Raw genomic sequence first — 71,768 nt, forward strand, 5'->3', positions numbered from 1 at the left:
GCGCCAACCACTCAGTTTGCAATGGCTCTGAACCTGGGTCTTGTATGACTGGCTCCCAACGTAATACAACACCAGGCCCCGAAATCAATGGCTTAATGAGGCTCAGCACTAACCTTGAAAACCTCTTGCATGAACCATACAACGGCTTTAGTGATGCTGAGATTGAAGTAGAGGGAGTGCCCATCGGGGTTCACAGGTGTATATTGGCAGCAAGAAGCTCTGTCTTCAGAGAGGTGTTTTCTAGAGAGAAGAAGCATGAAGGAAAACCCAAGTACTCCATTGAGGAATTGGTGCCATCTGGTAAAGTTGGGTATGAAGCTTTCAGGATTGTTTTGAACTATTTGTACACAGGGAGATTGAAGTCTGCTCCTCCCGAGGTTTCTACCTGTGTTGAAAAAGTTTGTGCCCATGATGACTGCCGCCCTGCTGTTGATTTTGCAGTTGAGGTGGTTCGGGCATCAGCTGTTTTTCAGATTCAAGAGCTCGGCTCAGTCTGGCAGGTTAGTTTTTCTTTCCTTTTTTCATAAATGACAGTGTCATGAAGTGAGAGGGAGAAAATACAAATTGCAGTAACCCCAACTTTTCAGTTTGCAGTGGATTGGCCCCTTTTGTTTCTTCTAACAGTGAAAACAGTGCTCACATTCACGATGTACTATCATCTTAAGTATTTGCTTCTATCGTAACATAAACGATATCAGACTGTTGCCCTTGCTTTTATTGCTTTTGTATTGCTCTATTGCCATTTGGTTTGGATCTTTTTTTGTTTCATGGAACTTGGGTCATTAGATATAACCATAACTTGTAAGAGATTTTTTGTGATGGAGCATGGCCTTCTCTTCCTGGAATCTAGCTAGTGTTATAATGCATATCATCTTTGAGTTGGAGGCCGTTGTTTGACTAAGGTAAAGGGATTATGTCTGATTTATTGGAAGGAAAAAGTTTGTATAAGGTTGCGACCTTAGAATGTAGAATTAAAGATGCACCTCAAACATCAATCGGAAAAGGTTGTTTTAATGATGGAAAACCCTCTAATTGATCATCTCGACATCGAATTGTATGAATATGAAAAAATAAATAAAATTTAAGTCCTAGAAATAGTGCATCTTGCAACACATTATCTAGACCGTCCATTTTCAAGATATTCATATGTTTATAGATCTACTTGATTTTAACCATTTTTGGAGTTTAAAATTTTATAATTAGATATGAGAATAGATTTTGAGATAATCCTAAGAATTTTTTACATCAAAATTACATGTCTTGATAAAATTTGGAGGTGCGCCGTAATTGGATTGTTTAAGGTTGCAACCTTATAGAAACCACACCCTTATTGGAAATAGGCTCAATTGCTTGAGTAATTCATATTGGGTACATAAGTGAAGGTTATAACATGCAAAAGGGAATTGGATTTAAAATTTTATGTTGCACTCATTTGAGACTTCTTACTGATGATTCGACTCAGTGTATTGTGTCACCAATCCTTCTATGTGCAACTGATGTTTTTGGAAGCTGGAATTAATAAAAAATGGGTGCAGTTTGCATAGAGCCGAAGCTCTAAACAATCAAAGTAAAGCGCACCTTCAAATAGTATCAAGAAATGTGGTTTCAATACTGGAAATCTTTGTGATAGCCTCAAAATATATATTCATCTTTAATTATAAAATTTAAAGCTTTAAAAATAGTGTCGATCGAGCAGATCTATCAAAAATTGAAAATCTTGAAAAATTGACAGTCCCAAAATTTGTTACAAGATGCACTATTTCCAAAACTTGAAATCCATTTTTTTTCTCATGTCCATTCATCTTGATCTCGAGATGATCAATTTAAGGATATTTGGGCATCAAAACAACCTCTTCTAGTGAAATTTTTTAGGTGGGCTCTAATTTGATTGTTTAGAGCCTTGGCTCTATATAAATTTTTTCCATAAAAAATTGGTTCCTTGATTGCTAATTATTGTTTTCAAATATTGAATTTCCCTAACATGATAGGATAAATGTACAAACAAAGGAGCGTAAATAAAAGATTGCACATACGTGGTGTCACCTATGGGAAGAATGTAGGGACACCTATACTGCCCAAGATCCATGTTGTTAGTTGGGATAGAATGAGCAAATTTGTTTTATTCTTGTCACTTCGATTGGAGATTAACTAACAAACTTCCAGAATCTATCTTATAATGAACCTCAAGAAACAGTTGATGGGGCTAATATGCATGACAGGAGTAGCTTGATGATATAATATCCAGCTGTCTTATGACTACTTCAAGGTGGTTGAAAGAGCAATATGGGGTTAATATGCATGCTAACAATTTCTTGATGGAAGAATACCAGGAGAAATGTTGAACCAACCAAAATTTTGGGGCCCCTGATGGGTGCTAGATATCCTGGTCTTTTCTCTCTCTGCCAACTCATTCTTAACTCCTGAACCTTGGTTTTCTTTCATGGCCTTCTTTTCAGCTGAATTTCTATATGTTGAAAATTCCAGTTCTACATTACTCGGTCACAGCCCCTTTGGAGCTGTTCTTCCCACAGCGAACAACCAGTTTTATGCATCTTTAGTTCCAGAGTGTGGGTTCCTGAAAGGAAATTGATATCCTATGGTCCATGAATCTCACATGGTTTAATGAAAATATATCATTATGTAAGAGATCATTTACTGGAAAGACCCACATTGAACAGGGAATGAATTCAAAATAAATCATGCTCTAATTAATAAATGGCCATAATATCTTTGAAACATTTTTTTGTTTGCCTTGAATTTGAAATTCACTTGTGACAATTCAGAAATTGGGCTATTAGTTATCGAAACTAATATCAGGGAAGTTTCCTCTTACTGGTGTATCAATAGTGGGATCGGATATAAGACAAACTTGGGCCATTTTGAGATCTCATATTGGGTCATTTAGGAAGTGTAGGTGAAGTTTTGTAATTATTCATTTAATGCTCAAAGAACCTGTGTATTCAAATGCCCATTGCACATTATAAAATGACAACTAGCTCTTCTGGACTATACCTTTCATCTTGGATGAAGAACATACCCTGGTGCCTATGATTTTGATCCAAAGATTTTTGATGGAAGTGCAATGGGTCTCTGGCAAATTTCATATTTCAAGGATGTCTTTATTAGGCTGCTCGTAGAGGATAATTTCCATTATTCTGATTCTTTTCTAACAGCTATCTTATGTTTGGTTTTGATTTCTTTGTTTTGTTAAGATTTTGACTACCTGAATAATATCGTGGCAAGAAGTTTCTCATAAGTGCAGTGGAACGGGGAAAAGTGGTTCATTAGTCCCACTTACAACCTTTTATCAGTGCACAACTAATAATAGGAAAAAGTTTATATAAGGTGCCAACCTTGTACTGTAGAAAGAAGTGCACCTAAAAAGTCAACTAAAGAAGGTTGTTCTGATGTTGGAAAACCCTTTAATTGATCATCTCGACTTTGCGATTCATCGATATAAAAAAAAGTGATTTCAACTTCTAGACAATTCATATTCTAACACATTATCTTGACTGTTCATTTTCAAGATTTTCAAGTGATTACACGTCTGCTTGATTGTCACTGTTTTTAGAGCTTTAAATTTTATAGTTAGCAGTGGGAATATATTTTCACATGCCATCGCAAGGCTTTTGGTCACTGAAACTACATCTTTTGGCATAGTTTTGTGATGTACCTTACTTCAATAGTATACACCTTACACAGGCCTCATCCATAATAATAACAATAGTAATGGCAGTAATAGAAATAGTAATAGTAGTAGTAGTAGTAGTAGTTTCTCTTCTTGCTTCTGATCAACTCCTTGTTGCCTCCATGCAGCGTAGGGTAGTAGTAGGAGTATATATAATACCCAAATATCCTGTCAACGTTTGTCTTCTTGCTTTTGATCAACTCCTTGTTACCGCCATGCAGCGTAGGCTTCTCTCTTATGTGGAAAAGGCCCAAGTTGAGGATGTCATACCCATCCTCCTCGTTGCCTCATCTTGCCATCTCTCCCCTCTGGACACCCATTGCATACAACGAATGGCACGCTCTGATCTTGATGACATCTCTCTGGAAAAGTCATTTTCTCGAGAAATAGTTGAAGAGATTCTCTCTCTTCGCCTCAAAAGCCGAATAGATGATGAGCCTCTCTCTCCTAAAAAAGACCCACTCCAACTTAAGAACTTCAAAAGGATTCATAAGGCCTTAGACTCTGACGATCTTGAGCTAGTGAAGATGTTATTGATGGAGGGGAATACAACCCTAGATGATGCTGAAGCCCTTCACTATGCAGCAGCCTATTGTGACTCAAAGGTGGTGGCTGAGCTCCTCGAGCTTGGGGGTGCTGATGTAAATAAGAGAAACTCGAGGGGCTATACGGTTTTACATGTGGCGGCCATGAGGCAGGAGCCGGCGGTGCTTGTGGCCTTGTTATCCAAGGAGGCGAGGGCTTGTGAGTTGACAAGTGATGGGAGGAGTGGGGCTCGCATTTGTCGGAGGCTTACAACGCCTAAGGACTATAATACGCACACTGAGCAAGGGCAGGAGTCGAGGAAGGAGAAGATGTGTATAGATATACTGGAGCGTGAGGAGAGGAGGAACCCCCTTGTTGAGAATGTCTCAGCCTCTGCGATGGTCTCGCCTGAGGAGCTGCACATGAAGCTTCTCTACCTTGAGAACAGAGGTAATAATCTTTCTGATATAACTATGGCAATGGTGTTGGTTTTCTCTTCATTATATTCCTTTATGGAAATAGATTTTGGAAAAACCATAGTCCATGGGGTACATAATGATGGGTAGTAATGGAGACTGGAGATAGATAGTGGGACCCCCCTCGAAGGCCATGGCCTCAATGGCGTTCCCTACTCTCTCCATCACTGTCCAGCATTCCTACAAGCATGACTCCAGTGGTTGTGGCGTTCCATTCAATGGATTGCAATATGCTTATGGTTTTATATTATTCTGTTGTGCTTTTGACAAAATAAATTTGCTTGTTATGATTTGGCTCAACACTGACCTGAATCCTAGTGTGTAATAGCACTTCTAAATTAGTGTAACATGGCGTTGAAAGCTCAGTCGATCATGGTGGCAAGACCACCCTCTTGTTCTTACAATGTGGATATTCCTTTTCTATGAAGTTTTGTTTTTTTTGAAATTGTTAACTGTTCCTTTTCTTTGAAAGGTTATGCTAGGGTACTCATACATGTGAGTATTCCCTTAATGTATTCGACTTTTTTGGACACTCGTATACCTTAGATAAAAAGTTATTACAAAGCAACGGTATTTTAGTGTCCAAAAATGTTTTGAGTACATTAAGTACTCATAGTATGAGTACCCTAACATAATCCTTCTTTGAAAGGCTGTTGACAGTGCCACATTGTCATCTTCATTTGATTATTCTGATTGGAAATCACTGTAGATGGGTTTAGCCTTGTAATTTATAATTGTGCTTATTTTTATGTAATGAACTACTACACATTGCAGTGGCCTTTGCTAGAGTGTTATTCCCTACTGAGGCGAAGCTGGCAATGGATAATGCACAGGCAGGAGCAACAACGGAATTTGCTGGCCACTCTCCTTCAACCAGTTCCCGTGGAACATTGGGGCCGGTTGATCTCAATGAGACTCCAACCTCAGTGATCAAGAAGATGTATTCTAGGATGGCTGCCCTTCAGAGAACAGGTGAGCTTATGTTTGATTTCGCCATTATTCTAATTGCAAAAGCATCCCTTACAAGAAGTCACTTTGCATTCCTGATTAGTTATTCCTAGCTATTATACTTTACACATGCTGCTGAGAAAGAAATTGGTCACTTTGATCACCTACATGTGCAAGCTTACTGCACTTTATTTCTGAAATTCGAGTCTATTTTAGCCAATTTTGCGGGCATGGGGTATTGGATTATCACCTCGGAAAACTTGGATAGTTTGGGAAGATCAAGGATTTCTTAGTCTTTCCGTGAAATTGTGAGCCATATGGATCTTTTCTAAGACTACTGAAGTTGATGTGCATGTGTATCACTAAAGCTGTTGCTTTGCACTGGATTTAGAAGTTGGTGAGAAATTAGTCACTTTTGTAGTTCTATAAGCCGTACTCTTTTTTTCAGAGAAGATGATAGGCTTTTTCCCTTTTTTCTCTTTTGGGTAGTGGTAAGGGAATACTTGACCTTATGCCTAGGTCTTACTGCACAATGGCCAAATGCTCATGGTTCTTGGACCCATTTGTTCGTTGGGTCTTCTGGTATAATCAGAATGGTGTATTTTTCTTCTGAAACCAGCTAGAGCCTGCAAGTGTATGCTTTGGTAGGTCTCAATCCTCTATAGCATAAAACCTTTTCTAGTTGAATAAACAGTGATTAAAGATCGTTTTCGACTTGGAAATCTCACCAAGTCAATGCGACTTGGCTGGTTGCCGATTTTAAAACTGAAAAGCTTGGAATTAACACACCCCCCCCCCCCCCCTTCCCCCCCTTTGTGTGTGTGTGTGGCTTTTAGTGAAGTGGTAAGACATGTAGTGTGACTTAACTGAAAAGCTTGAAATTACTCCCCCCCCCCCCCCCAACTTTTTTGTGTGTATGTGTGGCATTTAGTGAAGTGGTAGACATGTAGTGTGCCTTAGTGGCTAATCTAGGTTAGAATCCATTATATTGAATATTTTTCTTCAAATTTTGCAAAATTGGAAAAACTTGCCTGAGTTGTCGGGCTACCGGTCCCATTGCCACCCTAAATATCTACTTAAAATTAAATTTAGATGGAAGCTCTTTTGGTAACCCAGGTGAATTGGGTATTAGAGATGTTGTGAAAGATTGGAATGAGGCAGTTCTATTTGGTTATGCAGGTCCGATTGGTTTGGCAACAACTAACTTTACTGAATTCACGACTCCACTTCATGATCTAAAGCTTTTTAGAATAAAAAGTTTTGGGACTATCTGTATTGTGGAGGGGGACTTATCAAATGTAATTAAATGGTGTAAGATAGAGCAATGTGTCCCTTAGGAGCTAGTGCTATGGATATGGTTGATAGTAGGACTATATCTTTTCACCATGCTTATAAGGAGGCTAGTTCTGTTCAAGTAGGTGTGTGGACTTCATTTTAGTAGTGACCAGTCTGCCATGTTTTTTGAGTTTTTGAACAATAACCATGTTTGTTAAACATAGAGCCAGTGGTTTAGTGTGCACTAAGATTCTCACCATTTGGGGGGTAATAGGCGTGCCAATAAGACAATAAAAAAGAAAGGCATAGTTTCAAAAAAAATAAGGGATATGTGAAAACGAAAAATTACCTGGACCACTTGCACTGTTCAGCAGGTGACCCATGAACTTGGATTCCCAGAAGAGTGAACTGGGCTGATCATTTTAAACTAAGTGATTGTTCTACTCTGCTACGGCTGGTGGTACAAGTGAGGATATTTTTAGCAAATTGGGTGAGTTCAAATAACTGATTGGACAGAAAATTACTACAAACTGCGTGTGAAGCTTAAAAGTCAGTGCAGTTGCAGTTGCACAATTTATGCTTTGTTTTTTTTGGTGGGTGGGGAAATGTTCCTATAGGACAATTTCTGACCGATGTTGACATAGGAAAAGTCCCACAACCATTGGATCCCCATCTCACCTAGAGCTATGGAGATATGGTTAGGTGCTTGTTCAAGTGTACTTACCTAAGTACCATCACGCATCAAAGTTGGATATTGATCCATGTTTTGAGTCTACCCTTGTTCTGTTGTTGCTATATTATTCTGGTATTCTTGACACTGTTGATTTTATTTAAACAATGTCATTAAACTCAAAAAAGGGGGAAAAATGAGGTGAAGGTTCCTAATTTTTAGCACTGTGAGTTGTGTTTGCAGTGGATATGGGTAGGCGATATTTCCCGCATTGTTCAGAGGTGTTAGACAAGCTCATGGAGGATGACATGTCTGACCTCCTCTTTCTTGAGAATGGCACCCTAGAGGAGCAACGCGTAAAACGTCAGCGCTTCAATGAGGTCAAGGATGATGTACAAAAGGCCTTCACCAAGGACCAGGTCTTAGCAAAGTCCGGCACCTCCTCCTCTTCCTCTACGTCTTCTCTCAAGGACAGGCTTAGACATAGGCCAGGTGTTAAGAAGTAGGGGAATTCTGGTCTTTTTACCCTAGCATGGACCTGAGAGAGGGGATTTTGTCATTACATACCCGGTTTGAGGGCCTTATAGTAATTAGCCACCATGTATAATTAACCAGACATCCTCTCTCATGGGAAATGGGGCAATTTTGGCCATAAAATGGCCAAAAATATCAGGGCTGGTGGCGGTTTGGGCAATCAAGATTTAATATTCTACCACATCAGATGGTCTGGAGATATTATCTAATTTGACGAAATCGGATCTGTACTTGTAAAAATAAGAACCCTTTCTCTTTTGTTCTTTTCTCAGAATTATGTATGCCGAGGAATGATAAGTGTGACTTTGGAAGAGTATAAGCTCAGCGAGTCATGTAGTGGCATGATGTCATAAATATTAATCTTGTAGTTTATGTAAATGAAATAAATATGGGAATTGCTGTGTTCTGATTTTGCTTTGGTTGGTCTTTGGGAAATGGACACCAGATGAGTTCTCATTTTCAAGATTAAGTAGTTCATTGTAGTTGTTAGAGATATGAGGTAAGACTCAGGATTTTGCATTTTTTTATTTACATAACATCAAATAGAAGGTCCAAAAATATATTGCATGCGCACTAACATTGTTTGATTTGTGTATGGGACCATGGAAAAAAAAAAAAAAAAAAATCATTATCAAAACTTCGAAGACTTCAGTAGCCAATCCTCTGATGCTTCTTTCCCATGAATTATCACTTAAAAACCACCCAAAAACTACAGAAGAAGAAAGAACTAGCAAAGAAAAAGGTAAATAACCATGGAAAGAAGAAAACCGTTTCTATTTCTACAGTAGAAAGAGAGAACTAAAGCAAAAGAAATTCTATTGCTTTGGTGGGATGGCATCACAGAAGGTCTTGAGCCACTTGGCTTTACGAAGATCGTAGCCGACCACAGAGAACATTTCGGGATAGCATTTGGGCCTGAGAGCCTCGAAGGCGTTGCAGAAATGCTGTGATGGCATTTTAGACCTTTTGAAGAAGGCACGCACCTCGTGGTAGAGGCCGTCAAGTGACCCCCAGCATGTCACCACATCGTCCGGTGACAGAGGCGGCATAGGCTCACAGGCAAGGGAATAGGCGGGTGCCCAACCCACCAAGGCTGAGGCTACTAGGAGCCAGGAGAGCACCACCAACCTCATTGCCAAGGTCATAGAGAGAGAGAGAGAGTCTTCAGAGAGAAGGGCAAGTTGGGGTCTTTGATCTTGGAAACAGGCGGAGGGTTAGATATAAAGCTGGCATTCAAGGTCAAGGCATTTTCAGGTAAGAACCTTGAACATCATAAATATACTGTCATTTACTTGCAGGAAATAACGGTTTTTATTTGTAGGGTCTTCGTAACGGCAAGCCTACAGAGCTTCGGTTTTGGGCTACTTTTCAAGTTTTTTATGCTGGTGTTAGGCCCAATGTAGGTTATGTCCCCTACAATCTTCGGAAAATATCACTAAGAAAGCCTAAAATTCCTTTTTGGGCTCCACTGCCTACAAAATCAAATTCGGCATTGGGATCCTGCAATTTTTTTAGGTAGTTGAGTGGAGTCAAACTTGAGATTAGGGGTGAGAATTTACCCGATTTGGATTTGAAACTCGAATTTCTGACTTATGGATCTATGATTTGGATATTGGATCCAAATAGTAATTTGGATCCGAGTACAGTAGATCCAATCTCGATTTGACCCAATTATTAAAATATTATATATATTATATAGAATTTTTTGTTATATATTATTTTATAGATATAAAATAATATATAAATCTATAAACTAATATATAAAATAAATTTTTTGGAGCCGGTAGGATCTAGATCTAAATCTCATGTATATTTTTCGAATTCAAATTCGGATCCCATATCTACTTTTAAGATCCGAATCCGGATCCTAATGGATTTGGATCCGATCCAACCATTCTCAGCCCTACTTGAAACGGTAGTTTTGCTTAAGGTCGACTGTTAACCAATAAAGCCCAAGCCCGATTGGGATACTATTCCATGACAGCATTTTGGCTTTCCTATATTTCACTAGCAGCACCCCAGATTTAGATTTTTATTTTTATATTTATATTTATTTATATTTTATTTTTTTAAACGGTTAACATTGATTTTCATTAGATAGTGGAGTAAGGCTCCTAAGATACATATTACAATACAAATACAAAAAAAGAAAAGGGAGGAGCACTCCCTAGATCCAATAAGGACCTATCCTAATACCTGAAACACAACAATCTCAACCTCGTCAATCCTATACCAAAAACTATCCATCAAATCCACTCAAAACAACTCACAAGAGCTTGAACTTCTCAGAACATCACTTCCTTGCTCAAGCTTCCCAACAAGTAGTACAAGAGAGCACATCCCCTTCAATGTTCTCCTCATAGTCAGGGTTGGGGCAGCCAACAACCCACACCAGTCTAACAGCACCCAAAAGATTATCGATATATGCTTGCTGGTGTAGCTGTGGGTGTCACGGCAGCAACCGCGACCCAACAAAAGGGCAAAAGAGGCCAAGACAGAAAGGAGCAGGAAAGGGGGTCAAATAAGAAAAAGCTAGAGGAAGGGCGAGAGAGGAAAACGGAGGGAGTAGAAGAAGGTGAGGAAAATCAAAGCTCTCCCCAAAAAACTGTACTTGGCCACAAAACTAGAAAGTTGGAGCCTCAAAGGGAAACCCCAACCTCCGCGACGGGGTTCCTAGTGAACGAGCCCATCTTAGGTGTTAACCTAAAGTGGCCTCACACATGATCTTCCAGTCTCCTGAGAAACAAAAGGGTCACCCCATCTTAGACGTTAACCTCTTACTGGGGGGATATAAGATGAAAACAAGAGAGAGGGGTAAAGAGGACAGCATAGGCTAGGGCAGCCAGCAGGCCTATTGGCTGGGTGTGGTTATGGGCTGGGCTAGAGCAGCTCAAGGAATTGTTCGGGCCTAGGATGGGCCTGTATTTGGCTATAGAAATGAGGGTCAGGCCCAGCCTATTGGCAGCCCAATCCCTTGCTGTTCAACTAGTGAAAGATGATTGGGGTGTATCACCCTATGTTCATAAGTGATGATTACGAAAGAAGTGATGATTATGAATGGGAATCACTCACCCTAACCGTCCTTTTTTACATCGGATGGCTAGGAGGTGCGCGTGACTGTAGCAAACAAGAGTGTTGTCTTTGTGTGTGTCTATAACATGTAAAATTGCCAAGCATCAAACACATGACAATGAAATATATTAAGGTACAGTAGCTCTTTTAACCCTATTGTTGTCACATGTTCAACGAAACAATCAAATATTTTTAGTAGAAACTTTTATGTGGCAGCACCTACAGATAAATTATGAGTCTCGGTTCTTTCAGCCATCCGATCTAAATGGTTGACTATGATCGTTCATGTTACTATCCCGAACAAGTGGGGGAATCTCATCTATCTACCAACCAAACAAGATCGAAACGCTTTGAAGACTGTTGATCTCAATTGTAGGCTTGGAAATTTAGGATTGATCAATGGTAGTGGAGAAAACTACTATTATAGTGAGCAATTAATCTGGCCATCAAGTGCAGGTTTGATTGGACTAAAAAAATTGCAAAAGATTAATGTTTGGACCGAGTTTATTGGGCCAATTTTAGTAGCCTAGGCACTATTTAGGGCATGGCCATGACCTTTGGGCCAAATTTAGTAGCCTAGGCACTATTTAGGGTTGGACCTTTTTCTTAATTCATAAAAGAACCAAAAAAAAGAAAAAGAAAAAAAAGCCAGGCCGGATCATGAACCTAGGTTCAATCTTGGCCTGGACACAAGGCCTAGATTTTGGGTCCGAGCTTGCTGTAGGGCCAACTTTAGTCGCCTGGTGCTGAGCTATATAGGGTCATGCCACCCCTACTATTTAAACCAGTGTTTCAAAATCGGCGGTCCGATTTAGAAACGCCCAAGTCAAACTGTTACTAAGAAATAGCCGATCTGATTTTATGCACAACTTAGAACTCGGCCAAATGGACCTAAACATTGCGTTAAAGAAGTTTTTTTCTATAAAACCATTATTTTAGAATGGTTTAAGGTTCCTAAACATTTATTAGACATTTTAAACTTTATATATTGTTTACAATTTTTTTGTCCTTTTTTTTCTTAAGTTGGCAGAATTGGAGTCACCGACTGTTTGACTCTGAACCAGTAGGTGATTGGATGGATCCTCCTGTCTGAATTTTAAAGCTCTAATATAGACATGCTTAACTTTCGTACTTTTCTTCATTTCAGTTACAATTTAGGTTTTCCCTCTCAATTTTTCTCAAAATAATTATTAGAAACTTATGTGCATATATATCCCAAGAACTAAGGGTGGAGAAAGATTTCCTTCATGTTATTATTATTATTATTTTTCTTTGGGATTGTATATTATGATACCATTTACCTTTTTTACAAGGAGGAAACAATCAAATTGGTTGGGGTGTGTCAGGAAGTTCAAGATTTTTTTTTTTTTTAACTTTGAATCTAATCAATGACATGCTCACAACCACCCGATTTGAAATCTAAAGGACACGAATTTTTAAATTTCAAAATAAAACAAGATTTATCCATAATTTTTGAAAACTAAAAATGAAAATGTATGCAAAGAGAACATATACTTCATATTTTACAATTTAAGTTCTACTTTTTAAGAGTCTAAAGTGTATTTTAGTTTTATCACTTTTTCTATAGATTGAATTAAGCTCAAATTTACTATGTTCATACTTTTCATCATCAAATAGTTATAAAAAATATTTAAAAATAATAAAGAACCTAATACCCCAATAATATTCAGGGGTATGTTGGTAAATATATAATTTAAATTATTTTTTGTATATTTTATCGGTGTCTGGTGGTAAAAAGTATCAACATACCAAATTTAAGCTAAATGTGAAGTAAAAAAAAAAAGTTAAAAGTCAAAATACACTATAAACTTCCAAAAGTGGGACTCAAATGCATGAAATATAAGAATATTTTGAATTTCCAAAAATAAAATAGGTCTTCTGTGTAAATTTATCTTAATTGTTTAATTATAGCTCACAATATAGCAAAAAAGCAAACTATAAATAGGAAAGCCCGGTAATGTTCGATGTTCAATGTGGACAATTTTACTTGTGTTGTGCTTTTTCATGATATTTTCCTTTGCTTTTGCTCTATGTGGATATTCTTTTCATCCTTTAGCTGTGTGGGGATGATATTTTTCCTTTGATTTTGCTCTATGTGGATATTTTCTCCATCATTTAGCTCTGTGTGGATGGCTTATGAATCATGATTTATGTAACACATTTGGTACAAGGTGGTCACAATTACTTATAACTATTTGATTTGAAATCTGATAGTGTTTGTATGTCAAAATTCAAAAAAAATTCTTTTGACTTTGAGTTTGGTCAATGAAATAAGTAAAACCACTTAATTTACATCCAATGGTCAAGATTAATTGTGACCACCTTATACCAAAAAAAATAGCCTCATTAAATACATTCCTTATAAATCTCCTCAAATTTTCCTTTTCCTTTGAAAGTTACTTTTCATAACGTCTCAACTTCACTGTTTTCAAGTTGCAGCCATTTTTGTTTTGTTCTCATATTTTCGAGTAGCATCCGCGACAACAAAATGGAAGTTTCCAAACACATGGGTTGTCAAAAGATCTCTAAAATACAAGTTAGGCCTACCATTTTTCAATAATTAATCGATCTAGAGAATAAAAATAGTGCCTATATTCCATGTCAGATACCAATTCAAAGAGGAAAAGAAAAGAAATGTTCATTTTATCGTCACACTCCGTAAATAAGGGTGGCAATGGGCCTTGTTGGGTCTGGACCCAGACCCCAAAACAATGATATGGGACCTGGATCCAAAAATATAGTGTGGGACCCTGATCCGACCAAAAAATTAAAATATTTGAGACCCAAAAAATATATTTAACTATATTTCAATAGATTCCATATATGGGACCCGAAAAGTATTATCAAACCCATACCCGATTGGACTTGGAACCGGACTTGAATAGTGTTCAGAACCAAGATTTAGACCCAAACCCGACCTCCTGAGTCCAATTTTTGGATCCATTCCTGGACCCGGATTGGGTCTACCCCTTGGATCTCGGGTCGGGTCCAGGTCCATTGTCACCCCTAATAATAAAAAAGAGAGAAAGAAAAGAAAAGAGATGCCGAACTCAACTCCATTCGGACTTCATAAAGGTTATCATTTTTGTTGTTGATAACTTTTTGCACAAGCTTCTCAACAACCTAAGGGCCGTTCGGATAGGAGGAAATCATGAATATTTGATAGATATTTGAAATAAAAAAAAATCTTTGAATTTTCAATATCAAGGATTCTTGTCATGGATTCCCCTAAAGGTTCTTTCTCGGGTCCATATGACATGAATTCTACAGTCATGAACAATGTGGCCACAATGTTATCAATATCTAATGAATGGGTTGGTCGGTAGTGGAAGGACTGGATCATATTAAACGTGCCATCAATCACTGTACTTCACTGTCCTTCTACGACCATCCAGCCCATTTGATTTGACCGTGATAATCTACAGTCATGTTGTTGTTATAGCCGAATTGATCATACTTTTTTTTTTCTTTTTTAAGGGAGTTACCTGCCGATTTGCGTACAAAAGAGGTACAAAAAATCTAAATGGGAAGATAGGCGAAGAGGGTGAGTACTGTGCTTACCCTCTGCTCACTCTCTCTAAATTCTCTCAAGGCCTTCTGAACTATGGTGTAATATCTGATAAGGAAAGTATACTATGTTCCACAAGATCGTACAAATTTACAATTACTAAGTGTTGCCATCATCAAGTATAGTATGGGCCATGGCAGAGAGAATGGAACTCAATAGAACATGATAGGACCCATGGCTCCCACTCTTCATCTCCATCCATCTAATGGTTGGACGGTGATCGTCACTCATGACTATAAATTTTATGTGGTCATATGGATCAAAGTTGCTTCCCCGTTTGAGGGTCCTTGGCAAAAGCCCTAAAAAATCTTCAATCTCTAGCTATCAACCCAACCTGACTTCAAGAGCTCTATACTTGCCCAATAGGATGGCCAAAGGTAAATCCGGAAACATTGCCATTTGGGGATCCGAATAACCAAATTACATTGAATTTCGAAGGAAATGGAGATAAACCTCCCAATTGTGAATCCATTTCTGACAAGGGTATAGAGCATTCAAAAGTGGGGCAAAATGCCTCTTTGAGTTTTAACTACTATTAGGAATCAGGCTTGGGCTCTGGTTCGCAGGACATTGCCACATCTAAAGTTCGAATCCTACCACTCGATTGCTAAGGAATAAATAAAAAATAAAAAAAAAAGATAATAGAGAACAAAAATGAGTCACCTCTTAATATGGAGTTTGTAGTCAAGGCTAAAAATTTACGCAGTTTGGATATGAAACCTGAATTTGAAAACTTATCAGCATTAGGTATGAATCCAAGATTGGATCCGACTGGTCAGATCCAAATCCAAATAGTAATTTGGATCGAATCTAGGCGTAGGTGGATCCGTCCCAGTTATTAAAATAATATATATTATTTTATTTATATACATATATGTCATATAGTATTTTTTTGTTGTATATTATTTTCTATTATTTATAGATATAAAATAACATTTTTTTGGATTCGATCAAATTCGGGTCTAGATCCAAATTTGAATCCCATATATACTTTTTAGATCTGAATATGCATCCCAATGGATCTGGACCTCCGACCCTTTCTCATCCCTATTTGTAATAGGAATATATTGTGACCCTCTAGTACAATAGGATTGTCAATGTTTTAGTACAAAATGGTCATGTCTAGAGCGGCCATAATGTAAAATATAGGTGCGTATAATTCTCCTGGTACAAATTTAAAGAAAATATTTTATAATTTTCTTTCAAAAAAAGGTATACCACAATCATTTGATTTCTCATCTGACAGCTAAGATGTTTGTGACCTCCACACATAAAATATAATGGTCTTGTTGTAAACAATCCTCTTTTTTTTTATTAGCGAAAGATAAAACTTGAGCAATATCTTTCAACATCTACCTTCTCTGAGTAAGTGTAATTTATAAAATAGCAAGAAGGGTAGTGCTGTGGGAATTGTGAAAAGAGAGGAATAGATGAATTTTCAATGAGATTTGTCTACCGTTTGAGAGAGTGCTATCCAAGAGTAAAGTACCAATCTCGTGTTGGGTTTTATTTACTAAAGACGAATGGGGGATTTCGCAGCCTGATGTTTTGTTAAATTTGCGTAATCTTTTTCAGATGGGTACCTTTAAGGTTAGACTAAGAAGCTTATGGGTTGCACCGTCCTTAGGAGGTTTCAAGCTGAATTTTGATGGAAGTTCCCTTGGAACCCGGGGGTTGCAGGCACAGGAGGGGTGTTGTGTAATGCATTTAGTGAGGTGATTTTTACCTTTGCAGGGCTGGCTGGTATAGCCACTACAAATCATGGAGAGCTTCTTGCTGCTCTTGAAGGTTTGAAGATCTTTACTGCTATAAACATTGGCAATTCATGTGTAATTCAGGGTGACTCTATGAATATTATTCAATGGAGCAATAGGGAGCATCGGGTTCCATGGGTATTAAGGTCGTGTTGGCTTCAAATCATGGATTTAGTAGGACCATTATCTATCGCCTTTCTTCATGTTTATAGGGAAGCTAACTCTTTGGCAGATTATTTTCCTAAAGGATGTGCATCTCTATCTTCTCTTTTTGTCTCTTCTGATGTAATCTCCATTTCAAAAAGTTCATTAGTTTTGTCAAAAAAATATCTTTCGAAATTTTATTGTCTTCTATTTTAAATTTATCAAAAGAATCGAAAACCATTTCTCGAAAGAAAGCAAAAAAGGGAAAGGTTTTTAAACTTCCCCTACTGCATAGAAGATATATACTATCCCCCATCCAGCCGTTCAATTCAGATTTGGTGAGTCATTGACCGTTTGATCTATATCCGACGCCTCAAAGTATTTTATTGTTAGTTTATGCTAAGAATTATATGAATATGAAATTTGGCATGTGCCATCATTTCAATAGGGCGCACCTAAAAAAAATAGGTACCCAATATTTCCTATAACATACAGTGACTAAAATACCCCTAAAAATATCATGGGTGTTTTAGTTATTTTATTTTATTTGGAATATGTTTTTTATATATATTTTGCAAGTGAGTTTAAGAGAGGAGTGGACACCCAGAATTTGGTGTCAAAATAGTTCTTCGAAAAAAATGAAAAATAAAACAATATAGAGATGTGACATTGTGATTGGGGCCAATCTCAGCCGTCCATTCAGAATCATTGTTCGTAAAACCACCCCATTTAACCGCTAACCGCCGGTTAGATAGGAACTGGCCAATGGCTGGTTCCGGTTTTAGGTGATTAGGGTGATCAACCAACATTTAAAAAAATTAATTTCAAAAAAATGTATATAAATGCTCAAAAATGAGGAATTTGATTTGTAATGTATTTTTAGATATTCTTTACATTATGGTAAAGACTAAAAATTTTATATTTTTTTAGAAAATTTTTAAAATATCAATTGGAAAATATAAAATGGGTTAAAATCCATTTTATTTCATTAATTTTCAACTTAATTTGAATGTGTTTTAGTTTAATCATTCTTTATAATCTTTTCATATTTTAGTAGTTTTTTTTTTTTTCCAACACTTTTTTGACCGCTTGGGACTTGCCCGGTTAGAGCAGTTGAATCGGCCTGGTTTACCTGTTAGGTCGATTAAACCGCTTCCAAGCCCATGTCCGATTAACCGTTCCGGTTTGATTTTGCGAACACTGTTAAGAACCGATGGTAGTTGGACAATGGAAAGTATATACGTTTTATGCAATAGGGAAATCATAGAAAAGCTTGCTCAATAAAAAATAATACAAGGCTTCACTTCTCAATCTCGCATTTTGCATAGTGAAACCTATTGGCTATATCGCAAATGGCAATAAAAATTATCACACACTTCTTCTGATGATCTGAAAATTTTGGTAATAACATCTAATTTTTTTTGATAATGACATCTACATTAGAAAAAGTTTATATAAATAGTGCATCTTGCAACACTAGACCATCCATTTTCAAGATTTTTATATGTTTATGCATCTATTTGATTTTAACCATTTTTGGAGTTTAAACTTTTATTATTAGATATGAAAATAGATTTTTAGATAACTTAAGAATTTTTTTACATCAAAATTACTTGTTATGATAAAATTTAGAGGTCCACTTTAATTGGATTGTTTAAGGTTGCGACCTTATAGAAACCACACCCATATTTATTTTGATATAGTTTCAGCCCTATCAAAAAAAAATTCCATATAAAATGTTGCATTGTCCTCACATTGCTTGGTTGGCTTGGGGGCACATTTGTAGCATAGGTCCAACCCAAATCTCTATAAATCAACCCATACCAATTTTTATTTTATTTTATTTATTTATTTATTTTTTCACTCTTTTTAAGGATCGTTTTAAAACATAATTTGTCCATAAGGTATCCACATAATGATTTACTCTTAACCCAAAAAGGATATGTAGGGTTTCCGTGTTTTGGATTTGTCAACCTGGCCAATTAGAACGTGCACACTACGTTGAAAAAAGAAAAAAGAAAAAAAAGGAAATTACAACATGCACATTTATATCTCAATATTCAACAGCCTCTTTGAGGTTTATTAACTGAAAATGAACTGTGCCTATTACTTTTCTATTTGAGGGTTAAATAATAATCATATCATTCTAAGCTTGAAATCATACTGGGATAAACCACAAAGAAAAATGGGTAATTTGGATTTGATTTTTTTTTTGTTTTTTAAAGTTTTTTTTATGGAGAAGGTTTCTATGCTTCCCCTACATCATAAAAGATATATACTTCTCCCTTCATCAAGCCATCCAATTTAGATCAAGTGAGCTATTAACTATTTAATCTAGATCCAATGCCTCAAAGCATTTTATTTTTAAGTGTTTTATACTAACTATATGAATATAAAATTTGGTACATACCATCACCTCAATAGGTCGCGTCTACATAAAATATTAAAATATTTTTTGATAAAATATAATAACCATAATACCCCTGAAACTTTCATAGGCATTTTACTCATTTTATTTATTGGGAATATGTTTTTTATCCTTTTTACCGCTGCGAGTTCAGGAGAGTATTGGACACCCAAATTTTGCTATAAAAACATTTTGTAAAAAAAAAATTAAAAATAAACTTGGATAGAGGATAACATTATAATTGGATTCATCTAAGCCATCCATTTAAAATGTACAATTGGATAAAGGGAAGTATTGAAATTTTACGGTGTAGAAGAAGCTTAGAAAGCTTGCATCTCTTTTATATATAGATTTATGAAAAGATTGGTTAGGCAAGTTAAAAGGCACTCTTGCTGTGGGGGTGGAAAGAGAGAGATAGAGACCGTGTGGGGAATTGAGAGAGAGATTAAATGATCATTTTTGCCAAAAGTTATTCGACTTGGGTCGACAAGGGTTGTGATCATATATAAAGAATTGGTCGGAGCACCCCATACCTAGTTACCATATCAAGGTTTTCAATCATCTTGACACCACACACCGACGCTATAAAAAATGTTGACCCCCTAATCTATATGAAAAAATAGATGCGGCCTGTCTTCGCCCATGGAATTACAAACACCTCCCAAAAAGAAAAAAAAAAAAAAAAAAAAAAAAAAAAAAAAAAAAAAAAAAAAAAGAAAAAAAAAAAAAAGAAAAGAAAGAGAGGGAGGTCTCCTAAAACATAAAGAACCTCCTTTAATTAAGAGAGAGAAAGGGGAGTATCCTCAAGAGCTTGCTTTATTTAGGACGGCACATTGGTCAATATTTCAAGAGAATAACAAATAAATATACCGAGAGGACCTAATAATTGGGGGCCAGAGAGGCACCAAGGACAGTATAAGAAATAAATAGCACTTATACTATGCTCCCTCGAGAGGGAGCATAATTTACTTCTATTCTCTCAGTATAAGACTTGTTGGGAAAATTTTTTTCAATATGAAATTTTAATAACTACATACCTAGATAATTATTTAAAAAAAACAAATTTGAAAATTAAGTTTTCTAGATCTTAAATCTCACCATCTAAAAATTGGATGACCTTTATTCAATCTCAAGATATTATGTTCTCAAGTAGTGGGTACCATTAGTAAAAAGTTCTATTGAAGTTAATCTATGTATTGAAATGGTTATGTAAAATTTAAAGTCCTAACAAGGTAGAATGTATTTTCAAATTTCAAATTTCTTTTTTGAATAATCACGGTGATTGTGAAGTGGTTACCAAAATTTCAGAGCATAAAAATCCTCCCAAGTAAGGCTTACCAACGAGGAAATATAAATAAATCCCGAGGAAATAGAAATAAACTATGCTCTCGCGGGAGCTCACTGTATTGATCAAAACTCGTGATGCACGCACCCGCACACTTCCTTCCTTTTCCAAGGAAATTCCAAACCTCTCTCCATCTCCGTAACCCCCACACAAAAGCGAACACCTCCTTTGTCTCCGCACAAAAACACCCACCTCTCTTCCCCTCTCTCTTGCCCCACTCAAGATCATCCTGAGGTGACAATGGACCCGGACCCGACCTGGACTTGGATCTGGATCTGGACTTGTTGGATATATTTGACATGTGGTTCAGGTATGGGCCTATTTATAGGTCAAGTTCAGGTCTAAATTCTAGATCAAAATACTATTTGGATCTAAGTTTAATTAGAATTTAACTCATGCTCTGGAAATAAAATACTTCAAGCTTTGTTCGTTTGGATGTATTAAGGATAATATAATATAAGAATTCGTAGTCTTTTTTAACTATTAAACCACAAATCCTATAATATGAGTATATGATGGTTAAAAAAGAAAAAAAAAAAAAAAAAACCATAATGAGGGTGATAATGGACCCGAGCAAACCTTGGATCCGAGGGAATAGACTAAGGACCCATGGGTACGGATAACGAGTATGATTCCAACTAAAAAAAAATAACTAGTATGATTCCAACTAAAAAAAAAAAAAACTCATAGGAAAGATGACAATGAATCCGATGACGACCAAAGGGATAGACCCAGGACTCGATGGATATGGACATGAGTCCACTTTTGGGTCTAAGTCCAACACCCGAAACCCAAATACTATTTGGGACTCGATCCGGATCCAGCCAACCGTTTGCCGCCCCTAAATGCATCCATCTCTCTCTCGAACCCCCACACGAAAACGCGCATCTCTCTATAGTGTAGACCCCACACAAGAGCACCCATCTCTCTCTTGCCTGGAATGTGGATGAAATCAGCTTCGATCGATTTGGCCGGAACATGTTCTTATCTCTCTGTCTATATGTCTATCTGTAACAACCCATCAATCTGCGGTTTTATTTCTCTGCCAATTCATCAACCGAACCCACCATGCAACTCTTTATTGACTTGAGCCCTGCGTTTTCTGAACCTCTCTCCACATCTCCTTTCCCCTAAATCTCCTCCCTTCAATCTACGCCTGAATCTCCTCTCTTCAAGCTACGCCTTTGATCCCTTCCCCGGAATCTCCTCTCTTCAACTTACGCCTTTGATTTGTGATCTGTAAAGGAATAATGGCGGAAGGGAACAATGGCTGATGCCAATTCATCTTGCTTTCTCTCTCTAAGTTCTTCCTGCCATTAATATATGTTGGGTTTTCTCTCTCTTCAATCCTGATACTTGGGTTTGTTATTTGAGGCGAGTCCTGATACTTCATACTATTGGGTTTCTTATTTGGGGCGAAATTATAGTCCCGTCTGATTTCCTGGAGCTTCTGGACCAGAGTAATATGCTTTCGAATGTGAGTTTCCTGTCTTATTTTGTTTCAGGGTGATCGATGGTTAAAAGATTTATCTCTATTATCAACCATTTTTATGGGTTAAAAGTTTAATTTTTTTATCTCTGTTATCAACTTTTCTACGTAATATCTCTCTCTAGGGGGTGGGTTGACTAGTGTTTGTCTCTGGTAATATTTGCATTGTGAGATGATGGTTTGTTATTATCCTTATTTTCTGGAATGGGGATTGTTGCTTGCTATATGGATTTAATTGGGAGATATATCTTCAGAATAGTGGCCTGGTTGAATTGGGGCATGATGATTTGTTTCTGCAATCTGGGCACTTGTGAGCATAATTTGATGGGCCTTCTTTTTTCTTCTCCTTTATTTCAGTTATTGGTCTTTTTAGTTGGCTTATGAATCAATTTATTAAAACATGGTGCTATCAACACCTGGTAATTTTGATGATTTCTTTGATGTTTTCTTGATTTTGTTCCCAATATTGAATGCATATCACCTTGGAGTACCCCATACCGGGAGCTGGGTTGGCTCAATTGAAATAGAATATCGCTTTGAAGCATCAATTTTGAATTATTTCTTGTCGTGTTTGATTTTCTTTTATTCTCATGCAAAGAAATGAGGTTATTTTGGTTTTATTATCGTATGTTTTTTTGTTCATAGTTTAGCTTTTTTAAGACCTTGCAAGTGTCTGTCGCATTTGGAGCTAAGCAATGGATGAGACAATTTCCCATTTTGAGTTATGTAAGATTCTTCAAGAAGAGAGTTGATTTCGTTAATCTAGTGCTGAGTTTAATAGCATGTCTCACAAAATTCACGAGTTTTGTCCCTTGCCACTGATTATGTATATTTCTCCATATGTGTAGTTATCCATCAGATGGGTTGTTCTGATATGTAGTTTACAAACTCGTTGGCAAAGTTTGTCTAACAAGAGGGTCTTATAAGTATAATTTGAAGCATGTAAAAGAAATTCCAAGGGAGGGAATTGAATTTTTTTTTTTTCACCGGTGTGTGGGGAGGGTGGTACAGCCTGAGATTTTGATTGGATATCTGGAGGCCAAGAGGCTTTAAAGTTTAGTTTTTGGATGTACCAAACTTAGGTTAATATCTTGAGGTGATATTTATGGATGGTACGTAGCGGAGGAGGTTTAGGGGTGGATCGGTGCCCTAACTCTAGAAGAAACTGGAAGACAAAGAGGACTGATGAATGAGATATTTTGTTATGGTGCTTGGCATGGAAATATTGAGTGAGACCCCAAGTCCTCTTGTTTGATTGCTTGGTCCCCATTGACAGGATTCTGACAAGAGACACTATTCAGAGAAGAGGATGGTAGGGTCCAAATATTTGTTCCTGCCGTTTGGGAGGTGGAGGAGACTCTGGAGTCTGGAATGCCTGCTATGAACTGTCCCATTGCAAAACCGGATTTGGCATTCTTCCTTGCTGTATTTGAGCTTTCCTTTGATATTGCTTGTATTGATGAATCATCTCACAGGCCATTAGTCCTACGCAAAGATGTTTGAGGTGGCTTATTTTGGAAGATGCCCTCTGGCTGTATTTGGGGTTTTCTAGAAGGAAAGAAATGACAAAATGTTGAAGGTCCCATTTATGAACTACTTAGTCTCAATGATTATATTAGCAAATCCATGCTCATTTTCCCATCAAAAGTTCTGGGATTTCCTGATGTAAGACTTGGGTTTTGGTACATGTATCTTTCGGGCTAAGCCACTGGAGGCCTTCTATTACTCAATTTGGATGATGTTCACAAGAAGAACCCATTGTAATCTGGCATAATGGTGTTACTCAGGGAGGGCCATGATAAGAACTGAGGTTGAAATGAGAGCTCTTTTGATTGGTCTTCCATTTTCCTTTAACTTTTTCTCAGGCCTGTTGACATTGGAATTGGACTATCTTAAGTTCTTTACATGATTAGATGTGCCTGCACGGGAAATTGCCTTCGACAAGTAGCTAATAAAAAAACTGCAGGCTTACTTGACCAAGGTTAGCTTATGTTTTGCCGGACCCCTCTGGACTTTTACTCTTGACGGACCTTTCTCCTATTCCTTTTTTGTACATCTTTGGAACGGGCAATGTTATAAGCCCCTCTCCTTTTTTGTATAGGCGTACTTGACCAAGGTGAGCTTAGTTTTTGCTGAGAGGCCCAGTATGTGGGCTTGCTCTCTGGACCCTTGTACCTTTCTTCTTTTTCAATACAACAGTTAACAACATCCAAAAAAAAAGAAGAAAATAGGCGAGGGGCAACTATTTGTTGTACCCGTTCTTCCAGAGAAGCTAATTGGAAGGTTGATTCCCTCACTTGTAAGGGAGCACAAGGGCACTCTCTCTTGGTTGTGGTGCCCTTTGTCACTCCCTTATCCTTATTTTCTTATCTACTTTGTTTTTCTTTACTTGTTTATGTTACTGCAGCAACTTGATTACCTTCCTACCTGTCATGTTCTATAAAAGAAAGAAATGGAAAAAGAAACATGCATGCTCGGACTAGAATGATGCATTGAAGATACATTCTTTGTGGGTATGGAGGTATTGCATTTGTCATTATTTAGGACATGTAGTGAATGCTGATACTTTAGGACTTTAGTTACCATTACACTTCTAATGAAAGTGTTTCCTTTTCAAAGCATAAGAAACATGCGGTAAGTTAAAAAAATACAAAGCTAGGATTGTATTCTCAAATTGTAGCTGCAGCTGGCAACATCCTAGATAGCTGACAAGTACATATTCAAAATAGCGTACCTGTGAATACCAGGTAAAGGCACACATTACTGGCCCACCTTATGAATTGATCTTTGACCAACAACTGCCCTGCGAACAACCTTGGAAATCTCTGAGACCAGAATGGAGATGATTGCCTTCTTATCTTTCCTGTTGACTTGTGCCTCCAATCCTGTTGGGTTACCCATAGAACTAATGTCAAAATTTTTCATAAGCCCTCTCTCAAGGTAGGCTTCTCTACCTCTCATTTCTCTTGATATTCATCTCTCCATTTTGCACCTTGTCACAATCCTCATGAAACTGTCAGCTGTATCCCTTCGAATACCTTTATTACTGTCGGTTACAATTATTTATTTTTTCGTTGGCTTCTCTCTCCCCCTTTTGACAAACATTAAAAATTCTCTTCTCACACCTTTCACCCCAATAAATATTAATGAATGATCAGCTGATATAAATGCACTCTGCATCTGTTATAAAATGCCCTAACTTCTCATGAACAAACCAAATTGCAACAGCCTAAGATTTATAAAAGTATAATCATTTTATGTACTGTTTATTGATACATTTGAGATATCTATGTAACAAGAGCTGTGTGAATGCTTCATGAATATTCTGGAATTTAGATGGTCAGCTGAGAATATTTACATTGAGTAACTTTTACGAAAACTTATGTTGTTGGTAATGTTTTTTAAATATGATGAATAGGTTAACAGCATGTAATAAGAACTATATTAAATTGTGCTTATAAGCTTATTCAACTCATGGGTTTGATGATTGGACTATTTTGTAGGTTCTTCTATCTACAACCATGGGGATTGAAGCTTACCAGGACCAGGCAAAGTTATTGGTCAAGCATTATTTACTTGCTGAGCCTTTTATTCCTTATACATCTATCATCGGCTGCATTTTTCTTTGCAAATTGGTGATTCCTCATCTCCTTTTTAACAATAGTCTGAGTTATTGATACCACATGTGTCATGGTTTGAGGAGATTAAGTATTAATCGTGGTTGTAAGCAAAAAGGACCTGCTTAAGTAGTATTCTTTTAGATTTATCCCAAGCAGCTGGCACCTCATGGATCTGTAACTGTGGGCAGGTTTGCATGGTATATTTATATGATTCTGCATAGCTTTGTATGTGAAAATAATTCTCAGAGAACATTCATATAATTAGAATTATCTAACAGCAATCAGGTTGTTTATGTCGTGAAATGCCGTTTGGAGCCTAGGATATTTGTGAGATTTAGGTGAAGATAGTATAAGATTGTTCATCTTCTACAATGCTAGCCCTTCTAGGATTTTATATCTACTGCCCCATGTTATCTGAATATTTTTGACAGGCATACCCAACTTGAGGAATCAGGTGATCAGTGCATATCTGCATTTTTTTTTTTTAATTTTCTACCATTCCATGTTAAAATTTCGATCCCACTCCATCATTACTCAGTAAACTGAACCTCCACAATAATATTTGGATGTTGGATGGCCAATTTTTCATTGAGAGGGATGTTGGAAGGAGTGGGAAATTATGTTAAATGGCAAGCAAAGCTAAGATGGGGGGTTTGGGTGTAGTTGAGAAGTAGGGCATGGGAAAGGCTTGGGCATCTCTGAGAGTTCTTAGATGGCTTCGAAGGTGGTAAATTGTGTGATTTGTCTTTTATTTTTAGAAGAAAATCTATGACTTATTTAACTCTCTCATATCCAATACCATGGGTTTTTATGTAAAAAATCTGTTGTCCATTAGCTTATAATAAGCATTGCAGTTTTAGTAGTAAATCACACATTGTTGTGTAATTGTATTAGGATAGATGCCATTTGATCGGTGCCTAATGTTTGGGAGGAAATCTTCTAATTTAAGCCACATATATCTTGACACTATAACATATTTATGTGCACCATAAGAGTTTGCTTAGCTAATAGATTATCAACGAAGTCCATCTGGCTGTCTATGGATGTTTGTCTCTGTAGGGTTATTTATATGTATCTTTCATTGTTCTTTTTTTTGTTTTTGATTGGTATCTTTCATTGTCCTGTCAACTAAGGGTATGTCTTCTCCTTTCAGTATAGCATATTTACTTCTGTGATAGAGTTCTTTATGCATCTCATTCTTCTAATAGAAACTCTGAAAAAACCACTTCTTTGTGCTTAGATCCCTTCTTCTTGTAGTCTTGGACTTCTTATGATGTGCTGAACGCATTGCTGTCTCTGTTTATTCAGTTATATGATATCTCTATCGTGGTAACTCCTTGGTACTTTAAGGGTTATGCTGGACTTACAAAGATCCAATGCATCGAATGGAGCAATAGGTGAAACCTCGCTATTTTTCAATAGTAGTTGTATGAGTCTTTCCGATTTCAACATACTTACATTTTGACCTTCTATTTTTACTGCAGGGTAATCTCTACTATTCATGCCATTTTTATCTCAGTTATGTCTCTTTACCTAGTGTTCTTCTCAGATCTATATTCCGATAATCGATCTGGTGACCTAATCACAGTTCGGAGTTCTCCTCTTTCTGATTTTGCAATGGGGGTATGTGTTGTTGCATTTTAGTTAAGTTTGTTTCCCCTAAATCCATTTTAGTTGAGATCAATGGGTTGTCGGAGTCTAAGTTGATAATTACCTGACCCATGGATCCTCAAATGCATGGCATTGCTATACCATACTTTTTTCTTGTTCATATAATCTTGAACATCTAAAACATTGCAGTTAATGGGGTTCCATATAGGCATGTAGTTCACTACATATATATTATACTTATAGATTTTTCTCTTTGTTGCAGGTTTCAGTTGGTTACTTTTTATCTGATCTTGGAATGATTATTTGGTTATATCCTTCTCTAGGTGGCATGGAGTATGTAAGTACATCCTTCTGGTTTTCTATTCATGTTTTGTGTGTGGGGGTAGGAAGATATCAATTCAATAGATCTCTCTCTCTCTCTCTCTCTCTACCCTTAAACCCCCACCCACACATCCCCCTCAAAAACTAAAGTAAAATAAAACATGATCATATTACTTGTCTCTTCTTTTCAATTTTTGGTGGCCATAGCCTAAGCATATTGAATATCAAAATATATGAAGCTTGTAGATGGTAATTATGCTTGTTGCTTGCCTGTCATGTGTTTCAGGTTGTTCATCACTTATTATCAGTGGTTGCAGTAGCCTACTCCTTGCTGTATAGGCAGGGACAAATTTACACGTATATGGTTCTCATTTCTGAGATAACGACACCAGGAGTGAACTTGAGATGGTAAACAGGGTTGAATCAGCCATGTCCCATTCTTAAGCAAACCATATACAGTATTTATTTGGTTTTGACTTGCTATCTTGGTTTCTGAAGGTATCTAGACACTGCTGGAATGAAAAGATCCAAAGCATATCTCATTAATGGAATCATGATGTTTTTTGCATGGCTGGTAAGTTGATATGTTCGCCCTCAACCTGATCCCTATATACTTTGGGAAGTATACAATAGGACCATTTACCTATAGCATGAAAGTGTTACAATTACCCCTAGCTATAAAATGTCAAATTGAGCGGCTGGGGAGGCGGACGGGGTGCACCATTGAATCCTCTCGAAGTTTGTGAAAATTTCCTTGGACTTTGTGTGGAGAAATGGCATGCTCCAGCCATTATGTTACATCTAGTGCCTTGTGGTGTTTGTGACCTTTGTGTAGAAGTCTAAGTCTTATTGTATACAATCCCTAATATATATTAAGCAATTTATTTATGGATGAAGTCTCTTTGAGGCCTAAGCTTTATGAAAACAAAATAAAGCTTCACCTCAAATATTGTCTGAAAAGCACTTTCGGCAACAGAAATCTCCATGATGGCTCTAAAATCAATTTCCAATACTGAAAATAAAATTTGAAACTCAAAGAATAGTACAAATCTCGCAGATCTGTAAGCATTTATTTTTAAGGTAAAATAAACGGTCTAGATAATTTGTTGCAATATACACCACTTTTAGAGCTTGAAATCCTAATTTTTTTCACAACCATAAAGTTTTTTTTAAAAAAACTCCTAACCTTGTATTAAGAGTAAGGGTATATGTAGTACAAAAAATGTCTTTAACGTTCAAGCCGAGATGATCGATGTAAAGGTTTTCGAACGCTTGAATTGTAATTTTCGATGAGTTATGAGGTGAGGCTTTACTTATTTTGATAGGGCTGTAGCCCTATCACACCATTTTCCTTTTTATTTATATATAATGTTTTGCGATACACACACATGTGAGTTAAATTTGCAAATACGGTTGATATGAAGGGCAACATGCTACATAGCTTGGGGCGGAAACTCTATTTTCCCAACTCGTTTCTTTCACTTGTATTTTTTGCACTATTTTTCATTTTCACAATTTTTTTGTGAGCTTTTACTAAGAAACCAAGCAAAGGTGGTCTAGCACTTTGACAATTTCTTCATGAAACTAGTGAATTTCTTTGATGGAGTTCTCTGATTTGTAGGTTGCAAGAATTTTATTGTTTGGCTACTTGTTTTACCACGTTTATCTTCATTATATGCAGGTATAACTCCTCTCTCTCTCTCTCCCTCTCTCTGCACTAAGCAATCTAGCATTTTAATCTCTATATTCATGCTCTTTCAATTGTGAAAGCATATGGTTTTGTTGCATCAATGCGGGGACTCTGGGTCTTCAACCTATTATATTATCATGGCAGGTAAAGCAGATGCCTTACTTTGGTTTCTGCCTTGTCTTTGGAGTACCTTCTATTCTGGCCATCATGAATCTGATGTGGTTTGCGAAGATCTTGAAAGGATTGAAGAAAACATTGACTAAGAGGCATTAAAGACATTTTCCTTCTGTTACCCTGATATCTTTTTCCTCCCCCTGTTTGCATCTCACATGCCTTCCCTTGTATAGGAATATCCTGTTCATTCTCTTTACTCTCTTATGTACAGAGAAATTGCTCTCTCTCTCTCTCTCTCTCTCTCTCTCTCTCTCTCTCTCTCTCTCTCGTTGTGTGTGTAAATGTCATGCCAAGAGGGGGGTGATAAATTCGTTGGTGGGGGCGAGGCAGATCTACCAAACAGGTGGCTGCTGAAATGGATGTTCTCAGTCCTTTGTGTAACATGTACATGGATATTTCACAATGTTATAAAGATGTTAATATCATGCGGATGGGAACTTGAAAAGGTAGCGGAGAGATTACATGTTTTGTTTGACAATAAAATTGTAAAGTTTATGAATCTCTCTCTCTCTCTCTCTCTCTCTCTCTCTCTCTGTATGGACACGTCCTGGCGTGCAGGTATGTGTCATTCACACGTTGCTCCCAAGCATGTGCTGTATATTCCATTTTTTGGAGCCTGCTCTGTATGTATGTTAGAGCTTTGATTTAAGAGATGGCAAGGTTGAACAGGGTAGGTAGCTGATTTATGGTACATTCCAGGCCAACACTGACCAATCAATAGATTGACAGCGTTGGCGCTCGAGTTGGGATGCAACGTAGATGACATGACCCAAGTGGTATGTGCACATAACCCGAACCAGATTTAAGTGCAGTGATCTGCTGAACTTCCCTCGATATAAATCTACATGGGGTATCAGTGAACAGAACTTGAACATGTAGAAACTTGGATGTGCGGTTGGAGGATACGCTTGAGCATGATGGAGCTTGGACTATACCGATTGAGATTGGCTTGAATTGCTTGATTAAGGGGAGGTAAGCTTGAACTTGTTTAGTTATTAAGGGGGTTAGCTTGGATTTAGCTTAACCTAGCTTGTTTACTTGAGCAGCCCCTATTAAAGAAGCCAAGTTAAGCCATAAATAAGTTCCTAGTTGAGCCAAATCAAGCCATAAACAAGGCAAACCATAGATAAGCCCATACTGTGTCAAATTTAGTTAAAAATAAGCCAGGTCATTCCATTAAGTATTTTTAGGCTAGAAGGGTAATTTCAATTTAATTGCATAACTGTCATACTAATTGTATTATTAATTGTACATATTATGTTAAACAGGTTCAAGTTTGAGCTGAGGTGCCAAGTTTTGCTTAGCATTCCCACTAACATCACCCCACAAACACCTTCAAAAAACTAACTCCCGAAATTACCCAAAAAAAAAAAAAGGTTTGAGCCGAGCTCGCCTCTACTTGAGCTTCGGTTAGTTAATAGATGAGTTGTCAGGCTCGACTTTATTTAGCTCAAGCCTGGTCCGGCATTGTGATCTTCTCAAACTTCTCCTTCCCACCCTAGAGTTTGGATAGAGTCCTGTCTTTCTGGTCTTCCCAATCTAAAATATAGAAAAGTCATCAGATACCTGGTCTGGTCCTGGTCTTCCCAATCTAAAATATAGAAAAGTCATCAGATACCTGGTCTGGTCCTGGAATCAAACCAGAGCCAGGTCCAAGACTTAGTCAGGTCCAAGTCAAGTGGCCCTGACCCGACTCGCCGAGTCAAGACTCGGAAGCAGGTAGGGTAGACCCGACCTGTTTACCACCTCATGTCTTTTCAACAAGAGGCCCTAACATTCATATTGGGTCCGAATGACCCCAAAGCTCTGGGTTTTAACAATGATGAAGATTGTGAAACCCCCAAAGAAAATTGTGGATTGATTTTGAACCGTTGATCAATGACTTTGCAGTGTCGATCACCCTCATTTTTAGGGGAGGGACGTAGGTGCATGCTAGCAGTAGTACATGAGGGTCTCAAGGTTACTCCGGGGCAAAGGTAATCCAGAGTAGTCTGAAGAAGAGGTTGATGATGATGTGAAGGACCCCATCGACAGCAAGCTTGATGTGGTCGCAGACGATGAAGACGACACAGTTGATGCTGGAGACTGTGACTCTGCATACGCCTCCCAGTAGAGCCGTCCTCTGTATGCAGCCAAATCAGCATAGTATACTGGTGGAACCAGCGATACCGGCTTTGTGCACCGCGCAAATGTATAACATAGACTGTTCACCATCGATTGGATCCCATCAGAGCTATACCCATGCTCATCATAGAGCACCTGGTAGTGTGTGGCCCGGCTTGTCCCGAGCCCCCCAGAGTGGCTACAGAGGAAGAAATCAAACTCTCTTGGGTGCACTATCACTGTGTCTACAACTGTCCCAGCGGGGACATTCTTCGGGACGTCCTCTGCGGTGAACAGACGCGTCCGGTGACGCTTCTGAGCCACAACGACAGTAATTTGCGGGGCGTATCCATTTGCCATAGAACTGCACGCCCGCTTCAGGGCACCAAGCTCATCTTTTAGTACTTTGCCGAATTGCCCCTCACTCACCCCATCTCGGAATAGCACGATCCTGGCCGGCAAACCACCTCTGGCTCGCGAAGACACTTGGAGGAGCTCTCTGCACATGCCCTCCATCCCCTGCATACATTCCTCTCTGGACTTCTGAGCACGTATCTTTGCTGCATATCTATTTGCTGCCGGCCAGTTCACACTGGCGACCACTGCTGCAATTGAGGGGGCATCACTGTCCCCTGGTCCAGGATGGTTCACGTCAGCCCCCATGTATACCACTCCTCCGCTTGTTCCTCCTTGTCGGTCCACTGGGCGGCTCAGTGCAACAGTGCTCCCTCCAACCTTGGCATTGATCTTCAGCGCGAGGTTCGCAAGGAACTGTGGGTTAGCCCCCCAAGCATGGCGGCTCAGACAACATTGTGTTAGGAACCCTATTTTGGTCTCCGAGATTCGCTTGAGATGCTTGTATCCGGGATGGCGGCCCGGCATGACACATATCAGGATCTGTAGATGGCCGCCCACCTCTCCCAGCACACTAGCGAGATGCCTTTCCAGCTCTGGTGGATTGCCGAGGGCTTCGACATTCAGAGGGAGGACGCCTAGAGGCTGGGGGCGCATAGGGATGCCGAGCTCTCCGCATCGGCTTGAAAGGGATGCACCGAATGAGTGCAGGAGGTGTCGCATCCGGTGGAAGGCATTGGGCCTTCCAAATCCTGCAATGGCCCAACAGTCGATGCGCTTGCCCTCAAAGACATGGCTCAATTGGAGGTTCCACTGGCAGTCACCATCGCGGGGGGTGAGCCGTTGGCGGCGACCGGAGGGGCCGAGCTGGAGTTCCGGCGGTCGTAGGACCCGCCCGGGAAGCTCTGTCATCTTCCCCTCCACTGTGAGGCCAAACTCATGCACCACCTCCCCCCTGCTCCAGGCGGGATTCAAACATCCATCACCATCCTTATTTATGAAAACAAACCGAAGGGGAGAAATGCCACGCACAAACGTGCGTGGAAAAGCATACATTGTGGAGTAATTAGCAATGTCGTCGCTAGTACGGCCCCAATATACTATGAAAAGTAAAATTACTAAAATGCTCTTGAATCTTGTAGGGGTATTCTAGTCAGTTTACATTGTTGAATCATTTTTCATATTTCTTTTATGGGGGTGTGATGGTGAGAAGTACGGAAATCTCAAATTTGAGCTTAATATATTTATATATATATATAAAAACTCAATTTTTTAAAAAATTATAGACAATGAGACCATTTATCTTTATTACAAGAAGGTCACAATCATTCCTACTTATTAGATATCATATGGGATGGCTCGGGCTAGTCATGGAGTTCGAGAAATTATTTTTTTTAACTTTAAATCTTTTGAGAGACACTCTTATAACCACCCATTTTGAAATCCAAACAAGGAAAATGATTATGCCTTCTTTGTATAAAAAGTAAATTGTTTCTTTGTATTGGAAAAAGTTTATATCGAGCCGAGGTTCTAAACAATCAAATTAAAGCCTATATCAGAAATTTCACTAAAAGAGGTTGTTTTGATGCTCAAATTGATCATCTCGATATCAAGATACATGGACATCAGAAAAAAAAATGGATTTCAAGTTTTGGAAATGGTTTATTTTGTACCGTATTTTTGGATCATCAATTTTCGAAATTTTCAAGTTTTCATATATCAATCGATCTACACTATTTTTGAAGTTTTAAACTTTATAAATAAAGATAAAAATATATTTTAAGATTATCACAAAGATTTCCAATATTGAAAACACATTTCTCATATACTATTTGAAGATAGGCTCTAATTTGATTGTTTAGAGCCTAGGCTCTATACAAACCCCCCCTTTGTATATTTTCTCTTAAAGAGAACGCCATACTTTTTTTATTCTTTTTGAAAAAATAGACTTAAAAGAGTAAAATATGAAATAGATAGCGAAGTTGTGCATATTATGTTTCTAGTTTCTAAACAAAGATATATGAAGGGGGTGCACATCCACTTGATCTGGACCTAACCAAGTCCGAACTGAAGTTGGCCCGAGCAAAAGCCCACCTGTTTATAGGCCTAGATGCCATCAACATTAGGGGTAGCAACAGGTTGGGACCCGGACATGGACCCGAATAGTGTTCGGATCCAAGATTTAGACTTGGACCCAACCCGCTGGGTCGAAATTTTGGACCCATACCCAGATCGAGTCTATCCTTGGGTCCCAGGTCGGGTCCGGGACGGGGTCCATTGCCACCTCTCAACATTCATGAACTAAAAAAAGTCACTTTTGACATACCTGCAAGGCCCATCATCAGCACTCATCATCTCCCTGATCGTCCTGCACCTCTCAACTGGGCTTGCACAACACCTTTTTCTGAGCTCCCTCTGTGCCGACTCCCACTGAGACATGTCCTTGTTGAACCTTTGCCCCTCCACTATGGTGCACAACTCCATTGGAATGTAATTCAACCCACCCTTAGTACTACAGTCTAGACATGGCAACTCCTTGCACTTCAACCCTATCCCATGCGTCTCCTTGAAATACTCCACAACCCCAATAATCCTTTTCTTCTTCTCCCCTCTTCCTCTCTCTTCTTCCCCTGTCTTCTTATTCTCTCTCTTCTCTTCTTCTCCCTTCTCACTCTCTCTTCCACCATTCCTTTTCTTCTTCTTCTTCTTCTTCTTTTTCTTATCTCCTCCCTCTGCTCCTCTATCTTTTGCACTTTTCTCCTTCTGTCTCTCCTCTTCCATCTCAAAACTCATCTCCCTCGCGCTGCGACTCGTGAGCCCGATGATCCTGTTCTTCTGGTTCGTCTTCCTGTGTGTGACCTGCACCGCCAGCCCCCTCAGGCATTTCTCGACATCTGTTCTCTCGGTATCAGTCATGCACTCTCTCTCTCTAAAATCGATCCCCAGGTTCTCCTTCAGGAAATCGAGCACCGGAATGCTGTCGTAAAATGGGGTCACCGTGTAGTCGGTGTTGATAACCAGGCCTTGTTCAGTCACCTTGAGACTCTTTTGGTACCCCCTCAACGCCACTATTCCACACCCGATTCCCGAATCGGGCTCGTTTGCTGGACGGTAGAAGCTCCGCCCGACAGAGAACCGACACCGGTTGGGGTGCTCATCCAGCGCCACGTCCAGAGCCTGCAACACATCCGACGGCACTCCAATGGGGGAGCCGCGAAAATACTCTGCGAGACGATTCACTTGCAGAGATTTTACCAATTTTACAGTGACGATATATTGCCGGAGATTCTCGTCGGGGTTTTTGACTGTGTACTTACCTTCAGGTAGTGGAGCGATCGAATACAGGTTCTTCCTCCCATCGTAAGCACTGATTTTAGTAAAAAACTGTCCGGAAAAGAGCTCTGCGTGGACTTGACGGGCGACGTATTTCGGAAGATAGATTTCCAGCGAAGGAGACTCCGGTAGCCTTATGTCGACGTCGTAATGGAGGATCTCGAGATGGGGATTGAAGGATACCGGGGAATAATTTGCCAGGAGGCGGACGCTCCTGACTCCGGCCGTGCCAACCTGGAGTGGTCGGTGAATGGGGACCGGACAAGCCTCTTCCGGCGGCCTGCGGGAATTCGATTGGTATGTGGAGACATTGAAGGGGATTGAAAGCTGGGATCGTCGATTTTGGTCATGATCTCTGATATTTGGAGAGATGGTTTCTTGTCTGAGGTCGCCTGAATTTTGCTGAGATACGTTAGAAGCTGGCCTGAAAGTTCCGAATTGGATGAATTGTGTTTCATGGTGCTCTTTGTCATTCCTTCTCTTGGTGTTCGTTGCTCTTCCCCTTAGAGGGGCATCCATTATAGTTTTTAGAGAGAGAAAGAAAGAGAGAGAGAGAGTACTTCTAGGAACAACACTGCATTGTATAAATCTACATCACTACCATTCAAAAAAAAAAAAAAAAAAATCTACATCACATCCCAGGATTGGAAGAACCATAGGGAAACATGACCATAAATTATACGCTGAACTACTCAAATTCTAATTTCAATTGCAATTGGAGTCTCAAGAACCTTTGCTCCTGCTAGAGCATACTATACATGTGCATCACATCCGTAGGAAAAGACATGCTCAACAAGGTTTTCTTTGAAATAGGAAAAAGTTTATATAAGATGTCGACCTTGCGTTCTACAAGTAAGGTGCACCTTAGACACCCATGGGGAGGAAATGTTATTTCGACCGTCTTGACCTTGATATGTATGGATATAAAAGAAAAAATAAATTTCAAACATTTTAAAAATAGTACATCTTGTAAGAGGCATTATCTATATGGTCCATTATCAAGATTTTAGAGTATTCATAGTTTTGTTAGATCTACGTTATTTGTAGAGCTTTCAATTTTATTATAGGGTTGAAAAATAGATTTTTAAACCATTACAAGAGTTTATGCATTGAAAATACATCTTTCAACAAAATTTTGATGTGCACCTTACCATGATCGTCTAGGTTTGACACCTTATACAAACCTCACCCTCAAAAAAATGGGTTCCACTTTCAACAGGACAGTTTTCAATATAAATAAAAAGTTTTCGATATAACATAAGAGATCGAATTATGAGTTCTTAAACACTTAGATCTTACTGCATAAAATTGAGAATCTTAAAGTGTTATTGATCTAGGCACAAAGTGTATGATCTCTCTTTGGAAACTAGTCTCTAGATCGAAAAGGTATGTCCCCGAATTTAAAGTCTTAAAATTGCATTTAAACAAAGTCTTATTCGAAGGAGTAAATGAACAACATACTCCCCTGAACCCAAATTAATTGAAAAAAAAAAAAAAAAGCGATGATGCTCCCCGGAGCATATAATCTCTTGGCTACCGATAAAAAGACAACGAAATTGTAGTCTTCCTCTTCCTACAACCAAGTTTACCTCGGCCTCACCCTCACCCTCACCCACCCTTGAATAATTATAAAAAGAGAGGACCAAAAAAGACAAAACTAAATTATAAAACATCTGAGTTTAAATTATGTTGTCCTCTCTCTTTCTCATAAAATTATGTAGCCTCTCTCTCTCCTGATTGATGCATTTTTGTATTAGATAGGTCTATTCATGGAGGAAAAAAGAAAGAGATTTAATATGGTATGGAAGCGATTAAAACTAAAACAGAAAGGAAATGTCTTATTTTTATTTGACGATGGAAGCCATGAAATGGAGCTTGAAGAAAGGGGAAGGCAGTCGTTGGGTTAAAAGAAGGGACGGAGAAAGAGAGAGAATACGCAAAACCCATTTCCAAAAGGCTGTTTTGTCTCCACTTTTGTCCTTTCACTTTTTGTCTCTTCCATATAAAAATTAATTTCCACATCTTGACAATAACCATTTTCCAAAAGAGAGAGAGAGTCCTAAGGAAGAGGGAGGAGTTTATTGGGCTATATTTTGAGAAGTATTTTTTGGGGAATTGGTAAAAGAACTGGGTTAAAATAATAATTTAGATAGAGATTAGCGGCCTACAAATTTTTTGTAGACTTGAGGGTGACATAGGATAAAAGTCTTGCAAGTAGCGCCTCTCTTTTATTTTTACTTTACCCAATCAAAATAAAAATAAAAATAAAAAAAAACCTAAACTAATCTCATTTATTTTTACCTTACCCATGCCTCTCTCTCCTCTATCCCACCAAAATAGGGCCTTACCCATGCCTCTCGCTTTTCTATCCCACCAAAATAGGGGCTCCGGTACCGTCTAAATGCGGTCTGGCAGTAGCGTTATGGCACTGTATAAAGTTTGGTTGAGAGTAAGGCTCCGACACTATGTAAAGTGCAGTCCGACAGTAGGGCTGTGGCACTGTATAAAGTTCGGTCGAGCAGTAACGCTCTGACACTATGTACAGCGCGGTCCGACAGTAGGGTTCTGGCACTGTGTAAAGTGCTGGTGCAACAATTGAAAATGGTGGTCCGACAGTTGCAAAGGGCGCTCTCGCAGTTGCAAAGAGCGGTTCGGCAGTTGCAAAGGGTTGTCCGGTGCACTCCCCTAATGGGATGGTGTGCTTCGACAATGTGCTAGGGTCTAAAACTCAATGTCAAATCTATCCAAAATTATTTTTGTGTACGGGAAGTGTATTTCCGTTTAAAAAATAAATTTTTCCCTCGGGGAGTATTTGCATAGAAAGTTTATTTTGAGGAAAAAAGTGAGAGAAATTATTAGGTTGGGTAAATTACATAAAAAGTGTGGTCTTGGGGTTTTTTTGTAATTTTCCCAAAAATAAAATTGCTTTGTTGCTCAATCATCGTCATCATTATTACCATCAAAGCTTTTTCAAAACTGTTTGGGATCATCTATACGAATCCTTATCCTCCATTTTGCTCTATTGAGAGTCATACCCTTAGTGAGGCCATAAGTTCCTATATCTTTTCTCACAATTTCTAATCATTTCATTTTGGGCCTACCCCATGCACTCGATCCAACTCGTACCCCTAACACTGTATTGACTTTACCCTGTACATGACCAACTCATCTAAGTCTATTTTTTCTCATTTTATCGCCTGCTAGAGCCATACATAAGTTCTACCGAATGCATTCAATTCGAATTCTATCCCTTCTTGTCTTGCCACTTCTCCATCTCAACATCCTCATCTCAGCTATACTCATCTTATAGGTATGTTGTTTCTTGACCGTCCAGCATTTTACCCCATAAAGCAAAACGAGTCTAACAGTTGTCAAAAAAACCTTCCCATTCAGCTTCATTAGTATGCGACGGTCATGTAAAACTTTGACTGCACATCTCTACTTTGCCTACCCAACTCTAAATCTATGTGCGACATCTTTATCAATCTCTCCGTTTTCAGGATTCTTGATTCCAATTATTAAAAGTGCATTTTTTTTTGTATTTTTTGGCCGTTAATCTTTACTACTTCATCGTCTGTACTCTTATTATTACTAAACTTGCATTCCATATATTATACCTTAGTATAGTTTGATAGGGCTGCAAACCTATTAAAATAATACAGTCTTACCTCATAACTCATTGAAAATTATAATTTAAGCATTAAAAAACCTTTATATCAATCATCTTGGCTTGAATTGTGAAAAAAAGGGGGAGATTTCAAGCTCTAAAAATTGTGTATATTATAATAAATTGTGTATATTTTACAAGGAGGTCCAACTCTCCATTTATTTATTTTTCAAATTTGTCCCCCAATATGATGATTGCAATATTGGATTGCGTCTTTTAATTTTATTTTTTTATTTTTTGGTCTATAAGGTTGTCCATTGGCTTATAAAATATAATATGAGTTAGTCCAATATTGGAATATACAACCCTATAGTGAACTGTCCAATGTTTAAAACATCAGACAACATGGCTTGTGAAAGTTTTAAGTAGGCTTAGTGGTTTGATGTTCCAGACATCCGTTAATTGGACAAGCAGTCTGATGTTATAGAAATTAGATCACTTGCGGTTCAGTGTCTCACATATTAGAGTGCTCAAAACTTAAAAAAATTTCAAGGTCTGGAGCAATCCAATATTGGTGATATTGGACAATGCTAAAGTGAAGTTTAGGATAGTCTGATATTCAGGCATCGCACTAACCTACCTCCAACCCATTGGATAGTTGGACAAACCATAAAAATAAAAAATTATTAAATTAAAAAGTAGACAAATGAAAATCAGATCAAGAGCCAAATTGACCAAAAAAAATAAAAATAGAAAGAAAGAAGAGAAAGACAAGAAGAAAATGAAGATGAAGAGAGTAGAACCTCCGCATAAAATATAGAAAAAATTGGATAAAATTAAAATTCATGAGTTTGGATACCCTTTCCTTACATATAGAACATCACAAAGAAAAGTTATTCAAAAGAAAACATTCTCCATATCCACCACCAAACAAGCATAAAAAAGTCATAAAACTTAAGTACAAGAAGACTTGAAGACAAACACACGTTGAAGCAAGAGGCACAATCCGTAGTGACCTAGTATCCTCATTTGGAGGATGACATATTTAGGTTAAGGACCACAAAAGCACAAGATCCATGGATCCAATCCCAGCTGAGGTACCCAAACAAAAGAAAATGCTAAGATTCTTCTCTTATTTCTTATGAAGCCCATGTGAGATAGCCAAAAAGAGCACAATCTCTTGCATGAAACCCAAGTCTCTCACACATTACCTCCACATTTTGTTGTTGAAAGCTCCCAAGAACTCCTGCAGGACCATAGGAATTATCTTCTATTCCTTGCACCAGCAAGCACTTGACAGAATAAGTTCCATTAGAGGGAGCCATGGCATAGAAGTAGTTCTCCTCAGGCAAGTTTATGGTCACATTGTTCAGAAAGCGAAACGAAAGTGAAGGAAGGTTATCTATCACTGTTGTACGAACTTGGTAGCATAGGTCGAATCCCGTCCTCCTCTCGTGCTCCACCGATCTCGGGTGCATTATCTTAGACCCCTTAACCGAAAGGAACTTTGCGAACAAGGCTTGAGGAAGGTGCACGTACGTCGTGCCGGAATCTACGAGCATGCCCCTGTTTCCTTGTGAGTTGATCTCTCTAAGGATTTGGGGCACCTCCAATGTCTCCCCTCCTATGAAAATGGCCTCTAGGCCTATGTAGTAGAAGTTTGGGTACATGGGACACTTCAACATGGGTGTGAATTGCAGCTCTTCTCTGGAGGCAATGGCTGAGTTCTCTATGATCAAAGGGCTAGAGATGTTGGGCTTATTTGAAAACTTGAAGCTCATAAAACAATTGGAGAAGCCTTTTTGTAGGAACCCTAACTGTGAGGGTAGTGAGAGTGCACCTTTACCAAAACCTACAATCCCAATAGGCTTCATATAAGTTGAACCAACACAACGAAAACAAAAGTCTGGGAAATCCTTTGTTACACTTTGGTCACTGCCAAGGACCCTAAGGGTGTCCCTTGTTAGGGTTCCCAATACAATGCCATCACCATAAGTGTAAGTGAAGGGAGGACAAGGCCTAAAGCACATGCCTCTCAACATGGCACCAAGGGAGCAACCAGACATGGCACATGGGTGGAAAGAATCATCGGAGCTATGAATGTTGATGCAAAAACGTCTATCACATAGATCACGGGAGGAAGAAGAGGAGCGAACGAACCACCCGTTACCCTATTGCTCCAATTATCTCCTCAGTTTATGCAATCAAAAGAAAGAGTTCCAAACGGAACCCATGTTAGATCACTCCCGGTGTCCATATAGACTTGCATGAGCTGTGGAGGGGTCCCTAAACTATGTGAAAATAGGTAACCATTCCTATATCCTCTCACAGGCTCAGACAAGTCTGTTGTGGATAATGGCCCTGCCATGGGCTCATGAGAGTTTTTATAATGAGTAAGCCCCAAGACAAGGCCATTGCATGGATGAGTAAATGAAAAGAAGAGAAGAAAGAGAAAGAAACTATAATCTAGCATCATATTTCCTATCAACTCTTTGGCACCACTAAGAGACTACTAGAAGTGCGTACAATGACACCAACTATAGTGGATTGGCAGACTTCAAATGCTCTAGTGTTTCTAACTGGGATCAATACTCAAATAGTTAGGGATTTGGAGTGCCTACTCTAGTAAAACAGGATTTGATATATATATATATATATATATATATATATATATTCTGTATGTTATGTGATTTTAGGTTTGCATGAGGATGTATTTATACGAGGGTTTAAGGAAAGGGCTTATCACATGCTCTTGTGGGGTACTTGAGAAAGAATGAAATATGAGTTCGTGTGGTATGACAATTACCACTACGATTACGACGTGGGCTTGGGAATATGCATTGGGGTCCATATAATTATAGAGAAACAACAAATTGCTAATATAAATGAAAGGGCACAAGGCATTGAACTCAAAAATTCGTATGGATTGAGGTTATTATTCATGAATAAATAAATAAAAATATAGCAATTGAAAATAACAATAAAAATTTGCCACCTTTTCAGAATTATCAAAATGTCGTTGAGCTCACCATACTCAAGTTCCTAGAACATGTTTTAGGCCCTGAAATTTTGGCTAAGGGAATTTTTAGAAACATGTAGATCTGGACTTTAGAATTTATATCTTTTTTAGCCTTTAGAGACCTTTAAGTGCTAAAAAGCCAAAAATACAAAAACCCCATAAAAATAACCAAAACTCCTTTAGAGATTAGATACCTCAGAAAATAAGAACAAACTCTCGAATCCCATCCGGAACTCACTGGGTTGGATCTAGCTAAATCCAAGTTCATATTGGTTTCAAAGACGACTGGCACATCACTAAAATTTTAGTTTCAACAACACGAAACGAGTCACTAAACCTGTTTTGTCCTGAAAGCTTTAGAAATTTCTAGAATCTTTGGCGTTTTCTTCGTCAAAAGTTCTAGAACCTTTTAGATTAGTCATAGACGGGTTTTTGACTGAACTAGACCAAATCTAAGCCCCATTAATCCTACTACCAAAAGATTTAAAACCTCGAGATGAACCTATAAATCCTAATCCTTATAGGCATATTCCCTAATTCCAAAGCCTATATAACCCCTCTAACCTCTCATAATTTTGATATTACATAAAATATATGGAAAATCCCCTAGTAGTTAGACAACAAAAAATCCTAAAAAAAATACTCAAAATTCCCTTAGACTAGGAAACCTTAGAAAACCCTAGGTTAAAAACCCTAAGTCAAATCTCTATATTTTTTCACCAAAAATTATCTACAAACCTTCAATTCAAATCAAAACTCTTTCAAGCCACTTATTCAAGAGAAAGAAAAAGTGCTCAATGTGTAAATCAACTTTGGGTTTTCCAGGTGAGTTTCTTTTCTTGTTTTTTTAGTTTAATTTTAGTTGATTCTTTAGTTCTTTTATTTTATTTTTTTCTCATTTTCTTGGCTTCTTTCTTGATTTTTGCACAATATGAAGCCGGCACTGCTGACAGTTCTCAAACAGGCCCAATCTTTCAAATTTTAGGACCTGTCTTTGAATCATTATCTGACATACCCCACATTCTCTACTGAAATTTTAGGTGTTTAAGTTGGAAGCATGAATCAAAGAGAGCTTCTTCCAAAATTCTCCTAGATTTTCATTTTATACATGTTTCCTGAATTTTTCATGTTCTACTCTCCTCCTCTTAATGTTGAAATAGTTGGGGAATGTTTAGTTGTACTCATGATCATCGATAATTCATTATTTCAATAAAACTATTCCTAATAATGAATTACCTATCATTTGGTAGCATGCATTATAAATTTATCTAAGATAAATGTGCAATTATAGATATAAGTTTTTCTGAAAAAGAAAACCTATTTTAATTTGAGAAAGGTTTATATGCTTCCTCTATAGTATAGAAGTTCTATCCACCCCCTACCATCCAATCGTCCAATTTTGATAAAGAGAGCCACTCACTATTTGATCTTAGATCTGATGTCTCAAAATATTTTATTTTTAGTTTTTTTTTTATACAAATTGTATGAATATGAAATTTGGTACATGCCATCTTCTCAATGGGGAGCACCTACAAAAAATATTAAAAATAATTTTTCGATAAAATATAATGACCAAAAGACACCTTGAATATTTCAAACGTATTTTGGTCATTTTAGTTTATTGAAAATATTGTTTTTATATTTTTCGCTAGTGTGAGTTTAATAGAGGAATGGACGTCCAAAATTTGGTGTCAAAATAGTTTATAGAAAAAAAATTTAAAATAAAATAGTGTAAAGACGTGACATTATGATTAGGGTAATCTTAGCCCTCCATTCAGAATGGACGGTTGGATAAGGGGGAGGATAGAACTTCTATCCTGTAAGGGAAGCATAGAAAGCTTGCCCTTTTACTTTATGTAAAGTAATATGCTAAAAACCATATGTTTATAGCCAGAAATAACTAAAAATAACTAAAAATTACCTAGAAAGTTAAATAATTAAATAATATTATATAGAATACAATATATGTACTAAATAACTATCAAAATAATATTATCTAGGATATATTAATTTGAAATAAGATTATCTATTCCAGATAAAACTAATTGTCATCCAAACAAGCCACTAATATACAAAAATATCCTTCCTTTACTCATGTATTTTACTGATTATTAATTATTTTCGTGGCAAGCAAAATACAGTTGGAATTTGCCAAGAATTATTTTGGTCTTCATAAAGGACATTGCAAAATAAAGTGTTGCTTTTGGGTCTTTGGATAACTTTGGAATCTAAACGTACGCTTAAAACCTGGTTATTATATTAAATCATATAACTTAGTTCCTAACTAAAGGAATATTGTTCTAATCAAAAGCCCAAATCCAACTTGGATCCTAATCATGAACCCAAGTGTGCACTAAACGTTCCAAATCACAAGACAACCTTGGCCTGTCCTATGCATCTCATGTTGTATTGTGCATCACACATGTCAATGCTTGTAGGCACAAATAAGGAAACTTGGCTCTTATTGAGGAAGGTCATAGAGAGTAGTCTAAATTCTTAAAAACATCATTCAAACATGGTGGTGGCAAGAACAAGTGGGCATTTTCCCTTTCTTTTCCTTGTCTCACTTCTTTGGCCTAACATCTTTAGTGGTTTGGCTCCTTGATGTCTAGCCCATCTCACTCTTACAATTGAGGACGATTACTCAGCGGCTCAAATCTAGGGGTGCGAGTGGACCCAGACCCGACCCGGGTCTGGGTATAGGTCCAAAAATTAGACTCGTCCGAATCCAATTATTGGAACCAAACACTCTTTGGGTCCTGTCCGGCTCCACGTGGATCTGATCTGACCCGACCTGAATCGTGTTACTATTTAAATAATATTTTAAGAGTACTAAATAATATTTATATGAATAAAACCATATATTTTTAGTTATAATATTTAAATAGTACATATATATATTTAACATTATATATATATGAACAACTCTTCCCAACACACCTTCATCACCATTCAAACTTCATCATACGGTCATAGTTGTCTGATAGTATTTCAATTTTATTTTTGTTTACAAATCCAAATTACTTAAAATTTGGAGCTTGTATATATTTTAGTGAGGTGCACCTAATAAAAATATGAAAAACATAATTTGTAAAATATAAATTTATCAAAATAGCCCCAAAACTTTTTAGGGGTATTTTGGTCAATTTATAGTTCATGAATTATTTTTTTCATATTTTTATTAGGTGCGCCTCACTAAGATGTACACACGATCCAAATTTTAGATTATTCTGATTAGTAAAAACAAAATGAAAATTGAAACACTATCAGATAACTATAACCGTGCGATGAAGTTTGGATGGTGACGAGAGTAGGTGAAATCACTATTCATTTTCACCTATAAACGTTTTGTAGTATCTTGATATATATATATATATATATATATATATATATATATATATATATAAAGATAATACTACGCAACGCCTATAGGCGAAAATGAACAGTGATTTCGTCTACTCCCATCACCGTCTAAAGTTCATCGCGTGGTCACGATTGTCCGGTAGTGTTTTATTTTTTATTTTTTTTCTATAAATCAGAATGACCTAAAATTTGGAACCTAAATTCATGAAAAATAGGAGAATCTTAAAAAATTATAAAAAAATTATTTTACATGAAATAAGTTTACCAAAATTCCCTGAAAATTTTTTGGGGGTATTTTGGTCATTTTAGTTTTACAGATAATTTGTTTTATATTTTTATTAGATTCGCCTCAGTAAGATGCACTTACCTTCCAAATTTCAGGTTATTTTGATTTGTAAAAAAAATAAAAAAATAAAACACTACCGTATAATCGTGATTATGCGATGAAATTTGGACGGTGATGAGGGTAGGAGAAATTACTATTCATTTTCGTTCATAGGCGTTGGAAAGACTTTTCCATATATAGAAGGTTGCAACCTTAAAATGTAGAATTAAAGATGCACCTCAAAAATCCATCGAAAAATGTTGTTTTAATATTGAAAAACTCTCTAATTGATCATCTCGACATTGAGATGTATGAATATGAAAAAAAAAAAAAGATTTTGAGTCTTAGAAATAGTGCATCTTGCACCATATTATTTGGACCGTCTATTTTCAAGATTTTCATATGTTCATAAATCTTCTAGATTTTAACCATTTTTGGAGGTTAAATATTTATAATTAGATATGAAAATAGATTTTCACATAATCCAAAAAAAACTTTACACCAGAATTACATGTTATGGTCAAATTTGGAGGTGTGCCTTAAATGGATTTTTTAAAGTTGCAACCGTATCGGTTTAGGTCAAGGTTCCATAAATTTTTTCAGGTCCGGGTCCAGGTCCAAAATGACCCGATCCATCTCGTTGACACCCCTACTCAAATCGTTAATCATAGCTAGAATAGGCAGTAATAAGGCTTAGGCTTCATGTTAAAAATCATGTTGCACCGTAAAAACTCACTAGAAGCAATTTCGATATCGAAAAACCTTTTGATGGTCCAAAGAATTGTTTACGTCCTTGATTATGTGATGGATGTATGAATACTTGAAAATCAATGGTCTAAAAATGTTGTACCAGATGTATTATTTTTAGGTCCTGAAGTCAATTTTTTCAAATCCATAATTATTAACATCAAGAATAGGTACAAAATGATATGGTTGGAAGTAGTGAGAAAAGATACAATGCCGTATGACCTCCCAGAGGGAATGACCCTTAATCTATTGAATGACATATCAAGATTTGTGTAGCCGACCTCAATTAGTTGAAAAAAAAGCTATGACGATCATAACGATAATTATTAACATCAAGATCGTCAATTTCAGGTATTTTCGATGCTAGAATGGCACGTTCTAGTCAGATTTGAGCTATGGCTTTTAAAGGTGTGGGCCTATACTATCATTTACATGGCCCAATGTGTCTATCAAAAGATCCATTGATACCATACTGTAGTCTAGAGAATGCCTTGAAGCAAGAGTATCTAGACCGCATGAGGAATTGAGCAACCAAATAGGTGACCAATCCTAATGTGTTCTATTTAGTTACGTTTTCACTAGGGTTGCCTCAATCTTCTGTATTTTTTATGAACTTATTGGGCATTAACCCTATTTACGTTTTTGACTAGTCTTTAACATATGTTTTTATTTTTGATGAACTTATTGGGCATTAACTCTAGTTACGTTTTTGACTAAGGTTGCCTAAATCTTTAACATAATTTTTGTATTTTTGACGAACTTATTGGGCATTAACCCTAGTAACGGTTTTTACTGAGATTGCCTCAAATCTTTAACGTACGTTTTGGCAAACCGATCACGTTATCGGACCTGCTGATTTTGTGTAGGTTATATACGGGTGTTGTTTGTATAGAGCTTAGACTCTAAACAATCAAATTAGAGCCTACCTTCAAATAGTGTATGAGAAATATAGTTTCAATATTGAAAATATTTATGAAAGTCTTAAAATATATTTTCATTTTTATTTATAAAATTGAAAGCTTCAAAAATAGTGTAAATCGATAGATCTATAAAAACTAGAAAATATTGAAAATTGATGGTCCAAAAATGCATTACAAAATACACAATTTTCAAAACTTGAAATCCATTTTTTTCTCATGTCCATGCATCTTGTGTCAAGATGATGAATTTGAGGATATTTGGGCCTGAAAACAACCTCTTCTAAGGAAATTTTTGAAGTGGGCTCAAATTTGATTGTTTAAAGCCTCGGCTCAGTATAAACTTTTTCCCTTAAATATTCACCTATGTAGTATTCTTAATTGCTTCTACATTAAGCAAATTTGGTTAATTTTTTGAAAAAAAGAGAGAGGTGGTATCTTCCTATGTAAGGAAGGATTTCATTTGTTTTGCAGATAAAGGGAGATATGCTTTGTTATATTTCTACATCTGGATCCAACATATATAGAATAATCGGAACTTCATATAGCAAGGAAAAGTCTGATTCATAGGGAAAATGACAAAAATTGGACCAAAAATTTGGGTAGACTACCGATATCTATAGTTGGAGAGTACACAATTCAAAAAATAATGAATTCGATTCAAACAAAGATAGATGTGAGTAAAGCCTTGATTCAAGGACCATTACTAATTACAAATAACTAGAATCTAATTTTAATCAAGAAGATGGAAGTTTCTTTGATTTGGTTTGGTCAATAAATGCATGATGGAGTTGTGAAAACTTCAGGTAATTATCCTCCACCTGAATTGAATTTTTTTTTATATTAGTAAGAAAATGAGAAATTACAAAGGCAACAAGAGAAAAATAAACTAAAATAAAAGGAAGAGAGGGGAGGGAGAGATGAGAGGAGAAAGAAACAAGATATTAGGAAGAAGCTAGTTTGGCGATTCTTTCTCTATTAATGTGGAAGAAGAAGTGGACCTGATACAAGTGGAAGTTGTAGAAGTGGAACTCCTTGCCAGAGATGGCCAAATCTCTGGAATTTCATCCAAGATGGAAGTTCATTGACAAGGAATAGAGGGATGATGGGTGCATCATTTGATAACATTAGCAGAATCTCGCTCGCAATTGTGATCATCATAAAGTAGAGTAACACCCATTATCGCACTCGTGATCGTCATGAAGTAGTGGAGTAACACTGTCTTTGACCGACTGATCTCGGATCTTACACTGCCATCAAATTGATCTTACATTGCCATCAAAGTTTAACTTCAACTAACCTGCGGGAGGGGAGATCCACTTAGAAGGCCTAGTGTTTTATGAGGTTGATAGCAAACAAGTTTGGTGAAACTGCTAGTAAAATACTTGAAATTGGCGGATATTCTCGGGCATTATCCATTGCCAATTTGAAAGGCCGTAATCCCAATCCCAAAAGTAAATAGCATAAGGACAATGGAGAAAAAGGTAGTGACAATCAGCTGCTTGGTTATAGAAAATGCAATGCAGGCATTGTTCATGGTTAAAAACCTCTTTCTAGTTGCCCTTAAACCACTAGGAAATTATGGGGATCTGATAAAAAAAGAAAACAAATCCCAATTGCACTCTAAGCACTTCAAAAAAAATGTTGTCTCAAGATTGAATCGGAACCCTCCAATTTCAGAAGGTGAGATTTAAGTGCTAGAAAACTCATTTTTTTTTTTTTTTTTTTTTTAAGAATAATCATCTAGTAATTGTTAGGTGATTGCCAAAATTTTATGTTAAAAAAAAAATCCTCCCAAATAAATCATCTGATAGAGGGAGTAGAAACAAAGTACACTCCCCAAGGAGCATAGTATACGTGCTCTTTTTGTGGGGCATGTGCGTGTGAGACCAATAAATGTAAAGGAAAATTTGTCCTTTCATTGAATTCACAAAAGCTTAACAGAAAACATGATTTCAAAGAGGTAAATAGTTACAAAAACTCAGGTCGGTTTGGGGACTCGGCCCTGCCCAAGCTCTAGAGGGCTACTAAATTGCCCAAAAAGCAAAAAATACAAAAGATTTGTTAAAAATAATTAAAAATCAGAAAAATGCAAAAAAAGTTATAAAATCAGAAAAATGCAAACAAAAAGTTATAAAATCCATTAGTAGCCTACGTTCGAAAAAAATATGCAGAAGATGGATGATGGGGAAAAAAATGAATTATACCTTGAAATAACATAGAAACCCCAAAAAGGGAAAGATAGAAAATTAGAGCCTATAGTATGAAAAAATCACAAATTATAATGAAAATCATAAAAATTATATAGAAATATATTATAAATTATTTATTAGTAATTTAAGAAGAAAACATTTAATTTCTTAAGTGATTTTAATATTACTAAAAAAGGCATTCATAGATATCATTCATCTAGACAAGTGTTCCCTAAGCTCTCTTTGCTTTCTCCATGCATCTCACCATAAGTAAAATGCTCATTATCTTCTATCAAGATTCTCCTTTATTCTTTAAACATTATCTTCTTGGGTCAGTACAGTTTTTTTCTTAGTTTTTCCTTTACGTTCCTCTATAAGCTGGCATCTTATTCCTTTTACTATCTAACATTAAAGCATGAAGAAGAGGAAAATCAATCCATTAACACTGAAATGATACCTTTTACTACCTAACATTATCGCATGAAGAAAAGGAAAATCACTCCATTAACACTGAAATGATAATACATTCAATTCCGTGTTGCCAAAACACATTTCTTTTTGTGTTATCCCGACACCCCACTCAATACTAGGCCACATGCCCAAATGTGTTTACCCTTTGATAATATTGTATGTCAACATGTATCGACACTTTGACAATGTGTTTACATTTGGATAATATTGTATGTCAACATGTATCGATACTTTGACAATGTCCTATATCGATACTTGAGGCGCTTTACATGTTAAGAAAGTATTAAAAAAGTGCATGAGCACAAAGGCACGAACTCAAGTAATGTAAATGTTAAATTTCATGAATTCAAGTTCAAGCATCTTTTCCACCGTTTCGCCTATGAAAAAGTAAATGGAATTATTTTATATATAAGTAAATATAATATTTTATTAATAAAAAAGATTTTACAATATTGACTTCTCAAGCCGAAGTACTAGATACATGTGACACTCACAGACACTGGCACTCAATGTTGTTATCAACGTAACATGACTTTTTTCTTTATTTTCCTACTGCATAATCACCTTCTTTAAATCATACATCATTTTCTACATACACAATCCAATTCTTGCATAATATCATGAAGTGACTAAGTTTTACTGCATTTGATACTCATAAAAAATCCAGTTCTTGCTCCTTCCATTTGAAATCTCACAGGATTAGTTCTAATTTCAAATACTCAATCTTTTGAACGAGATTCAAATTTCAATGGCCCATCATGGGCCACATGATGATGTTCCTGCAATGGCTCTTTGAAAAGTACATAGAAAAAATTAGGAAAACTTAGTTTTTTTTTTTTTTCCTGCAATGGCTCCTTGAAAAGTACATAGAAAAAATTAGGAAAAATTAGTTTTTTTTTTTTTTTTTTTTCTGCAATGGCTCTTTGAAAAGTACATAGAAAAACTTGGAAAATTTTAATTTTTTTTTTAATATGCTAATGGTGGGAATGGAAAATGTTAATTTTTTTTTTAATATGCCAATGGTGGGAATGGAGGGTGACATATTTGTGTTGAAGCATCCGCCCTAAATACCAATGCTGCAAACGCATTCTCTAAACGAGAATTGTTTGGTGCGTTCAAGCCCGCACCTGTTACATGCGGGTTGGAAATCGACATCATCCACCAAAGAAAGATGTACACTATAAATAATAGTCTTTTAAAAAAAAAGTAAAACCTATTTCTCCAAAAGAAATTAAAATTATTTATATTTACAGATTTATAATCTACATATTAAAGATATATTCTCTAAAAGTTAGGATCAAATTCTATTTCAAAAATAAATTATTAAGGGGCCCACATTTCCACATGTAAGTCCGTGGACCCATAGAAACCGTGTCCTTGAAATTAAGTGAAATGTTAAACGATTGATTTTTGTTAATGTGATTTGATAAACAAGACGCGCCTAGCATATTCAACACTTACTCCGAGGTTTATTTAATCTGAAAATTTGAAATTCACTTAAGAATCACTTGATGATTATTTTAAAAAAAAGAAAGAAAAATAATTTGGATTTTGAGTTATTCAACACTTAAATCTTATTGTCCACAAATTAGATACCACCTGTTCAACCTTATGACGATGTTTTTTTATGCACATAAAGTGTGATTTGAATTTTTTTTGAATTTTTTTTTGAGGTTGATCACTAAGTTTACATCCCAAAATTAATTTGAGGTCCTAAAAATACAGGTAGCTTGCGCTTTACACAATTGAACATTTGCAAAGTATGCTCCTATAGGTGCATGAAAAAAGGTTAGATGTTTTGTTGGAAGTAATCTCTCGTAATAATTGAAAAAAACAATATTATCTGCTGTATTATCTCAAATTTTTGCAATTATTAAGATCTTTCTATGCTCTAATTAATCTTCCCATTAATATCAGGTTTGTTTTAAATTGCCTAGAAAAAATGAATTTGCCAAAATGGATTTATCCATAATTTAATGCTATGCTAATCGTTATGGAAAGAGGATTGCATGGGGATTTTGTTTTTCCTTTTTATGCTTACACCAAAATAGAAACGGAAATAGTTTATACACGGTTGCAACCTTATACTATAGTAGTAGGATGCACCTCAATTATCCGGTAGAATAGAGTATTCCTGAGTTTCAAAACGTTCCAATTAATCTATGAGTCTTAAAAATAGTTCATCTTATAATAATTTATCTAGACCGTCTATTTTTATCAAATGTTCATATATCTACTCAATCTGCATTCGTTTTGAAATTTGAAATTTGAAATTTCATAATTAGGGTTGAACATGAATTTTCAAGTCATCATAACGTTTCGGACACCGAATTACATCGTTAGGCAAAATATAGAAGTGTGCCTTACTTGTATAGTCTAAGGTGGCACTTTATGCAAACCTCACCTTATAAATTATTCATAATTGATTGCCAGTTATTATAAAAAAGGATTGCCACAAATTTTGGTTAAAACCCTTGGACTTTCTAGGCACTTTAACGTAGCCCAATTTTTTTAACATATTTTTCCCCGAAATCAACTTTCTTAGCTAATACCCCCATATAAAAAGTTTGACGCAAATATTATTCTTTTACTTAACAAATTATTTTAGCTGGAAAAGGTGGTTTGTCGTTTAAAAGAGGCAAACCGGCGTTTAGAAGAAGTATTCTAGCATTTACATAACAAATTATTTTCACTAGAGAGGGTGGTCTGGTGTTTAAAAGAGGCAGTCCGGCATTTAAAAGAGGCAAACTTTTTGTATTGGGGTATTAGCTAAAAAAGAATTCGTTTCGGGGGGAAATACTTTTCGAAAAGTCAATCCAGGGTAACGTATCTAAAAAATCCATGTTCAGGGGCTTTAAGCCATTCTCTTTTGAAGGTTATGGTCAACATCAAATGTAGAAGTTACAACTGTCGAATAATATGGGATTTTTCTTGAAAAATATGTCTTCAGCAAAATATTTAGTTATTATTTAATGAAATTATTTATAGTATAAATATATTTTTGATATTTTAAATTTCTAATTTTAGTGATTATTTAATCAAATTATTTGTAGTATAAATATATTTTAAATTTCGAATAGATTACCACAAAATTCTTAACGGCCTACTTGATAATATTGTAACGAAAAACTTGCCGATAAGGTCTCAATAACGTCGAGTTAATAGCAATCCGATTCGATTAACAGATAAGAGGATCCTTTTATGATTTCCTGAGTATAAATATTTTGTTTAATTTCCAATAGATTACCACAAAAGTCTTAACGGCCTACTTGATAATACTGTAACGAAAACCTTGCCGATAAAGTCGAGTTAATAGCAATCCGATTCGATTAACAGATGAGAGGATCCTTTTATGGTTTCCTGAGTATAAATATTTTATTTAATACTCTCCGTCTCCGTTACATCTTTTATTTCTCTACCTCATTCTTCTGCATTCAGCACGATTTTTGTAGAGAGAAGGAGCAATGGGAACTCTGAGTAACACCCTATCGGATGATATCATGGAGATCATACTACTGTCATTACCTGTAAAAGTTTTAGTAAATCTCAAAACTGTGTCCCGATCTTGGAATCAATTCCTATCTTCCCCCTCCTTTGCAAAAGCTCACTTTCTGACTCCCCATCCAAGCCATCCTTTAGTTCTCTTTCTGAGGCGTGAGAATGACCACATTTTGTTCCTCCACGACTACCCGAATGACAGGAAGTCTCATCGTTCAAATCTTCGGGTTTCGATGAGGATGGGAGGCATTGTGTGCAGGAGAATGGCTGAAAGTCATGGGATCCTTTGCTGCCTGAGCAGGGAACTTCATGGTGATGGTCAGAGGGAACTTCATGGCGATGGTCAGAGGGATGTCTTCTTTGTTGTGAACCCGGTCACCAGCCAATGCACCTTTGTTCCAAGTTTCCTCGACCTGGAGGTGCTCGATTTTGGGTTCTACTTCGACCCACAAAATTGCAATTACAAGATCTTGGCTGGCGTTAAATTTGGGAACTCAGGTAAGAAAGTAAGCTCCCATAGAAGATGGGACTCGGCGAACAGGGTAAGATACCTGATATTCAACTCGTCAGCCCAACAATGGAGAATTCCGAAGGGAACATGTCCCACTGAGATCTCACCCCCAAGAAATACTTGCATTTTCCTCGACAGATTCTTGGGGGATCGAATATCATCTATTGATAGTATAATCGGCATCACTATAGGCCAGACTACTTACCACCTGTTTTTGAAATATTTGATGGCTTTTGACATGGAAATGGAGGAAGTAAAGATCATCCCGATTCCTCCTCGGATTCTTCGTAACGTAATTTCCTCCTCAATCTTGGTGAGGGAGGGGAATCTCACTCTGGTGCAATTAACCAAGTTCTTGAAGGTGACGTTGTGGACACTAATGGAGGATAAGAATTGGGAGGAATTAGTAACCATAGACATCAGTGAATTAGTATCCGAAGGTAGCGAGGATGCCCCGTCACTTCCCTTGTTATTTCCATTCCCTTTGCTTGGGGAGGTACTGTTCATGAGTTACTGTCCCACTGAAGAACTTAATTTGAAGAAGCATGGTCCTAGCTTTTTGAGATACAATATGGCGAATGGCCTCTTACATGTAGTGGATGAACTTTCTGAGCTCCGCAAGCTTAACCCGAACTTCCGCCGGAACTGGCAGAACGCTACGCCGATAGCCGCATTTTGGGAGGAACATCTTGATTGCTACGATCGAAACTTTCTACTGTACAAACCTACTCTATTTTCTTGGAAGCATGCCGAGACAGTCGAGACCAATTCAAGGTGTGATATCAAGCTCCTAAATCTTATTAAAGAAGATTACATGTTATTCAGCTCTAATCGAAAGAAAATTTAAATATTTTGATCGAGAAGATAAGATCCTTTGGGTGTTCTTCTCCTCCGGCCAAAGGAAAATTAGAATATTTTGGTTCAGAAGATGACATATTTGTGTTAAATTGCAGACTGGGGAAGGTAGGATAGAATGTTTGTTTGCGTTAGATTGCAGACTAGAGAAGGTAGGATAGAATGTTTGTTTGTATGATCAATTTTTTGGGACCACTTTGTGTCACATTAGAAATTACTTGTTATCCTGCAAAATTTGTTTATCAATTCTTGCTTCATGGGCCTATGGACAAGGTTTTTTATGAGCCCTTTTTATAGGAAATATATCAATAATTTATTTGAAATTTAAAACATTAAAAAATATTAACTATGAAAATTTGAAACAAATAATAACTAAATATTTCCATGAAAAGATCCCACATTCTTGGACAACTTGACCTTTCAAATTCCACGTTTACATAAAATGTTTTTTTAACCTAATCCTTTTACTAGGGCTCGGAATTTACCCGGACCGGACTACCATACCCAGTCTGAGTCCGGACCGGGTAAAACTCCATGTAAATTCCAGGACCCTTCCCGGCCTATTCCCACCCCTACCTTTTACTTCATGACAAAATTTCCACACAATTAGTAATTATTCTACATCAAATTGGGATATGATTAGGAAAATTAAGTTATTAATGCGATACTATCTGCAAGCACAATAATTTCAATATTATATGGATAATATCCCATATAATATCGACTTCCAAAGTTTCCAGGATAAAAGATCTGATAATTTCTCCCTAAATTATCAGCATAACCGATTAGTTCATTTTATCGACGATAATTGTCACTAAGGTTACTTGCATCAAGATGGCTCTAAAAGCTAATTAAGGCAAACGTGGAGCAATTTATAAGGGATAAGTGCATTAAAACGGTTGCATTGGATAATAACTTTTTTCAATTTGACTTTTGATCGGGCCGAGAATCCGGATCCACTGGGATCCGACTTTGGATCGTAAGTATACATCAGATTTGGATCCGAACGGATCTAAAATATTCAGATCCAGGTCTGAAAATATACATGAGATTTGGATCCCGATCTAGGCCCTATAGAATCTAAAAAGTTCTTTTATATATTGTTATATATATATAATACTATATAATAATATGTAATATATATAATATTTTAAAAATAGATGTATTAAGAAGCCCGCGTTTCTATGCGGTCTTGGGTCCATTTGGGAATACAGTTCCGAGTACTTTACAAGAAGATAATAATTAATTTTGGGTTTCTAAGCACTTCGTTTCGAGCATACAAACATCGGATGGTCATAAACCATTCTCAGAACGGACCTTAGACATGTAGAGTCCCTGAAATTTGTTATCTTTTTCTTTTTGAGGTTATAAGCAAGGTTGAGGAGGTTATGTCCCCAAAATTTGAAAGTTCTAAAAATATTAGTACATAGGATTTACGCTGGGGAATGAATGGCCAAAAAGCTTTTGCCGGAACATAAAATCAATCGACTATTATCAGTTTTTTTTTCTTTTTCTTTTTTTTTTTATTTGTTTCTTTTTTTCTTAATGTTGACTACTATCGGTTATTTAATATAGGGTTGGCGATTGGACCCAGTAAAAATAAAGAAAAAGCGGGCCAGACCGAACCGGCTGGCCTCGGCCCAAGCCCTACACTTAGGCCATAGTCAGCCATATTTTGTAGCTCAGGCCCTAGTTTTTTAAAGCCAGCCAGCCACCCAGCCGGCCCCTTGACACCACTAATTTAAGGTGATATGTCAAAACAATCAAGAACAAAGATTATGGCCATTTCCAAGAGGATTCCAAAGTATAATTGTAGATGGAGGAAAAAAGGAGAGAAGGAAACAAACCTGAAAACTTCATAAGCCAGCAATCCATTAAATTTCCCCTGTTTTGCTTAACCTCAGTTTATTTTCGATTCCTTTTTTTCACTGTGAAATGAAACGTTCTAGCAAAATGCAATAGGACTTTTTCTTATTAATGTCAGGTGTACCAGGATAATGCATTAAAAACAAGAACTCCATAACATAATCATACACACAAATAATATTTATTTACACTGTTTGGCAAAAAATAAACAAACGAAAGGATCTTTAGACCTGACCCATCTCTTTATGTAAACCAAGGTGCTTTCAACATGGTTAGAGAGAGAGCAAGAGAGGGGAGGAAAGATGTGCAGTCCCGACCCCGTTTACAGGGTTGAGAGAGAGAGAGACAAGGGGGAGGGGGAGAGAGTAGGGCGCAGTTGCAGGCTAAGTGCAGCATCTAGAAGTAGTCGCTTCGGTGGGTCTATCTGTAAGCATCATTCCTGATGGATTTTGCATAGGTTGCATACGAGGCAGCCTCTTTGCTGTAACACAAGTAGAACTTCAGGGACCAACATGAATGTGAAGGGAAGTCATAAAGAAAATCATGAATATAAGGGGAAGCTATGTTTGGGTGGACTACTAATCATAAGTAGAAGTATTTTTTAACAAAATGGTAGTTAACATTTTAGCGAGACCTTTGGTTCACTCCCTGCCTTCATATCATTTAACCCCATTTATTCTGAAATTACCCCAAAACACAGCAATCTGCCTACATATTTATAAAACAAAAATGTAATATAAAGTTTACAATGAACTTTCTGAAGGGAAGTAATCGGGTGGAAGAGTCACCCACCTGTTTTCTATAACGAAAGACCTACAATCATGGGAACCTATCCAGGTTTTGAGTGTGGAGCTACTTTTGATATTTCTACTGATATCCCACCTCGAAGTTGTATAGGGATTCCGATGCCTAGCCTTCTATATAAAAGCAGGTATGCAATTTCTTAAAGGGAATATTCGAAACTTCACAAAAAACAATCAGCAGCTTTGTAATATGTAAAGGATTGTATACAAATGAGACCATTAACCTTAATACACAAGGGTCACAAACACCCCAAACCATTGTATATACAGCTGGGATGTGTCATTTCTCCACACGAAATATCAGGAACATTCTCTAGCCTTCTATATAAAATCAGTTATGCAATTTCTTAAAGGGAATATTCGAAACTTCACAAAAAACAATCAGCAGCTTTGTAATATGTAAAGGATTGTATACAAATGAGACCATTAACCTTAATACACAAGGGTCACAAACACCCCAAACCATTGTATATACAGCTGGGATGTGTCATTTCTCCACACGAAATATCAGGAACATTCTCTTGGACACAGAAAGCAGTTAATGGCATGCTCCTAGTCACCCAATTTCACTTCTAATGGCTAGGATGATTATGACCTTTTCGTACCAAAGGTAAGCTTACTTTCCCAATATGTAAAACTGACAGGTTTCAAGTAACAACTAAAGTTTAATTATGAGCCTTAAAAGAATATTTACCAATTTCATAGAAAATGTCATTCACATTTATGGCAGTCTTTGCGGAGGTTTCCATGAAGAAGAGGCCATTGTCTTGGGCATATGCTTGAGCTTCCTGCAAAACCACATGGAACAGAACGGAGGTTACCTTTTAGAATAATCTTACCAAAGGATGAAAATACCATGCATTATGTGTAGCCACTATAAGAGTTGTCTTCTTTCTCAGCAAAATATTTTTTTTCTTTTATAGTTTTTTCCAGTCCATGAGCAACGAATTCAGTAACTTAATAGTGAATCTACAATATGGTACACAGTTAACTCCTTGAAGACAACAGGAAATAAAAACCTAGAGAGAGCCTGAGAGGAAACCATACTACTCATTTGGTACTTTAAATTCCATTTAGTTTACTCTGATTTCTAGAATTTCCAAAGAACTGATCAATAATCACCAGATCCATAAGATCTTGCCCATTACCAAGTCACCATGGAAGATCTTGAATATCTTTATCTCCTTATTTTACAACTCCCATCCCTGTTCCAAGTGGAAATTGCAAATATCAGTTAAAAGCAATCTCAGACTTAGTTGGCAGTCTTGCCTTGCTACATTGTGATTTATTGGATCGATCAACTAAGAAATTATCACTATATTTTTGCATTAGGATTTTGTCCATTTCCATCTGCAAAGGAAGTATTGATTTTCCATTTGATTAACTCTACTTGCTTTCCTTGAATAAATTTCTCCACGGCAAAGGACCATAGTGCAAGATTCTTGGCGATTAATTTTACAAGAACCACATTGTTTCAGTTTTTTTCTGTCACATTACTGAGACTTTCAGCATCTAAACAAGTTGAAAGTTAACAAGAGACCATTAATTTTAAAAGCCTCAAGTTTGCATCAAAGAGCAGGACAGCAGCTTTGTAGCAAATTGACTCAATTATTCTCTTATATTTCAACTAATTTGTTTAGCTTTGCAAACTCCTTATGAAATGGCAATGAGGGGCTATCTTCATAAAATATTTTCCCATAGCCATTTTCTAAATTGGAGGCATGATTGATGTATGCAAAAAAATCAACAAATTCAACACTGTAGTGACAGCATCCGAGAGAGATGGCTTGGTTCTTCACTAAACAAGCTTCATGACCTTTTCTGCACATTTCAGAACAGAGTTTTTAACTTTTTTTCTGCTATTTTTCAAATACAGCCCTGGACTTATCCCATAACCTGACCTTCAATTGAACTCCAAAACAGGCTTAACCAGGAAAATATGTTATCCATCCATAAAAGTCCGAGCTCCGTGGCCCCAGCCCAAGCCACAGTTCAAATATAACTGAGCACATGCACAGCAAACTAGAGAAAAAACAAGTCTCACACCTGTATCTTCTTCCTCGTATGAACCTTATCCAGCACTGAGTCTCAAGGGTCATAAGGATGATCTTCCATATATGGATCCAACCCAAATACTTTGCTCAATAAAAAAAGAACCCTGAGATTCCAGCCAAAACCAAGCTTAAACACTGTAAACTTTACCAATTATATCTTCCATGGTAAATTTTTTATAATGTTTCAGGAGACTTGAAACAGTCAAAATCTAAAATTGATATCATGAGTCAACAAATGTCTTGTCAATGGAGTTTGAAAGATTTCAAGTGATCCAAGGTTTGGCTGTCACTTAGCTCCGGAACCATCTAAACATAGAAAACAATTGGGGAGAAGTCTCTCCAGAGAAAATATTGAGTGGTGCGCAAATGTAGCTTTCATTGGAAAAGATAATGAAGAAAAAAAGACACAAATGACAGATATGAAGGACGTAGACACTGATGGTTTACTTTTGGTATAGAATAAGAGGGAAAGTTATCCCAAGCAAAAGCATCCATTGCTGCTTAATATCAAATAGTATGTTCATCGGAATCACAAGAATTTCATGACCATGCAAACTACATAGCTTTATTCGACTAAGGGATCTTGGAGTGAGAACAAGAATTGATGGTTAGAAAAGACAGCTTTGTTAGATTCAAATATCAGATCATGATATCTTTGAAAATTTAAACTATAGAATCTTAAGAGATATCAATAAATAGTTCCAAAGCATATCCGTTAGGAGGAACCAGTACTATGGCAAATGCCTTGACTAAGGTACTTGACCCCTGGCCAAGGTGAGTAACTCCGAGTTAGTCATGTACACCATCATAAAACGTAGAAAAGTTGAAAAAGAAAAGTAAAAAATTTCTAAAAGATAGTCAAAAATAAAAAAAGCTTAAAGTTTCAATATAAATCATTAGAAGACTTAAAAAGTTGAAAAAGTCTATAGAAGATGGACATTGTTTTAAAATGCAGCCACATCCGCGGTGATGCGGCCATATAATGCGCTATGTGCCTCAAAGCACATCGCATATGGGCACATATGCACTTTGGTGGGATGCACCCGCATATGCCGCGCATCCCACCACATAGCGCATAGCACATATGCCCTGCATAGCTAGTGGGCGAAAATAGTGCCCATGATAATGGGTATTTTTATCATTTTTCACCCCCAAAGGGAGGAAAAGGGTTTGGGGTATTGAACCCCCCAAAACACAAAAAACCCAAAACACAAAAAACAGCCACAAATGTGATTGTTTTTTGGTCAAACGAAGAGGAAAAAAATACGGCAGAAATTTTGTTTGAAAACAATTGTCAATTTGCTCTCGATGTTGGTTGGGCTGTTGAGTGGGATAAGCTTGGGCGTTGTTTCGAAGAAGGTTGAGCATAGTTTGTTAACTTATCGAGGATTTCAATGGCTGAGAAGACAACGATAATTTTTTCGATCAATTGCTAATTCTTTATTTCATAAATCATAACACTTATTTTTTGGGCAATTTATTCTTCACAATCTTCAAGTACTAAGGATCCGGATTGGAAATATGTAAAACTAAAAAATCCAAAAGATTAATATTATGTTATTTGTACTCGTTGTGCAAATTCTCATCGGGGTGGAGGCATTTTCCAACAAAAAGAACACTTTGCAGGTATTACTAGGGATGTCAGAGCATACCCACATGCTACCGAATAAATTAAAAGGAGATTAAAGAATACATGGATAGCTTCATGAAAACAAAAAGATCATGGATATGATAATATGATGTCTTCTAACTTCTAATGACTTCTATAAAGTTAGTTTCAAGTTTCTAGTTTCTAGTTTCTAGTTTCTATTTTCTACTTCTAATGTCTTCCATCAGCGGATTCAAAGTCTTCTATAAAGTTAGTTTCAAGTTTCTAGATTCTAGTTTCTATTTTCTACTTCTAATGTCTTCTATCAGCGGATTCAAAGTCTCTTACAGCTGACAATGTTAGAGCTAATGAATAAATTAAATACCTACTATCACATAAATCACCTCCATATTTTTTTTCCATGCATTAACCTATTTTTTAGATTTTTTGAAAAAAATTTATATATATTGACCGCATCGGGGTGATGCACCCAAATGTAGACCGCATCAACCCCCCCAACCGCATCGGGACCGCATCGTGCATTTTAAAACACGGGATAGACTAATGAAAATTTTGATTTATACTTTGAATATTTCTGAAACCTTGCACAAAAAAAAAGGAAAAGATATGGAAGTTCCCAAATCATCTTAAAAGCTATGAAAAACATCTAAAAAAGTATTTCTAGCCAATATATTTGTGATTTCTAATTTTTTTATATTTCTCAGCATTTTTAAAAAAACAATTTAGGAGGTTTTTGGTGCCCTTCGAGTTGGGCACCAAACACGTCACCAACTTGCCTCGTCACTAGGGCGGGGCCGAGTTACTCAGCCGAGTCCGAGTGGACTCAGCCAAGTCCAAAACACTGGGAAGAACAAAGCATAAGCATGTTGAGTGTTTGGGATAAAAAGGATCAATTCTTAGTCAATAAAATAAATGGAATGTGAAATCACACAAGCTTTTCAGGAATGTGAAACATATGAACTGAGAGCAATTAGGTAAGTCAACTACAAAAAGAGCCGTGGCACACTAACCAATGCTGCTAAATTGTTACATGGATATCAGAAAACTAGCATGCAAACAAAAAGAATAATACTATGTATACCTCTGGTGTCACCTTCCTTTTCTCTACCATATCACATTTATTTCCAGCAAGCGCCAAAACCATGTTCGGGTTACCTTTACAGAAACATGATTTCCATCAAATTATGAAGGACGTAAATTAATTAGCTTTACAAAAGCACTAATTCAATCAAATTCAAAAAGATTTGAAAACATTATTTTCCCTAATAACGAGTGTTTGAAAACTCTGCGAGTATGACTCAGACTTGCCCGAGTTGCTAGGACTCAGCAGCCTGTGAAGTCCGGAAGAAAATCAAAGGGAACCATTCGAGTCTCGCCAGTTCCCAGTTTTTATTTTTACTTTTTGTCTACTCTTTAATACTAGGCCACGTCTCACTCACACCCACCCAGTCAAGTTGCCTGACTAGGGCTCAGGACACTAGTGAGTCCTGACCCGAAATTTACAAAATTCTTTGAGAACTCATAAGAAAAATAGCTTCAATCAACCAAAAATTTACAAAATTCTAGAAAATTATTTGAAAATAAGTTAAAATGCACATCCTAATTTCCGAACAAGTGCAAAAGCAATCCATTATCTTGAAAGACCATATTCAGTACACAAGTTGTAGAAAAGTTCAAAGAACATGCCTATTATTGTAAGTTCAGGTAACCATTGCAGCATCTCAACCAAAAACATTTGAAAGAAGAAAAGTAGTACCATGTTTACAGCAAAATGGAATTTGAAGAAGCACCTACCTTGCCCTTGAAGTTCTTGCACCCATTTCTTTGCTCGAGCAAATGAATCCTATCAACAAAAACCAGAGAAGCCTCAATATACAATGAAAATTTTGAACAAAATCTTTTTCTATGGGTAGTTTTGTATTCAGTAGCTCAAAATAGGAATAAGCAACAGAAGTATCTCAAATAAGGCATTTTTAATCTTAATATGACAACAAGAATCCAAAATATCACACGTCATCATTGTTATTTTTAAACAGCAGATATAGCAAATACAGGCAATCTATTCCAAATGCCCAAAATACATTATAAATTACATTATTTTCAGCATATGCACTTGATATACAAAATGGCTGAAACTCACAATATATCAAGAACCACTCCTGACCCATCCAAAATAGAAATTAGGGGCCCATTTCAGGGGCATCTTCATCATAACTAGCATTATCAACTAAGTAAAGGTGTCAAATTGAATGCAACAGCCAAATTTGATACAATCCTCCCACAAGAAGGGCCTCAATAGGCAGAGCTTGCCTGCCTGCCTGCAAAGTCGGGATCCATGGACACTGCTGTTATCTCATCTGGAGTCATTGACATGCACATACAAGTAACTTGGATGAATATCAATGATTACTGCATATGTAATTTTCTGGTGCCTGTTGAAGACCACAGTTCTTTAACCAAAATAGCAAGTTGAGCCCTCAGACAAATTAACTTGGAGAGGCAGTACAGATCAAATCTAAAACACTTCCACACAGGTAGCCACAGAGTGTAGGAGCTAAGTTTCCTTATATTGTTATCTTTTTCTACAAGTTATTCTCGTTCATTATGAATTTAAGATAACCATTCTCAAGCTGAATGTCCCCAGAACTAGAGTTGTTTGACTGACGAGCCAAAAAACCAGTAAGAAGGGCAAGCTGCACTTTGGAAATCAGCGAGTTTTTAAGATTGGAAGTTGGAAATCTTTGGCATCAAGGAAAAAGTGGCATCCGAAAAATTTTAAGTTGGACTCCCCTTTTTTCTGGACGAGAAGCATTTCAACTCATTTATACTGAGATCTGCTTTTGCACATCTCCCACCCGGACCTGCAGCACGATTGGTCCCTCTGACTTCTATCTTCACACTTTTCTCCAGGCTAAATCAGTGCAAAGAGAAACAAGGCACAGTGATGAAGAGGCAAAACACCAAATACACCATAAACGTATTGTTCCTTGCTTACAATACCCAACCCCGATCCATTTCAAAAGAAACAAAAAAGGCGATTAGACTATGCCTTCTGTGTTCACACTTTTCTCCGGGATAAATCAGGGCAAAGAGAAACAAGTGAAGAAAAAGCAAAACATCAATAAACACAGTGTCCTTTGCATACCCAATCCATCTCAAAAAAAAAAAGAAAAAAGAAGAAGACTAGACTCTCTTTCTCATGGAACACTGATTTCTTCAAAGGCGCCCATGAATTAAAGAGATGATCTGCCATGAAAGCACCCTTTCTTGCATAGTATGACGCATCTCCATTTCACCAGAGTTATTCCCGCTTCCCCATCTTGAAGGCAGGTTTCTGGGTCATGGAGTGGGGTATATTGGAGCTTTTGTGTGGTGTTCTGGTTCAGTTGATTTTTGAGGTTTTGGGCATACCTTTGGGGCTCTTGTGAGTGTTTTGCTGTGATTTTAAAGAATGAAGGTTATGAGACAGAGGAGGTTTGCATGGGGTTCAAGAGAGAGAAAGGGGAGGAGTGTTGACAGCTGAGGAAAGTTGGCGATGAGCACGGCTGGCATAAGGAGAAGATGAAAAAAATGAACAAGAAATAAAAAAAGAGAGTAACCAAGGCCTCGATCAGTGACCGTAAGGTAAATGACCCTCATACACAAGATTCAACAGAGACCAAGAGAAATTGAGAAGTTTGTGATGAAACGCTTGGAACCTCTAAATTTATTCAGTACTTTTTTTCTGAACCTCTAAATTGATATTGAGACTTGATATTGATCATGCAAATTGATGATCAGGGTCTGCCGAATTCTTTCCTTGTCTTATTTTCATTTTCAAAGGTCTGCCGAATCTTTCCTTGTCTTATTTGCATTTTCAAATTTTCACCCACAATAATTAATAATATTTTTTCTCAATTCAGTGATTAGCTTTTTATTTAACTATTTTCATAAAACAGAGTGCTGTTATGTTTGATCCGATGGTCGCTCTTACTTGTATTGTAGGGACCTGCAATATTGATATTTTTCATAAGGATGCCAAACAAATATTTCATGTAGATAGCTGCTCTTAACCTTTGATTCAGCCAAACAACTTAGTAACTGTAAACTAGAATTAAACATTTTGTTACTTTGGAGACTGCAATACTTGGAGGATCTTTTAGGATGTGATTGCTAGGCTTCCCAATCTTTTGATGCTTCTTGGTGAACAGGCAGTCTCAGCCTCTTAGGCACTTCCATGGAGGCATCTCCACTCCCACTTCATGGCCTAATCTCTCTGCCATATCCACTAGTTATCAATCCTGAGCACCAATACCCAAAGTTATAATCTTGAACAAATTTGCTTAATGCTCTTTGATCAGAGATCAATCAAAACCACTTTAAGAAGACACTGACATATCGTCTATGCACTAAGTCAGAAGTTATATCATTCCCAAACTCTCTTAAAGCCCTCAACCGCCCAATACTATCATGCTGCTAAGAACACCTATAATCAAAGTCAACAAAGACGGAGAGGGAGGTCCATGTCATAGCCTTAACGAATTCAGGAAGAATTCAAGGGAGTCATTAAGCAAATCGAGTGACATGGTTGAAACACAATACCATGCTGCAATCAGTCCATGTCAAAGGGGTCCACCTCCATTTCACAGGGAAACATCAATGATCTGGAGTTCTATAAACTTTTTAAAAAGACACCCACTATATATGAGGTAGAATCACCAACCATAGTTATTGCAAGACCCACTCATGATGTAGACTGTTTTTCAAAGGCATTAGTTCTCACCTGAATGTCCGTTTGAAGTGATTCAAAGTTTAAATAGAAGATCTCTTCAAGACCTACGTCACTTATCTTTGTGGATTTCTCATAGTTCGGACATTGCACGCTTCAAATGTGGTTGAAAGTCTGCTGGGAAAATCAATGACAAATTTTGTGCTTTTAGTGGCCGTCACTTGGTGTGACGGTAAAAGGCTCAGGTAGCCAGCGCAAGAGCGTGGGTTCGAGTCCTGAGAGCAGCCACTTTGTGCATAAGTCAAAGGTTAGGACCATTTCCAGCCCACCCTTCCTGGGACCCTGCTTAGGCAGGACCAGCACCGGGTTACGGCCTTTGTGTACGGCCCTTTTAGGTGTGTCCGCCTTCTTTCTTTCCATTATTGAGTCCAAGAAACTGTAGGGCATGGAACTTAGGCAATCTTCTAGAAAGATCAATCTTCTAGAAGACAGTGGGCTCCATTAATTGGAAAATAGAGTGTCTTGAAATTTCAGTAAGTTGTTTCTTTCCTTATTTTGCAAGTTAGCTTCCCAATTTTGTTTGAGAGTCTAAAAAGATTTTATTCGTGTTATTTACAGGTGGCCCTAAACTATGAAATAACTAGTTACCCAATTCTAAAGTATCTACAAGAATAGGAAGTCGAGGAAAATACAGACAGCTTGACTCTCAATCCGATGTATAGTCCTACAGCCAAATCAATCAAAGTTGAGTAATAAATTTTGTGTTTCAATTATGGTGAGATGCAACCATTTCAGGAAATATTCCCCAACTTTTTCGATAGAGAGAGTAATTATACTAGCATACGTCTGGGTGAGTCCATGCAAAAGTCAAAACCTTTTCTTGTTTTGGTGGAGAGATTCCCAAAATTCTTAGCTTGTGGATTAGAGGTTCTGTATAGATAAGCCTAGATCCCCTCTTCTTTCCCCTTTTGCATGGCACATCCCCATCCAAGATTTCCCCACAACCAAATTATCCCACACAAACACTTCTATGAAATCTAGCCATAAATCTCCAAGCCTTAGGCAAACTAGCTCAATAGCCACCCTAACCAGACCTACCCACCGTAATCTTCAAACAAAAGCCCTAAATTTCCTTTGCAACCATCATCATATCCTTGTTAAGTTCCAGCAATGTATGCCCACACAAAAAGCCTTTAACAAAACCATAATCATGCCTTAGTCATACCAAACTTTCCCATAAACCTAGCTTAAGTATTAGTTCTTTGGGCCGCCTGTTATTCACTCTTACTCAATATAGGAGACCTTAAGACTTCCAAAACTCTACTGTCCCAATCATTGTAGGAACTAAAAATCCTTTAAAACTCCTAATCCTAACATAATTAGAATTCCCAATGGCACCTCCTCTGCACCACATCGATTCAATGTCATCCAAAATCTAAAGCATATGAATAATTGCAATATAAACTTTGTCCAACTGCTTGAAGTTAATTTATCGGAATTTCACTCTCCACTAAGTAATCACGCTATGTTACTACCACTAACAAAGACCAAATCTTGCAAAATGGTAACAAACCATAGTTGCTAGATTGTCAAATGAATCAGGGAAGCAATGTGAGAAATGAAACAGGGAAAGTGCAATTAGAGGAAACAAAGTCAAATAACACGCAAGAAACATATCCAGTGTTGAGGAAAACCACCAGAAACCATTCTAACACCCCTCACAATGTTTAAATCTATTTAAAGGACGAAACTATCAGATGTTTAGACCAAAAAGAAATATAAAAATTTAGAGATCCATATGCGGCTGAGTTAAAAAAAAGAGGTAAATGTACCAAACGTTAAACACAAATACCACCAAGATTTCTCATTAGCATGAAGACTTTTTCAACCCCAAAAATCCCAAATTATCCCGCAAACCAAAAATATTGTGCAGCTTTCTTCAAATTTATCTTAAACCAATACAAGATCAACACACAATGTCCAATCTAAGCTTCTAGCAGACCATTACTAACACAAAATAACAAGCATAACAAATAAAACTCATGTACCTTCAAACAAAGAAAAGGTAAAATAGAAACTAAAAAAACCAAAGAGACATGTTCTTAGCAACAAAATGAAATAATTGGCATTATGACTCACAGGGTTCGTTATATCAAATACAATGATAGCTGCTGCAGCTCCTCTGTAATACATGGGAGCCAGACTGTGATACCTCTCCTGCCCTGCTGTATCCCATATCTCAAATTTCACGGTTGCATCATTGGCTGCAAGTGTTTGAGAGAAAAAAGCGGCACCAATTGTTGATTCCTACAAAACCCAAGAGTTCAAAATACACACAAAACACAAGAGAGAGAGAGAGAGACAGAAAGAGGACTCAAAAAATCATTTAAGAGGAAGAGAGAGAGATCCAACCTGAAATTCTAGGAATTGTCCTTTGACGAAGCGCAAAACCAGACTGGATTTACCAGCTCCCATGTCACCAAGAAGAACCTAAATTCATCATAAAATAAAAGACAAATATTTTATATACAATGAATTTATCAGACACGATCCAATTTTAACCACCAAAACAAAAATTGAAAGGAAATAAACTCAGAGAGAGAAAGAAGAACAGAACAAGTAAACAACCACGATCTGAATACCAAAGAGGACATGCATCCAGACAGACGGAAACGATGAACAAAATATGATTTTAGCCCACCATTATCGGATTTAAACGCAATGCAAGACACTTAGAGAGAGAGAGATCCCAATGAGATCGGAACTCTGAATTCACACGCAATGTTCCGATTACCAAGAAATAAGACATCTAGAGAGAGAAAGGACATAAAAAGAGGGATCCGCCATGCATGATCTAATCAAGACCTAATAAAGATATCTAGAGAGAGAGGGTAAAAAAGAGACAAAAAATCAATTAAAAATGTAAAAAAACAGGGGGCAACATTACCAGCTTTGCGTTGAGGTTCTTGTTCCCCAAGGTAGCCATGGATTAATATTTGAGTTCAATGGTAGTAACAATGGCTGATTTATGAAGGAATTCAATTTTTTCCTCTTCTCTCTCCTCTTTCTCTCTCTAAGTCTCCGTGTTCTTCAAAGACGACGACTCTGAAATTGGAAAAGGATAAAGAGAGAGAGAGAGGGCAGCGAAGGTTTCGGAAGAAGGCACAGGTTTTTAAATAGTTATTGAAGCTATGCAATTGTGAGACGTGACTATATAGGCGTTGCTTAGTTGCTTGTTCACAAGTTCTTTGGCGGACAGCATGCTCACGCGGGAGCACAGATTCGTTTTGACATAAATTGGAACTCTCGAATGATTCCTTATTTTATACTTAGTTAAGAGGTCACAATGAGTCTTCTTGTCAATAAAGATTTTAAATTGGGTGGTTATACACTCTAGGCCAATCATTGGGTGGTTATACACCCTGAGCCATCCAATTAGACATCCAAGGCTTAGGAGTGATTGTGATATGACAACATATAAACCCATTTAATGGAAGAACAAAATAGCCGGAACTAAGTTTTTTTTATTCTTTGCTTGTGATATGATAATGTACAAACCCATTTCCTAGAAGAACAAAATAGAGGAACTAAGTTTTTTTTTTTCTTCTTTGGTTTGAAAAGCAAACCTTTATTATTGCTGGACACAAAATAATGCATTAAAAAAAGGAAAAAGTTTATATAAGTACGAGGCTCTAAACAATCAAATTAGGATGTATCTCAAAATTTTCACTAAAAAAGATTGTTTTGATGCTCAAATTTGATGCATGGACATAGAAAAAAATAGATTTCAAGTTTTGGAAATAGTGCATCTTGTAATGCATTTTTTTACTATCAATTTTCAAGATTATCGAGTTTTCATAGGTCCACTCGATCTGCATTATTTTTTAAACTTTAAATTTTATAATTGTAGATGAAAATATATTTTAAGGCCGTCACAGAGATTTCCAGTAGTGAAACCACACTTTTTGACACTATTTGAAAATGCACTTTTTATACAAACTGCACTCTCTATTTACAGGTTATGTTAGATTACTCATTATAAAGCATTTTATAATTGTCCTCAATAAATTTTAGACATATATATACCCTTATTTTGTATTATAATATTTTTTAATTAATATACTTTTAGTCTTTATGAGAGGTGTAATATCGTCTATATATCACCCATGCATTAGTGTACTCTATGTGGGTAATGTTAGCCCTATAGGGATGATGTAGCACCTTTTAATGAAAAAAAATATCTATACTAAAAAATATTATATTACAAAACCAGGGTATATAAATGTTCAAAATTTGTTGAGTATGATTATAAAATTCTAGTATGAACACCATAATAGAACCCTTCATTTATTAGATATTTATGTAAATTTTATAGAACTGACCATTTATTTATTTGAGAGAAGTTCGTCTTTATTTTTGTAAATCATCATTGTTCGACGTTTTAAACTAGCATGCCTCTTTATTTTCATTTCTCTCTCCTATTATCGTTTAAAACTTCAACTATTTTACATGCAATTTTTTGTGGAAATGACCCCTCATTTATATTAAGAGAAACTCTTCTTTTTTTTTATTTCTCTCTATCTCTTTTTGTATTTATAAAGGACAAATTTTTATAAGGCCTAGACGTTACGAAAACAAAGTAAAGTTTCACCTCGAATCCTCATCCAGAAAGTACTTTGGGCATCAAGGAATCAAGTTTGGGTCAAGTAGCAATTGGGTTTTCATAGTACCATATCTCAAGTTCCATTCTTATGTAACCTTGTCCAAAAAAAAAAAAGACGGTACTTTAGGCATAAACAATCTTCATGATGACTCTAAAATAAATTTCGAACACTGACTATAAATTTTGAAGCTCGAAGAATGGTACAAATTTTGCGTCAGTGAATAGTTATTTTTAATACGTAATGGATGTTATAGATAATTTGTTACAATATATATTATTTTTACTGTTTGAAATCTTATTTTTTTTCGCAACCATAATGGTCAATGCCGAGATGACTCATTTGAAGGTTTTTTGATGCCAAAATAGCAATTTTTGATGAATTTTAGGACAAAGGTTTACTTATTTTAATAGGATTGCAGCCCTATCAAATTATTTTTCATTTCCAATTACTGATTTTTCTCTCTGACAAGGCAATTTTTCATCTTCAACTCCTGCTTGCGTAGAGCTTGTCCACGAGTCCTCTGCCTTTCCCTATTCATTTATCTTTCATGACGTTTTTTAAGTGATGTAGTTATCTTGCTTTTCTAATTAACTACTTTATCTCTTCCTCTCTCCTATATTCTCTTTCAACCTTATCTCAACCTCCAAATTTGATCATAACAAGCAATTTTGGTATAAAAAGTTCTTAAGATTATCCAAAAATTTATTTTCATATTTTAATATAAAATATTAAACTCTCAAAATGGTTAAAATCAAGTAGATATATAAATATACGAGAATCTTGAAAACAGACGGTCTAGATAATGTTTTGTAAAATGCATTATTTTTGGGACTCAAAATTTATTTATTTATTTATAATGATAGTCATACATCTTGATGTCGAGATGATTCATTAGAGGGTTTATCAACATTATAATAACTTTTTTTAATAGATTTTTGAAGTATATCTTTAATTATTCGATCTAATTTTGCATTTTTACATACACTTTTTCCAAAGTTAGGTAAAAAAAATTTATTTTTAAATTAAAGAATTACAATAGTACAAAATTACAAGGTTTACAAAATAACGATACGTAAAATAAAAGGGGTATGGTTTGTTGCAACCTTAAACAAACCAAGGCGTACCTCGAAATTTTATTATAAAATGTAATTTAGGTATAAAAATTTATTGAGATTTTTAGAAAAATTATTTTCATATCTACTTATAAAATTTAAAAATGGTTAAAATCAAACGTATCTATGCACATATGAAAATCTTGAAAATGAACGATCTAGATTATATATCGCAAGATGCACTATTTTTTGGACTCAAAACTTTTTTTTTTTTTAATGACGATACAATCAATTAGAGAGTTTTTCAACATTAAAACAACATTTTCCGAAATTTTTTATGAGGATTCAAAAGATTTATTTTTTTTTTTTTAAAATTCCTATATGT

General features: G+C 36.7%; 4 protein-coding genes, 1 long non-coding RNA gene and 2 pseudogenes across 9 annotated transcripts in view; 3 read left to right on the forward strand and 4 right to left on the reverse strand.

Annotated features, from left to right (window-relative positions):
• The window catches only part of NPR3 (NPR1-like protein 3), a 9,789-nt gene extending 1,267 nt beyond the window's left edge, over positions 1-8,522 (forward strand). The window contains exons 1-4 of the mRNA XM_088857579.1: positions 1-500; positions 3,910-4,663; positions 5,464-5,661; positions 7,826-8,522. The exon at positions 1-500 is cut by the window's left edge and continues 1,267 nt beyond it. Of these exons, the coding sequence (XP_088713705.1) occupies positions 1-500; positions 3,910-4,663; positions 5,464-5,661; positions 7,826-8,088 (1,715 nt within the window). The 3' untranslated portion in view covers positions 8,089-8,522. The remainder of the gene's footprint in view (positions 501-3,909; positions 4,664-5,463; positions 5,662-7,825) is intronic.
• Positions 8,523-20,455: 11,933 nt separating this feature from the next.
• LOC148783054 (U6atac minor spliceosomal RNA) lies at positions 20,456-20,572 on the reverse strand (annotated as a pseudogene).
• Positions 20,573-21,836: 1,264 nt separating this feature from the next.
• Positions 21,837-29,831, forward strand: LOC18443100 (uncharacterized). Of its 3 annotated transcripts, none has more exons than XM_088857581.1 (9): positions 21,837-21,904; positions 25,420-25,551; positions 26,777-26,933; positions 27,021-27,159; positions 27,410-27,484; positions 27,755-27,876; positions 27,967-28,042; positions 29,090-29,149; positions 29,303-29,831. In XM_088857581.1, exons 4-9 carry the CDS (start codon positions 27,058-27,060, stop codon positions 29,429-29,431), a joined length of 564 nt encoding a protein of 187 aa, XP_088713707.1. In that variant the 5' UTR covers positions 21,837-21,904; positions 25,420-25,551; positions 26,777-26,933; positions 27,021-27,057; the 3' UTR covers positions 29,432-29,831. The 3 variants fall into 3 exon arrangements, with proteins under 3 accessions (XP_088713707.1, XP_006853361.2, XP_088713706.1); XM_006853299.4 differs by having other exon boundaries at positions 26,845-26,933; XM_088857580.1 differs by lacking the exon at positions 21,837-21,904 and adding an exon at positions 25,261-25,279 and having other exon boundaries at positions 26,845-26,933.
• A 48-nt stretch (positions 29,832-29,879) lies between these two features.
• On the forward strand, positions 29,880-32,913 carry LOC148783055 (uncharacterized). The gene is made up of 2 exons (XR_016048942.1): positions 29,880-30,304; positions 31,223-32,913. It is a non-coding gene; the product is annotated as an uncharacterized LOC148783055 (long non-coding RNA).
• Positions 30,536-35,768, reverse strand: LOC18443101 (protein argonaute 2). Of its 2 annotated transcripts, XR_016048941.1 has the most exons (3): positions 34,116-35,768; positions 30,951-32,744; positions 30,536-30,898 (listed from the first exon to the last, which is right to left on the reverse strand). XR_016048941.1 is itself a non-coding variant. In XM_020672816.2 (2 exons), the coding sequence occupies exons 1-2, from the start codon at positions 35,639-35,641 to the stop codon at positions 31,265-31,267; spliced, it is 3,006 nt and encodes a 1,001-aa protein (XP_020528475.1). In that variant the 5' UTR covers positions 35,642-35,768; the 3' UTR covers positions 30,536-31,264. The 2 variants fall into 2 exon arrangements, 1 of the variants encoding a protein (XP_020528475.1); XM_020672816.2 differs by having other exon boundaries at positions 30,536-32,744.
• A 4,100-nt stretch (positions 35,769-39,868) lies between these two features.
• On the reverse strand, positions 39,869-41,097 carry LOC18443102 (putative aspartyl protease At4g16563; annotated as a pseudogene).
• Positions 41,098-56,629: 15,532 nt separating this feature from the next.
• On the reverse strand, positions 56,630-68,711 carry LOC18443104 (ras-related protein RHN1). 2 transcript variants are annotated; one of them, XM_011628318.3, is made up of 7 exons: positions 68,615-68,711; positions 68,080-68,157; positions 67,807-67,974; positions 62,754-62,802; positions 62,041-62,114; positions 57,991-58,084; positions 56,630-56,974 (listed from the first exon to the last, which is right to left on the reverse strand). In XM_011628318.3, the coding sequence occupies exons 1-7, from the start codon at positions 68,651-68,653 to the stop codon at positions 56,877-56,879; spliced, it is 600 nt and encodes a 199-aa protein (XP_011626620.1). In that variant the 5' UTR covers positions 68,654-68,711; the 3' UTR covers positions 56,630-56,876. The 2 variants fall into 2 exon arrangements, with proteins under 2 accessions (XP_011626620.1, XP_088713708.1); XM_088857582.1 differs by lacking the exon at positions 62,041-62,114.
• Between the last annotated feature and the right edge of the window lie 3,057 nt (positions 68,712-71,768).

Source organism: Amborella trichopoda, chromosome 2, assembly GCF_054954075.1.
Source record: "Amborella trichopoda isolate Santa Cruz 75 chromosome 2, AtrichopodaSantaCruz75HAP2 v2.0, whole genome shotgun sequence".
NCBI classification, from domain to species: Eukaryota; Viridiplantae; Streptophyta; class Magnoliopsida; order Amborellales; family Amborellaceae; genus Amborella; species Amborella trichopoda.

What these genes read in the sequence shown, in the direction of transcription:
- LOC18443100 (XM_006853299.4), top strand. An exon ending in CTCTAGGTGGCATGGAGTAT is followed by an intron (nt 27,485 to 27,754) that starts GTAAGTACATCC and finishes CATGTGTTTCAG; the next exon opens with GTTGTTCATCACTTATTATC. An exon ending in CCAGGAGTGAACTTGAGATG is followed by an intron (nt 27,877 to 27,966) that starts GTAAACAGGGTT and finishes TGGTTTCTGAAG; the next exon opens with GTATCTAGACACTGCTGGAA.
- LOC18443101 (XM_020672816.2), bottom strand. Translation starts at nt 35,641, where the DNA reads ATGGATGCCCCTCTAAGGGGAAGAGCAACGAACACCAAGAGAAGGAAT. An exon ending in GCTGATGATGGGCCTTGCAG is followed by an intron (nt 32,745 to 34,115) that starts GTATGTCAAAAG and finishes CGCCTGGAGCAG; the next exon opens with GGGGGAGGTGGTGCATGAGT.
- LOC18443104 (XM_011628318.3), bottom strand. Translation starts at nt 68,653, where the DNA reads ATGGCTACCTTGGGGAACAAGAACCTCAACGCAAAGCTG. An exon ending in AGAACCTCAACGCAAAGCTG is followed by an intron (nt 68,158 to 68,614) that starts GTAATGTTGCCC and finishes TGATGAATTTAG; the next exon opens with GTTCTTCTTGGTGACATGGG. An exon ending in GCAAGAACTTCAAGGGCAAG is followed by an intron (nt 62,115 to 62,753) that starts GTAGGTGCTTCT and finishes GTTTCTGTAAAG; the next exon opens with GTAACCCGAACATGGTTTTG.